General features: G+C 36.5%; 2 protein-coding genes, 1 long non-coding RNA gene and 4 other non-coding genes across 8 annotated transcripts; 1 reads left to right on the top strand and 6 right to left on the bottom strand.

Moving 5' to 3' along the window:
• The first annotated feature begins 20,329 nt into the window (after positions 1 to 20,329).
• Positions 20,330 to 22,554, top strand: LOC145165475 (Protein kinase superfamily protein). 2 transcript variants are annotated; one of them, XM_079084213.1, is made up of 6 exons: positions 20,330 to 20,717; positions 20,945 to 21,189; positions 21,274 to 21,409; positions 21,537 to 21,768; positions 21,878 to 22,010; positions 22,120 to 22,554. In XM_079084213.1, exons 1-6 carry the CDS (start codon positions 20,570 to 20,572, stop codon positions 22,360 to 22,362), a joined length of 1,137 nt encoding a protein of 378 aa, XP_078940339.1. In that variant the 5' UTR covers positions 20,330 to 20,569; the 3' UTR covers positions 22,363 to 22,554. The 2 variants fall into 2 exon arrangements, with proteins under 2 accessions (XP_078940339.1, XP_078940338.1); XM_079084212.1 differs by having other exon boundaries at positions 20,335 to 20,717; positions 21,510 to 21,768.
• Positions 22,555 to 33,100: 10,546 nt separating this feature from the next.
• LOC145163409 (uncharacterized) lies at positions 33,101 to 33,616 on the bottom strand. Its single transcript, XM_079082250.1, has one exon. The coding sequence runs from the start codon at positions 33,614 to 33,616 to the stop codon at positions 33,101 to 33,103; it is 516 nt and encodes a 171-aa protein (XP_078938376.1).
• Positions 33,617 to 36,720: 3,104 nt separating this feature from the next.
• Positions 36,721 to 38,900, bottom strand: LOC145165474 (uncharacterized). The gene is made up of 2 exons (XR_013740067.1): positions 38,494 to 38,900; positions 36,721 to 38,086 (listed from the first exon to the last, which is right to left on the bottom strand). It is a non-coding gene; the product is annotated as an uncharacterized LOC145165474 (long non-coding RNA).
• LOC145168124 (small nucleolar RNA Z101) lies at positions 37,715 to 37,809 on the bottom strand. Its single transcript, XR_013741711.1, has one exon. It is a non-coding gene; the product is annotated as a small nucleolar RNA Z101 (small nucleolar RNA).
• On the bottom strand, positions 37,915 to 38,003 carry LOC145168115 (small nucleolar RNA Z159/U59). Its single transcript, XR_013741702.1, has one exon. It is a non-coding gene; the product is annotated as a small nucleolar RNA Z159/U59 (small nucleolar RNA).
• LOC145168123 (small nucleolar RNA Z101) lies at positions 38,231 to 38,326 on the bottom strand. The gene has a single exon (XR_013741710.1). It is a non-coding gene; the product is annotated as a small nucleolar RNA Z101 (small nucleolar RNA).
• LOC145168132 (small nucleolar RNA snoR14) lies at positions 38,483 to 38,570 on the bottom strand. Its single transcript, XR_013741719.1, has one exon. It is a non-coding gene; the product is annotated as a small nucleolar RNA snoR14 (small nucleolar RNA).
• Positions 38,901 to 72,089: the final 33,189 nt, after the last annotated feature.

The following is a 72,089-nucleotide window of genomic DNA, read 5'->3' as shown; positions in this document are numbered from 1 at the left end:
ATAACCCTAGAGAGGGGTTATAGTTTTTGAACTCATGGAGTAAAAGGATAGAGGGGGAACGAAAATTAAGAGTTAGGAATCCCTTGTGTTTGATCCCAAGCATCTTATTTATAGGCTCTAGCTTAAATCCTTAAGTCAGTCAAATTCATAAGGATAATACTTATCCTTATCAAAACTTGCCTTAGACCGGAGGGTGTACTCACCTTTCATCACTCGCTTTTCCAGTGTCACAACAGTTGTCCACTCACTCGTCTTTCACTCACCCAAAGACAAGAAATAATTACTTTTCACTGCCTTTCACTTTTATTTTTAAAAATAAAAATAATTTAATTTTAAAGTTTATAATTCAAAAAGTAAATAAAACTAATTAAAATGATTAATAATTATAAAAATTAATTAAAATATAAATATTGCATTACTTAAAAATAAAAATGACATAATATCTGAAACTATAAAAAAAGCACTTCACTCTGAATCATCGTCCTCGTCATCGTCATCCGAATCTACGTTCGTGTCCTCGACGAATATATCTGAATCTTCATCTGATTTGTCAAATAAATCATCGTACCAATACTCTGCCTAGCGTTGTATGTGAGTCCTGTAAATGTGATCCTGCAAATACGCCCGAAGGGAGTAATGAATGTTACGATCATGTACTTCTCTTTTATTTTCCCTATACACTTGCATACCAACAATTACTCATTCGACGCTTGGAAAAACTTCATTTTCATTGTATCGGCATATCGTTCTTCCTTCATTTTCTAGAATCATATTTTGTAATATGATGCACACATACATTATATGTTGCAACTTTTTCAATTCATATGACCGTGCCCCGGCTTGTAGCACTTGCCAATGCTTCTTTAGTACACCAAATGTTTGCTCCACATCCTTCTTAGCTGACTCTTGTGCTTGTTTAAACTTTTTTCATTTTTCGTCGTTCGGATATGTCAATGATGTCACTAAAAGAGATAAAGTATGATATATCCCATCAGTAAGATAATACATTTGCTAATATGCTACCCAATTTGCTTCAAACGGTACATCGTATAACTTTCCAAGGTAGATGTTGTTGAATACCAGCGACTGGTCTAGAATATTGATTTTGTTGTTTGCACCAATTGGAAAAAAGAATGCATTCCATATTCAAAGATCATGTGATGCGATTTCTTCTAGAACAATCGTCGACTTTATATGATAGCCTCGCATGTATTGACCACACCATGCGTTGGGGCACAATGCCCAAGACAACTGCATGCAATCGATAGTACCTAGCATTTCCGGGAACCCATGCTTATTTTCATGCACCGTGTACAATTGGTGGACATCATTGATGGTTGGTTTGCGCAAATATCATTTCTCGTAAACTAGAGTAATAATTTTTGCGAACTTGTACATTATGTCTCGTGTGGTATGCTCCAACATCCTCAAATACTTGTCCCATTTATATGCTCTCATGTCATATGCTAATTGACGAATTACGATTGTGCACTTTTTGAATTGGGGAAAAACCCTTTCTACGTCTCGCAACTCGCTTCCAATGGAAATATGGAAATCGACCTTCCAAATCGCCAACAATACGTAAAAAAACTCTTTCCTCATCCGGAACCACCGTCGAAACTTTTAAGTGTACATGACGTCATCTGTAAAATAATCTTCTATAAGACGATTGTGCATGGAAGTATTCTTATTTAAGGCCGTAAACGTGAACTTTGACCTTGTCGATTTTGGAAATAGGCCAATGTTTTTGCCATGACGGAACCGAAAAATAATGTCTCTTCTTTCGCCATCGAATCGGATGATGAAGATGACGATGACGACATTGTAGTTGAGTAGTTTTTTTGAGAGAATATATAGAAATAAGTGTGAAAATTATGTTAGATTTTTTTGGTATTTATAGAGTGGTAAATGTATTTAAAAAATAAATTTTGTAATGTTTATTGTTGTAGCCGTTGAAGGTAAAAAAAATGAAAATGTTTTTTAAATAGCCGTTGGAAAGCAGAAAAAGAAAAAATCGGTCAATCACACGAGGAGAGAGAGGGAGGGGTAGTCACCCCGCACCGGACAAACTACAGCTCCAGTGTTGTGTAGCCGGTTGCGATTCCGATCCCCGCAGTCGTTTACCGCTGCACTCCCACCGGCCTTATCCTAGGATAGATATCCTAGATTTCTTCCCTACCTATCTTCCAAGAGGCTTATAGAATATTCCAATTAATCTCTAGGAATTAATTAATCTTTAAGATTTTTAATTAATTAAAACTATTTAATTAATTACCAAAATTATTTCTAATTAATTTATTAATTCATAATAATTAACAACTTATTTTTCTTCATTTTCTTATTGCTAATTGTGTCATGAGGCCAACTCAAAAAGACTATGTTATTATTTAGAAATATTATCAATAGTTAATGACATTTGAAACTATCCCCAATAGTCTCCCACTTGGACATGTTATCAACTATTTGAGGTCTAATATTTCTCAAAACAATCAACAGAGAGTGAATCATCCAATGCAACTGCCAAACTTTGATCATGATCAAAATTCAACCCTTAGATAAGTAATCGGTTATTCCTTTGTTCTTAATATTCCCATAAACACGAGACATGGCTATGGGCCAATCTCAATGTTCAAAATTTTGTTTCCCGATAAAAATTTGTGATGACTACATCCGACTACTAAATCGAACACATAAATTTTAGTCAGAACTTGGCCAGACACATTAGATGTCAGCACCAAGTCATCGAGGGGTCCAAGGACATTGCTTTCCCTAATAAATAAACTTTGACTACATAGTTTTTGTCAGCTAGTCATATCATATATGGGTATACCCTTTATGACTACCAATTACGGATAACGTTGGAGTAGACCAATGCACAACATATTTTATAAACAAAACCCCGTGTGCATGTCGATTTGAAGAATAAAATATATTGTCATCTTGGAATTACTTGTGACTTGATCCACAAAGTAATTGTTTGATCTCTATGCCCAAGAATCATTATTGAGTAATATTGCTAATAACATATGACCCTATATGGTCACACCTTTATCAAGTTGGCACATTTTGTACATTTATTATTATTATTATGATTATTAATAAATAATATCAATTCTTGTATTTAATTAGAGATAAATTATTATTTTGTGAAAATAATAATTAAATAGAGTATAACTAGTTATTATATCATATGGCATGATTTAGTAAGTCATATACAAAGTTTTGGACACTTTGGCTAACCATGATTTATCTAGTTGCTTAATACTTTTGCTTAAAGAAGATGGAAGACAGTTTTTGTCTCTTTCTTGGCCTCATGGCCCTAGCTTTTTAGGATCGTAGGAGGTTGCTTGTCAAATTCCCTTCACTTGTTCCTCATGATTGCTTTTACTTTATATTACTTTACAATATAATAAAGGTTAGACCTTACTTGCATGGGAGTATGTAAGAGTGTGTTATGCTTGAGAAAATTAGCTATTTTCTTCTTGTGAAACTCTCTAAAATTGTATCCTCTCTCTACACACAGTTGCTCTCTTTTGAATTTAGGTTTTGTGTTCGAAGCTTCCTTGATTTGTCTCCTTTAGTGCTTATTTGAGTTAAGTACTTAAAGGCTTAAGACACTCAAGAATACAAGAAGGAACTAGCATTCCAAGTGCCTTAATCTTGATGGTAGATACTTGTAGAGAAAATCATACTCTTTGATTTTTCTATCCTCATCAACACCCCAAAACCAAATGGGTTCAAAGGCTCCAAAGGTTGTCGTTCTAAAACACTCTATGGTTGTTTTTAATATCATCCTAACCTCTATAAATGGATCCTAAATTGTTTCATTTTGTTATAAACTCAAAAATACACTTGTTATTTTTAAAAGCTCTCGTTGCAGTTTTTATAAAAAACTAACTTTTACCTTGTATCAACACCCATCAGTTGTATCTAAGCCATATTTTATATGTTAGAATGATTTTTTATATTTGATAATCTTTGTCTTCTTGGAAAACAAACATGGATTTCTTTTGGTTAAGAAAAATTCATATTTGTCTTATTTGACAACTTATTGGTTAAAATTGTTTGTTTTTATATATAACCACTTTTCATACATTTTGGTTATATAAAAGTTGTCTTAGAAAAAAAAACAAAGAGTTGTTTGTTATTACATTTGATATTTTGTTGTATATAAACAAGTCATTTGGACATTTGTGTTGTGTTTGGTTGATATTTATTTATTCATAAGATGTAATAAATAAATAGATATTTTTTTCATTTGTTTATTTGTTGTAATAAATTAGTTAGACTAGTTGTATTTATTTTTAAATGTAACAAGATGAAGAAATGACCTCCTTGAAGATGACTTAACCACTTGAGACTATAATCTTAACCATGAGCTTCTACTCTTGGTTTTGGCTTAATATAGTCTTAATGGTTTAAGTGTTCTAACCTTCACAACATGAAGACCTGAAGTTCTATTGCAAACAAAAGTCGACTTGGCAAGTGAGAGCTTGAAGACCTTTTGAAGTGTCCATTGAGTCCTTTAGTAAAGACTTAATAATTCTTGTGATGGCTTACAAAAATTATTACTAGATATGGCTTAGTTTATATACATTTTAATGCATGTATGTGATGTTTATTTTTATGTTATTGTATGTTATGTTTTTTGTATTAAAATGAGTTTTACATGTCAAATAACATTTTAATATAAGATAATATCACTTGAAGTTTGAGTAAAAAATATTTAAAAGATAATATAAGATGTTTATAAATGGATATTTATAAAAACGTTTTTACTGGTTAAAACTCAATTTTTTGTTAAAAATAGTTTTATTGTAAAACTTATACGTAGTCAACTTTAAAATATTTGAAATGGTTCAAAAGGTGTTTAAACATTATATAAACTTCATGTATTTATAATAAATAATGAGTTTTTATTAAAAAGACTAAAATCGGTTTATATCATTATAACGGCAAATAATAAAATTAGTGATTATTTTTTTGCGTCAAAACGTAATATATGATATTGGTGTTTTACACACAACTCAACATGTTGATATTATGTTTTATGCATGCCAAATGAGATTTAAAACATAAGTATCATCACCCAAGTTTTGTTTTTATCAAAATATGGTTTTTATCATAAGATGCATAAAACTGAGTTTATAAAATAAAATTAGTTTATTCCACAAATTCATGGGGTCATAAGTTTTTGATTGTTAAAATGAGATTTAAAATTGTGATTTTAGAACTCATCCAAAACTCCAAGTCTTAAGTATGAAATAAAGTTTTATTTAAGACTATTACCGGTTCTTAACCGCTCTACAACTAAACTTTAAAATGTCAGATTTTAGTTTATAATTTGTGACATCCCCAATTCCATAGCCAGAAAGGACCTATTTGTTTATGTTTATTTAAAAATCAAAGTATCCTCTTTGAGGAATAATATTGCAGAATTTATTCCTAAAAACATGATAATGATATTATCAAAGCATTTCCGAATAAATGTATTTTATTTATATTAAAACGTTGGGATGTCATCGTCAATACATAAACATAAGCATAACGAAATATTATAAGTCTTACAGTAATTAAACTAGTAGCCTAATACTCCTTGATTCTCTCAGCAGAATGTATCTTTAATATCACTACATGTTATACAATAAACTGAGTGAGTCAGGTTGGGAAACCTGGTTAGTACATAAGTATTTCAATCCCTCAATGTTATTATTATTATTATTATTATTATTATTATTATTACTATATATATATATATATATATATATATATATATATTAGAACTCGCAAAATCCAATTTCACCTCATATAAGCAATTTACCCCACCCCGTCGATCCTCACAACGACACTAGCCATACTTTTGGATCTACAATGAATGGTTTTAGCTAATCCATACTCCAGATGAGGTATGAATGACTATGTCTAATCCATACTCCCGGATCAATGACAAATGACTATGCTCAATCCATACTCTCGGGCTATGGACAAATGACTATGTCTAATCCATACTCTTGGATTAATGAGAAATGTATATGCCCAATTCGTACTCTCGGACTAGGGGCGAATGACTATGTCTTATCCATGCTCTCGGATCAAATAAAAATGTTAGAGTTCTACCCTCCGTGTATATCTCACACGTACTCTTAAGGGGATACTACCTGGTATTCATCTTAACTAATTTAGGTTTATTCCATAAGTCCTAAATCGTCATATATTATCAGATATGTTCTTAACACGTATTCCAGGAAATATCAAATATCTCACACATAAACATATATTTAATACTTTAATTAATATTTATATTAAAATCATGTTCATGAAAGGGACTATGAACTCACTTGTTAAAGTGATGACTCGAAACTCGGACAGCGCTTCGCTTCTAGAAATTGTCTCTTCCTTCGACGTAACCTGGTATCATTACCACTAAGTCTTAGTCTAATATTTCTTGCGACTAATTATTAGTATATATTCATCATTAATTTCAATGTCTACGTCAAGATCTATCAAGTAAGGATCAGCCAGGCAGGACAGTTGGGTGGCAGAATCATTTCGGCGTATAGCTTTTCTGAAATCAAACAACCAAGCCAACATGACCATTCTAGACACCTCTCTCGTAAGTAAATTAATCAATATAACGACTTAGAATCACTGATAAATCTTGTTTATAGGTTCATATAACGATAATGAACATAAACATAAGTTATATTTAAAGTACGGTAAGCATAACTCAACTTACAGGTGGTTTAGCGAGAAATTGGATTCTGTGCGGGCATAAATTCTAAACCAAAAGCTTTATTTCTCTGGGCTTTCTGGCACTCCGGAGCTTCGCTACTAACATCAACGAAATGCTAGAGAAAGGCACTGAGGCCTTGGGGGTTTGGGAGAGAATGGGATGGAAAGGTGTGATGAAATGAGTGAAATACGGCTCTATTTATAGGCTGCCCAGGGGCCTCTCACGTCATGAGCTTGTGTAGGCACCGAGGCTTCGCCTAGTGCTAACGCGTGGCACCAAGCGCAGGTAAAACTGCAAATCTTTAAAAATTCATAACTTTCGCATACGAGATCCGTTTTTGACGTTCTTTATATCCACCCGTAGGTATTTACGATTACTACAACTTTCCTTTGGACTTGATCGACTAATTCTCAATCGTCTTAAATTTAACAATCTGAGAAGATTACACTGTTAATGACCGTGTAAAATTCATAACTTCTACATACGGAATCCGTTTTCGACTGTCTTTTAATCGTTGAACTCCTATTAATGAGATATTCAATTCTCATTTGGATTGTGTTGGATAATAATCGATCGATCTAAAATTTGATTTCTGAGTTGTACATTGTTACGCAAAATCTTAGAAAATCATAACTTCCTCAAATGAAGTCAGATTTGGACGTTCTCTATATGCACGCTCTCGGTTTAACGACTACTACGACTTTCGTTTATATCACTGAGGCTAAAAAGTAATTTATAAAAAATTTACGTTTTACGATACGCAGAGTCGTGCCAGTTTAATCGCGAAACTTCAACGGGTCATAACTTCTTCATTATAAATCAGATTTCAAAGTTCTTTATATGTACAGAACCCTTGTGACATATACGATAACTTTGGTTAAGATTATTATCTCTAAATTGACTAACCCGAATCTGTAGGTGTTATATAATTGATCGCGGCTAGAAAAGAAGTTTTATTTAGTACCTAAAAAACCTCATAACAAGTAATATGATTTTTACAAAAGGGTACATGAATTGTTGGATGCATGTAATATTCATGAGACCATGTTTTTATAACTATGAGTGTAAAACATATATAAAACATTTTCTTACAAATGCAAGTCATTGTCGTCCTTTTGAAGAACACTCGATATAATTTGTATGGTCTTAGTAGGCATAAGGTCACATGGTCACTAGGATTGTCTTATGATGTTCAAGGTAGTTTTGTAGTTTCTGGTGACTAAAGGGTCACCTTGTCACTGTGCAGTTGCAATACTACAAGTTGTTTTCAGGTAGGATGACTTGATCTTAATCTTATGTGATAAAGGTCACCTAAGCATGAGAGGTCTGAGGCATAGATGAGATCAAACATACCAATATAAGCAATAGTTGTTTAAGATCCATTATCCAAGACTTACATATCTTATGCAATTGGTAATTGCTACCTACCAAGTTTGATTAAGTTAATGGGGTAAAGGTCACCTAACCATTTACTTGTTTCGTTACTTGGATCCCAGACTTTAGTAAATTAATGTTTTAAGAAACAATAAAAGGTATTAATTTTTAAAGACTAAATATTGAAAATACTAAATGAAACTTGGTTAAATTATGTGTATAACTGTTAATACTTTTACACCGATGTAAAACCCTCTCTATTGTTGAGTTTCAAGAGATAGTAACATTTGATAGTTATAATTTTTATAACTGGTATAATACCTTGAGGTTCTTCCTTAAGGATAAATAGAAATTATACATACTGAAAGATCCCATACCTGAACAACCTCTGCAAACCAGTCAGTCTGATTATGATGCTTTGATGGAAGTATTATTGTGATGATATTGATGTGTCTCACATCATACTAGAGTAATTAACCTTGACTTGCAAAAAGTCTTGGATAATTATGAAACATATCATATGTTTCATCAAGTAAAGCATATATTCATTATGAGCAATAGAACATGCTTCATACATGTTCAAACATTGAATAAAAGGAAATCTAAGAGATTATGTACTCTGATAGACCAATAGTTCGGTTAAGGGAAATACATCATAAACCCATAAATCAAGAAAGGACCAAATGATCAGTGTTGTTTCTATTGTGGAAGAAATTGGACACCGAAAGAGAAACTGCTTCTCTCACGGAACGTGGTGGTGATCTCCGCCACAGTCTCAGTAGTCTGGTGAAGGTCCTGAAACTCTTTCACCAGTTGTTGTACCTCGATCGCTGGTGTAAACTCCTCCTGGAATCTCATAACAAACTTATCCCAAGCCATGGCCAACACCACCGCAGATCCCAATGCTCGACCAGCCTCATCCCACCAATCACATGCTCGGTCTCTCAGAAGGCATGAAGAAAACCCTACCTTCGCCCCTTCAAGGCAAAAACTCATTTGATAAGCACTCTCCATTTCAGCTATTCAGCAATGGCTAAAGATGGGGTGTAACGCTTGGTCCATGTATTATTCATTTCTCAATATTTTAAGGATTTGAGCTGGAACTCGACGAGTTGGGGAGCTCTAACTCGTCGTGTAGGAATCTTTTTGGCCGCGGAGTTTAAGGATCCAACTCAACGAGTTAGGGAGTCCCAACTTGACGAGTTGACGGTCAAAGATGAAACCCTAATTTTAGGGTGTTGCACCCTATATAAAGGACTTAAACCCTTTTGGATGGCCTCCTTACCAGCCTCCCTGTCTAGAAAACCCTAGATTCGTGTTTCGTCTTGCAAGCTTGTGTGTGGTGAGCTTAGAGAGTGGTTTTTTGTGATTATTGAAAGGAGATTGGAAGAGGGAAGCATCTAGCTTGGAGGAAGGACCTTAGATCCAGAAACTCTTCTTTAAAGGCAACATTTTTGAGGTATAAATTCGTCACCTTGTCATGTATTCATCTAGATCTCCTTATTTGAAGTTTAATCATGATTTTGGGGTTTTGGTTGAGTTGTCCAAGAATATGTGGATTCCAGGGGTTGTCAAGCTAGATCTGACCCCTTCATGATATCTCTTGGCTTAAAGTTGCAAACTTTATTGGTCCCTATGTCCCATGTATGCAATAAGACCCTTTCTTAAGTCATTAATGAGCCTTAGAGTGTGTTCTAGCATGCATGGACGTAAAGTTATAGACTTTACGTGTTTTGCCAACATTGGGACATCAGATCTGTGTTTTGGGACGTTGATATGGGAGTTTTAGGGCTTAATGGGTCAAGACCCTCTTTAAAGAACATAGGGTTTGAGTTTGATGCCTTTTGGATGGTTCTTGAGGGTAAAGCTGGAAACTTTACCCTTTTTGATATCATTTTGGAAGAAATATGAAGTTTGGGGCCCTTGGATCCATTGAAAACAGCTTAATGCATTAAGAGGTTGGATTCCTGGCCAACTCGGCGAGTTCATTGGTGAACTCGACGAGTTGATGGGATTTTTTCGCGATCTGATCAGACAATAGGGAAACTCGATGAGTTGAAGAGACAACTCGGCGAGTTGGGTCAACACAGGACGTTGACTTTGACCTTTGACCTTGGTTTTTTACCAAGCTTGACCTTTATGGGTTTTGGGGCATGTTGAGTTGCAATTAAGGAAAATTGTTTATGTTTTAGGGTTGTGTAAAGCGAATATTGGAATCTCGACCTAGTCAGATTTCGTGCAAGTATTGAGGTGAGTCTTCTCACCATACTCATGGGTCGAAGGCACCAAGGCCGGCCCATTAATTGATATGATATGTTTGTATTGAATGGGAAATGGTATTTTATTTGATTTTTGTATGGGTTTATGTGAAGACCATGGGGGGAGCCCATGGCACTTGTCAAGACCATAGGGGGAGCCCATGACATGAGGATATAAGACCATGGGGGTAGCCCATGGCATTCTACTGAAGTCCATGGAGGGAGTCCATGGCAATTTGTATGTATAAGTATGAGCATGACATTATGTGATTATATGATTTGTGTGATTGGGAAAGTCACTAAGCTTGTGCTTACAGTTTATTTGTATGTTTCAGGTACTTCTATTGATAAGGGCAAGGGATCGGCTTGATGACGAGGCACACATTCTCCGGTGTTTTCACATTTAGCACTTTGTACTTTGAATTTTCAAAATAACATGGATATGTATTGGGATTTTTATATTTACTATGGTTGATGTTATGAAAATAAAAGTTTAAATTTTTTATTAAAATTGGGTTGTTACATGGGGTCCTTAGCCCCAAAGAACTCTAGACTTCCACAGACCTTAAACTCCCGAAATGAGGGAGTTCGTGCTCCCAACTGTCCTGCATCGATCTCCACCCGAAGGGCCCCGAGTCACTCATCCAAAAGGTCTATGATCCCCTCCTTGATGGTACCAAAAATCATAGGGGTGGACACCATGATACCGCGGGTAATCTCTGATGTGATAAACTCGCATAATCGCTCATCCAGCGGTTCGAAACCAGAACTAGATCCAGAAGCTCCTCCTCGAGTGGTCACGATACTCAACTGAAATACAAATATATAAACGATCAGCATAAACTCGAGGGAACTTCCACTCTATAGGCCCCTTAGAATCTCCAAACCCATCCTTGAATCGAGTACAGATCATGTGCTTTCGGTAGTACAGGCCCAATACTACCTTCTACACCTATCCGTACTTTCCTCAAGAACCATCTCGAATCCTCTAAGTCACCCCACTAAAACCATATACACCAGCCCTATGTTAAACAATATATATATATATATATATATATATATATATATATATATATATATATATATATATATATATATATATATATATATCCCACTATGGCATTTCCTAAGCTCTCCTAGCAATTCTCAACTCAACCGCCCTGCAATACCGAGAATCCCAACCAACATTGTTGGTTTCCTTATGCATGCAAGTTGCACACAAAATGGGATCATATAGACTGTCAAATAATGATCCTACCCTAAGTCCACAACCAAACAAGGAACAAGAAAATGGGCTAAACCAATCATTCTAGGGCTATATGAACCTAATCGTATACAACTTTTAAAGCATACACATATAAATTAAGTGAGCCTATATCAATCCCAAGTAACACATGACATCCAATTCTCCTAGGCTATAAGGCATTACACAAATCAGGAAAATCTACCATACGATTCCTAAAGGCATCCTTAGCCCTATTCTAGCATGCAGTTCACATATCAGGCATAATAATCACAACACAATCCAATAGGCGGACATTGGTGCCTTCAACTCATAAGTATAGTGAGAAGACTCACCTCATAGTCAATGCTCAACTGCTACTACTCTCACTGCCAGAATATCAATGCTATGTACCACCTATACGGTTATAAGCCCTTAACTTTTCTTCCACAAACTACATATTTGACAAAAAGTCAACTCAAGCCAAAATTCAATGGTCAAAGTAAACGGTATACCAGATAAGCCCTTAGCTTTTCTTCCATAAACTAGATATTTGACCAAAAGTCAACTCAAGCCAAAAGGCAACGGTCAAAGTCAACGATCAACGTTGACTTTAGTTAACTGCCACGTCGTGGCCATCTATGGCCACATCGTGGCCCTCAAACATCCAAACATACAGGTTTTTCCCAGTCGTCACGTCGTGGCGACCTATGGCCATGTCGTGGGCGTTGGGTTTCCAACAACTTAATGGGTTAAGTTGTTTTCTTCGATCCCAAGAGCTCCAAAGCTTAGATCTGGTCTAAAACAAAGTCTAGAAGGATAAATTTTCCGACTTTACCCGTTGAGTCCACCCAAAAGGTCAAAATCTTAAACCCTAGGTTCCAAAAAGGCTAAATAAGACATGACTTTATCCATTAAGCACTTATTCCAAAAAGTCTTTAGTTTATTTACTCAAAAAAGGTTTCTAATACCAAAACCATCATAAAAGTTGGTGATTTTATAGACGTGCATGTATAATGCATGTATTGAAGCCATAATGAGTCCAAATAAGGGTTTTTTCCATAAAAATCTCATGTATGGCTCAAAAACCCAACTAAACTTCAGATCCAAACCAACAATCATGTCAAATGTTCCAGAGATTCATAAAGTTGAAAATTTTAGGAGATCTCACCACTCCAACCAACAAGAACATGAATATTTAGGGACAAAACTCAAGATCTATCAACCTAACATGATAAAATCAAGTATTGGAAACTTAAAAAGGTCCAAAAGAGTGCTAAAACGAAGGATAAGGACTTGCTTGTTGAATCTTAACTCGCTTCTTCTTCCTTCTCCCTTCAAGGACTTCAAAGAACACCAAAATGGGTTTAAATAAAGGAGGAAGGAGATTAGAGTTTCTCATATCTTAAGGAGGTTGATGGAGCCTGAGGGTGAGCAAACCTTAGCCTCCTCATTCCTTTAAATAAGGAGCAAACCCCGAAAAATAGGGTTTTGCCAGTTACCATGTCGTGGCCATATACTGCCACACCGTGGTGGTTTAAATGAAACATGCGATCTTATCTTGACTTGCCACGTCGTGGTGCCTCCACCATGTCGTGGAAACCCCTATAATGTCAAAAAAAATTGAAAACATAAAGTACCTCAGGATCCAGGTGTTACAAGTTGAGTGTTTCAAGTGACTGAGTTGGTTGTTGGCATCAGTTGGGTTCTGGATGGTCTCCCGAGTTCATTATGGATGTGTTAATTATTCGAAGTTGTTAGCATGATCATGTGGATTGTGTTAGTGTAGTTAAAATTCTAACTGAGTCAGATTTCGAGAACGAAATCAAATTTAAGTGGGGGAGAGTTATAACATCCACTCTGCATGAATTCTTATATTAAATTAATCATTTTAAAAGTTGGAATTTTGTATGGCCACGACGTGGAATTGGATGAGGAAGAACGTGCATCTACGCAACACCACGACGTGGCATATAGCTGTCCACGACGTAGCGGTTGTTTTGGGCCAAAACCCTAATTTTGGTACTAGGGCCCCATTTAAGGGCATTAACTCAAAGGGTTTATCATGTTGGCAACCTTCACTCTCTGAGATCGATTTCCCTTTAAACCCTAGCCTCCATATGTGTGTTTTGAGTGTGCGAAACCATTCTTATGAATGATGAAGAAAGAAGGAGCTCATTTTGGTGTTTGGTTGCTTGGTTCTAGCATAGATCTTGCATCTTCACTTTGTTCCTGACCTTTGGGAGGTATAAAGTCTTTACCTTTTTCGTTAAAGCATGCTAGATCTAGGTTTTTGGCTATTTTTCTCTATGTTGAGTTGAGTAGAATGCTTGAAACCCATAAAGTTTGCAACTTTAAGGATTATTAAGTCCCTTTAGTGGACATATGTTCAAGATCTGAAGTTTGTTGCTATTTTGGGATTCATGCATGTGATCTTTAGTGGTATTTCTCAATTTTGACCTAATTTTGAGTATTAGACTTGCATTATACATGCAAGACTGAAAAGCACATATCTTTGTGAAATATTAGGCCTTAAGAAGGGTTCTATAGAGTTTGAAAGAATGAATTAACATGTTAAGAGCTAAAATTTTAAGTTGCTGCAACCTAGTTCCCACGACGTAGAGAATAGGGAGGGTGCCAGACTGTCTTGTCTTTTAGTGCACATGACGTGCCCTATGGGTAGCTACGACGTGGAGTCCAGCCGAGGTTGACTTTTGGTTAATTTTGGGGTTTTAGGGTGTAGACTGAGAGGGTACTTATTGATGTTAGGTGTCTCATTGTAGTTGTCTACTCGGTGTGTGAGCTATTGTGTGCTAGCTGCTATTCACGAGGTGAGTCCTCTCACTATACTTGCATGTGTGGTATTATGTGCATGTTGGCCAGATGGGTCTTAATTGTTGATAGTTGTTGTATGTGAACCGAGTTGCTGATAACTCCTGGATTGTTGAGAGTCTATAGGACTTCTGATAGTCCCCAAGGTTGCTGAAAACCCGTACGTTGTGCTGTTAATCCACAGGGTGTGCTGTTAGCTTACTAGGACTGTTGAAGGTCTTCAGGGTTGCTGATAACCCATATCTGATTATTATGTTGTGTTGTATTAGATATTTTGGGGATATCACTATACTTTGTGCTTATAATTGTGGATTAAATATTTTTTCAGGTACTTATCGGATTGCGAACGCGAGACTGTACACACATCAACATATTTATGATTTGAGACAACATTATCTTCTTATTAACTTTGGTTTTGGAATAATGGTTTATGAACCAATGGTTGTAACTTTAGTAAAAATGGATGTTATATTTATTTAAAAATGAAAAATTTAGCCCTGGTTTTGGGATGTTACAGAAGTAGTCTGGACGCGGCACATCTTTTCAGGGCGCGATGTGTATTTGTGAAGATCTGAAACGCGTTTGTTTTTCGCGTTGAATCTTGACTATTTTGACTCGTAGTGGGCGCGTGAAGCCTTTTGACCAGAAGTTGGACTTTATGACTTTTTGGCTAAGTCTTGGGTCAAACTTTAGGGTTTAGGTAATAGACTGAGGTTTCACCTTTATTCGACCGACCTTTACATTATTCGTGTGTGGTGGTGATTATTCGGTTTATCTACGAGGTGAGTTTTCTCACTATACTTATAGACTGTAGTATGTATCATTGTGCACTAGGATGTGGTTATGTTTTACGTATTGTTAGGCTGATAGACTATGTTGCATGTGATGTCTAGTTATATGTATAATTGTATATACATATGTCGACATATTTTGTGGTGAGTTAAGGCGGACCAACTTTGTACAGAAGGCCAAGATACTCGGACAAACAACTTAATGTTGAAGGTCAGGGAGTTGATGACAATACCAACTAAAGTTTTGTAAGTCTAGATACTTGTCTCTAGGAGTTGATTGCAAGACCAACTAAAGTGTTGTGAGCCAAGATACTCGATGCTTATTTTGGGCGGATCGGTCTTGGTGACGAGAGCCTTGTTTGTATACTTGTACGCTTATTGATGTATATGACATTTTGGGGAACTCACTAAGTTTTGGCTTACAACTATTGATTAAATATTTTTCAGGAACTTCATCAGATTGTGGGAAGTCGAATGCGTGACTGTACACATACATTAACAGTTTTATGATTTGAGATTTCACGATGCTTTTCTTTATAACTCTGATTTTGGATTATGGTTTATGAACAAATGGTTTGCCTTAAATATATTTTCATAAAAATGAGTGTTTACTCTATTTTAAAAATAAAAATTTTATTCTGAAAATCGGGACGTTACAACCAAGACAATATTTCTTAAAATATATCATATTGATCTTTCGTTCATCATGCTTATTTACTTTATGATTTGGTCTTTTATTATTATTCTTTATATCAATTGTTAAGTTTATTATTCCGCACTTAAACTTTGGTCATTGAGTAATATTTTGGTTTATCACAATTTAATCGGGTTTTAGTTTATTTGATTCATTTAATTGAGTCTTCGACAATTTTAATTTTTACCAAACTAAACAATATTCGGTTTAATTATTTTTGGAGTATATCTTTTCAAATTATTTGGTTCGGTTTATTAGATAAACCAAATGAGGTTCTATATGTTTATTTCATCCCCAAACTAGGAAATTGAAATAGTTTTTTGTTCACCCTACATTTTTTTTTGTCATTATTCCAACATAAAAGTAATAAAAGTAGTCATCAATGTAGTGATAAATGTTAACAAAGCATATCATAGCAAGAAGTTATCAGAATTATAGTAACAATGGACATATTATACACAAATATGATAGATATTAAATCATTACAGTAGTATAAAAGGAATAAAAGTAGTTGTGAAAGTGAATTCCAGTGATAAATATTAACTAGACAAAGGTAGACATAACGAAGAGTGCAAATAATGAACTTTGTACATTAGATTTGGAAACACATTTAAGTTGCTAAGTTGGTTGTCTATCAAAATCAATGTATTTGGTTCAACTTTCGACTTGTTATTTAAGAAGAAACTAGGGTTTGGACCATCCGCGCGTTGCTGCGGAAGCCCCGGTATGTTAAAAAACGCAATTTGACACCATATATACAACGAAGACGATTAAATCATATAAAGTGGAGCACAAAAATATCAAAATAAAACATGGATACAAACAATTGACTTGAAAGTGTATCTTTAAGAAATTAATAAAAAAAAAGATTATTAAAAAATTATATAAGGAGTCAAAATGTAACTTTAAAATATAGTAAGGACCAAATTATAATGTATAAAATACTAATAATTTAACTTTAAAATTATAAGGGTTGAAAACTGTTAAATAAAAATTAATTAAGGAGAAAGAATATAAATATATATAAATTTTAAAATTATAAGGATAAAAATTGTTACATCAAAATTAGTTTAGGGGTACAAAATATAAAAACAAATAAAAATAAAGGGAGGAAAATGAAAAAAGAATTGAAAGTAAAGAAAAGTGAATCCTCTCAAATACCAATTTTGATAATTAATATATATATATATATATATATATATATATATATATATATATATATATATATATATAATTTGTTATGCCCAAATACTAAATCTTTATTTTCAAAAGACTTATTTTATATTTTGTCTTAAATGCATCAAAATATGTAACTTAATTTGATTTTAGACATTTTGACTCTATACATAGTAAAATGAAATGAATAGTAAAAGCTCACACATCACCAATTTGGTAATTAATATATATATATAATAAATAAGATAAATCAAATCGAAATAATATACAAGTTTGGGTTAGAAAATAATTAATCTATTAAAGAAATAAAATAGTATAATTTAATATCTTATACATGTTATTCAATTAATCAAATTGAAATACCTGAAATATTGATACTCGAACCAAATAACTCAAAGCTTATTCAATTCAGGTGAGTTATTCGGTTTTTGTTTTTGTGACAAGTTCAAAATATGTTTGCTCATGAATTAATGAGCAAAACTCAGGAAAGAAAATATTCAAAAAGGAAAAAATGATTTTTTTTGGAAAACATGCAAGGTGTAAATAATGATTTATTTCTAACAAGCTTTGCTAGGCTATATCATACAATTTCGTACTCACTGTGCCTCACTAGATGTTATTAGTTAGGAAATTGGATTAGGGTAAATATTGTAATATCATTGTAATATCAAGGGTAAATATATAAACATCTACAAATATAAATACATTTGGGTAAATATATAAACATCTACAAATATAAATACATTTTTAGCATTGCATGAAGAAAAAGTTATTTTCTTTTATACAGGAACTTTAGGAGCCTATTACCTTTTATGCTAAGTAGGTGATTGAAATGAGGATGCTTAAGTGTGCACATTGATAGGTATATAGGTTAGAAAACAACACATTTGAACTACTTGATTACATGTAGAATGACATCATCGACCTACAATAAAAGACATATACATGTACGAAATGACATTATTATGGTATATCATCTAGTCACACGATCATGGATTTTAGATCTAAGATACATGAAGGGCATGCATCATGTGTCATATCCCACTGAATGGGAATATCCAGATGAAGTGATGGAAGTTAAACCATCGCTAATGTATTGATGGACTCTATATTCCGGATGATAATTTGTATTTGTTATGTTTGCCAAGAAAAGCATACGATACAATGATGATTACTTTTGGTGGCCACTGCAGAAATTTTGGAATTCCTTAATTTTTGGAAAGGTGAAGTCGAGAAAATATAGGTTGTTTGATGACATAATTGATTATTTTTCGGATTTCCAATAAGCATAAAAAAGGGTCTTTGAACTGGGTTGATTGATTGAAAAATCAAAGGGCTTCTACAAGTGTTTCCTCTCTTCGAAGAGGTCGAGGGTTTAAGTATCATGTAGGACATGTGGAATTAGGAGTAGTAGAAGTAAACTAAATTTGTTGTTTCAAAAAGAAAATGGTTGAATATCCAACCCTAGCTTGTATGACTTTGTAGTTTTTCTTTTGCTAGTTTCTTGCTAATTTTTAATAATATATATGTTGTTTAAAAAAAACTCCAATTTGGATGCCCATGAAACCATAATAGTGTTCCAACATTAGGGGGGATATTTAGTCTCTTTTTGGACGACAGTATCATCAAATAGAAATAAGTATAAGTCTATGATGAGTGGTAGTCGAATACAAAGTTAAAGTTATTTTACATTTTATTTTCTAAAATGTGTATGTTTATCGAAGTGAATGTTATTTGGTGTTCGCAAAGTTAACAATGTCATATTATTCATCTAAACGTGTACAATACTTCAAACATCATACTCATCATATAAATTAGGAGCAACACAATAAATGAATAAGGAAAATTAAATATTTTCATTGATATAGAACGAAATACAATAGTTTAATCCAATTAAATGAAATACACTAGGATGTTACAAACTTGATGAGTTGGTGCCTTTATCACCGATGAAATAAATATGGAACCATTAGAACAAAATTTAACCCTAAACCCATGTGATGTTTCTCACAAGTACACTAAGGTCTACATGTCATAAGTAGTGTGAAAATCACCATTTATACAATGGACTTTCATATACATTTTTTTGGTACGAGGTAACTTACGCTTCGATGTTACTACCATGTATCATTAAAGCAAAAGACAAAGAGAGTAAAATTTTGAAACTTCTTACAAAACATGATTAAACTACTATAAAATTATGCTAAAAATTAATCTGTAATACACCTGGAAACACTAATATGAATGCTAACAACTAGATACATTTCTACATTGCATTTAACAAACAAGGCGAGTCCGAAAATATGAAAATCTAAAGACTTGAACAAGTTTTAAATAAATATTTCCGACTTCTCAAAAACACTTCAGATCAGTACATTGGGATCGACCCCATGAAGCATATCAATCAAAGAAGCAGAAGCAACGTTTCTTATGTAAAAGTATAAAGAAAAAAAGTCATTCAAAGTATGAAATGCTACATTTCGTCCTAAATCTAACAACGAGGTATAGAAAAACTAAAATAGAATATGATCCATCATAAAAGATGTCATTTACTTAAAGACCGGTTATAGTTCACATATTAAATGTGGGTGGGAAGGAAGATATAAGTTTTTGACATAATTGAAAAATATACATTTTAAAAAACAATAAACATATCATTTAAAAGACTCATGTTAATCCGTCACAATGGTTATGTAAGAATTTAATCGCAAAATATTAACAATATTTTAAATGTGTCAAAATTTAAACATAAAAAATACGTTGTGAAATTCCGCATTTCAACCACTAGGCTCTTTTCATAGACAGATATTCATTTTATATATGAAAGTATTACAAAATAGTCTATGTCAGAATTATGAGCATTTTGGTAAATATAAAAATATAGTCATTTGTATTATATTTATAATAATCATTTGGTATTTTTTGATCATCATTTAACAAAATAATAATATTAATTAATTAATATTTACAATAATACTTAATAAAATAAAAATATAAATTAAGGACAAAATGATGATTTAGCAATTTGAACATGAAGACAAATGCATGTTACCAAAACCACAAATGCCGTTCAAAAAAGAAGAGGAAAAAAAACCAAAACCACAAATAATCTTAAAAAAAAAAACTATATTTGAAATTTGAAAACGATTTAAACTAAATCCAAAAACCTATAATAAACCCTATAGAGTATAGACCATTATGTTGTTTTCTCATTTATTAAATTGTGAATAAACTATTAAAAAAAAAGTAAGTGGGCCAGGAACACGAGAGTGAATTTGCAAGAATCTTTTCTGTTTCCCGCGACTGTAGTAGTGTAGACAACGCAAACCGAGGGTTGAAGACACCGCGCTCTTCTCTTCTCTAGTCCTTTCTAGTTTCCATTTCTCCTTTCAGCAATGGCTTCCCCATTATTCACCTTCACCTACACCATAATAAGTCTTCGCTGAAAGTTTTAGGGCTTGAAACTAGTCTATTGCTAAACCAAATCTGATGGACTCCGACTACAAGAACAAGGCCAGAACAGCACTCTTCACAATAATGGCATTTGCTTCGTTTACAGTCGTTTTATTGCTCCTCTCCTTCAGCTACTACTGCTATTTACGCAACAAAGTGTCCAATTTCTTGAAAAACCCAAAAGGTTAATCCTTCCTCGCTTTCTATTTTGACCAATTCATAGATAGATCTACATTTGCGTTTATGTACTTTTTACTTGTATGCTAGTACACATCAGCGTTATACCCACCATAGTCTTTTGAGCATCGACTTCCAACTTTTCAAATTTCAATAGCAAATGCATTCCATTTTGTGATGCCCAATGTTAATTGTTTATGCTCCACATGACATTTGACATATTTCTCTGTTCAGAAGGAATCGATTCTGTCGAAAAGGGCAATGGAGACGCAAAAAATCAAGTTATTACCGAAAACGGAATCCAAGTTTTCACCTTTAAACAGCTGCTTTCTGCAACTGGTGGGTTTGGGAAATCGAATGTAATTGGACAGGGTGGGTTTGGGTTAGTTTACCGAGGAGTTCTTCATGATGGGAGAAAGATAGCTGTGAAGCTTATGGATCAGACTGGAAAACAGGGAGAAGAGGAATTTAGAGTGGAGGTTTGACCACAGATAACAACATACTATTTCTTGCATATTTAGCCCTAAATCGAAATAAACTGAATTCTATTGTGAATTGTTCAGGTGGAAATGCGGAGTAGGCTGCGTTCACCATATTTAGTTGGGTTAATTGGTTACTGTTCAGCGAGTCATCACAGGGTGTTGGTATATGATTTTATGGCTAATGGTGGTCTCCAAGAACATTTATATCCAATCAGAGGTATGTATGATGTATGCTTTGCTTATAAAAATAGAATTCGCCTTCTTTGATCTGATAAACCATAATCCAAATTCCAAATCGATGTAAACAATCGCTGCAGGATCTAATGCGATTCCTTCAAATTTAGATTGGGAAACACGATTAAGAATAGGTCTCGAAGCAGCAAAAGGTTTGGAGTACCTTCACGAACATGTGAGCCCTCCTGTAATTCACAGAGATTTCAAAAGCAGCAACATCCTTCTTGACAAATCCTTTCATGCCAAAGTTTCTGATTTTGGATTGGCCAAACTCGGGTCTTATAGAGCCGGTGGTCATGTTTCAACTCGCGTATTGGGCACTCAAGGATACGTTGCACCTGAGTAACAACTAACAACTATTATTAATTAATATATAATAATAATTTATAATAAATAATAATATTAAAACGTACCTTTTTATTGAAGTTTTTTGGTTAATTTATTGTTGAAGGTATGCTCTCACTGGGCATTTGACCACAAAATCAGACGTGTATAGTTATGGTGTTGTCCTTCTGGAGTTGTTGACTGGTAGAGTTCCTGTTGATATGAAGAGGTCTCCCGGAGAAGCTGTTCTTGTATCTTGGGTCAGTTTCTTTTTTTTTTTTTTTTTTTTTTTGCAACTTGTCAACGCGAGACTTTGATCTGTAAGATTGGTATATATAAGTTGTGAGTTGTGTTGATTTGTGGAAACAGGCTTTGCCACGTTTGACTGATAGGGAAAAAGTTATTGAGATTATGGATCCAAGTTTAGAAGGTCAGTATTCGATGAAGGAAATTGTCCAGGTGGCGGCAATAGCAGCAATGTGTGTTCAATCGGAGGCGGATTATCGGCCATTAATGGCGGATGTGGTGCAGTCTCTAGTCCCTCTGGTGAAGCAGCATCAGAGGATGCATTCTTCAAAGGTAAGTAGTGCTACGCAGTCTCCTAGGCTATAACAACCTCAATCCATCAAATCATGACTTTCAATTAGTGACACGAAATCAAATTTCTACCAAATGTATTATTGTTGTCTATCTAATTAATTTAATGTAAAGATTGATGAATGATGATTATGTTCACCAAACTAATATTGTAATAACTGTGTTGGATCTGGTATTGGAGTATGGTTAATAATGTGTTTGATTTCATGATCATGCTTGTAATTGTAAAGACAACTTCAACCGAATGGCATACACCATTTTGCTGTTCAATTTTGTTCTAACCATGCAACAAAAAAAATAAAATTTTGGTGTTACATATATACTACCGCACCAAATTTGGTATTATATTATTTGGACGTGTTCTGCAAAACTAGCGGGTAGAGGGTAGCTGATAGCGTTTTGTTAAATGCTAAGTGAGATAGTTTTTAGATTTGGATTGTTATGTTAAAACTAAACGCTAAAAACTTATAGTGCCAAATGAGACTTTTTGCTCAAAACAAAGTGTTTTGTCATATATTATAATTGTTACGTTCTTAGAAATATATTTCTAAGAACAAGTCCCTGATATAAATATATTTTCAGATCTGCTTTATTTTGTTCTTAAATGTAATCCAAAAGGACACTCCTGTTTATTGTAATATTATCGGTTTGTTATGACTTTCGGTATTATTCTCCATCAGCTCCCACTTGCACTTAGACATCAACAATTGACCGCTCCAATACTTATTAGGAACAACAGTGAGTGTCAGTCCAATGCAACTACTGTACTTATCGCAATAATGCTATAAATAGCCCTAAGACTAATGACTTCAAATTCCTTTGATCTTCATGATATCTTATTATGAACTAGAGACATGGATCGATTATGTTTCCCGATGTTGACGTGTGGTGACTTTTCTTAACCGGCTATCGAATCCTATCAACTCAGTCCCAGCTTGACCAAACATTTGTTGTCAACACTAAATCAACGAGGGGACCAAAGATATCTACCTCTTCATTTTTTGGCAGAAGGATCAAATAAACTTTGTCTACATAGGTTAATACTATTCCTCATGCAATATCTAGTCAAACCCTACATGGCTGCCAGTTACGAATAATGTTGGGGAAAAATCAAGATACAATAGATTGTAGAACAAAACCTCATGCATTTATGTTTGAAGAATAAGAAATATAGTCATCTTAATTTACTTATGGCATGATCCAAGAAGTAATCTTTAAACGTGGTTACTCTAATACTTAAAATCTTTATTTTTCAAGTACTCATCAATATTGGTCATAAGGCTTTGCTATGTTCACCTCTATGAACAATTTACCAATATTCCATGACAATCTTAATTCATTACTTTCTTCTAAGAGTAGGACTGATTGTGGAAGTTTGAATAAAATATTATTTTGGAAGTGGTTCTAAACATGCAAAAGAAGAAACACAGATAATATGAACAAACATAGTAACTTATTATTAATAATAACCAAATCAACAATATCTAATATGTTCCATAAGATCAAACTACAAATTGTGTAATTAAACCAGTTCACTAGCAAATCTAATTTCAATAGATCTAGTATGGGCATCATGTTTAATCTATGACAATGGTTTGGTGAGCGGATCAACTGGATTATCTTCTGATGGTACTCTGCTCACAATGATGTCTCCGTCTTCAACTAGCTTCCTTATATAGTGGAATTTTCTCTGTATATGTCTTGTGTGCTTGTGATCTTGAGGTTCTTTAGCTAAAGCAACTGCACCCTCGTTATCATAGAAGATCTCAATCGGTTCGGTTATGCTTGGAACAACACCCAAATCGTTGATGAACTTCTTCAGCCACATTGCTTCCTTGGTCGCTTCATTGGCCACAATATACTCTGATTTTGTAGTTGAGTCTGTTATAGTCTCTTGCTTGGAACTCCTCAAAGTCACTGCTCATCCATTAAACATGAATACAAAACCGACTGCGATCTAAAATTATCTCTATCGGTTTGGAAACTTGCATCCACATATGTGTAACGCCCGTGTTTCTGGGCTACGCATTAGTATAATGATGTAATAGTCAAGGTCAACCATTGTAACTCAATTTGATGTAATAAAGAGGAATTACTTGAATATTATGTGATTTTATGTGCTTATATACTTGTTTATAAAGATATAATAAATTAAAAATGAAAATAAGCGTCAAAAATAAAATTTTAAATAAACCCGATATCTATGAATAAAGTTGTAGTAGTCGTGACAAGGATTCCGGACTTATAAAGAACGCCGAAATCCGAGTTATAACGAAGAAGTTATGGTCTGTCGAAGTTTCGCGACAAAACCGGCACGACGATGTGTAACGTAAAAAGTGAGTTTACGATAAAGTGCTTTTTAGCCTTAGCGATCTCAATGAAATTCGTAATATACGTTAAACCGAGAGTGTGCATAAAAAGAACGTCAAAATCTGACTTCGTACGAGGAAGTTATGAATTTTCTAAGATTTGGCATAGCAGTGTGCAGCCCGGAGTTCGAATTTTAGATCGAGCGATTTTTAGCCGACACAACCTAAACGAGAATCGAAGATCTCCTTAATAGGAGCTCAACTATAAAAAGACAGACGAAAACGGACGTCGGACGACAAAGTTATGAATTTTTAACGAACTTTTCTTGTCCCGGCCTGTTAAAAATATAACTTTAAAAATAAATTCAAAATTAGCCGACGGAGTCTAAACAAAAGTTGTAGAGTACGGTCCCACCTACGCATGGATATAAAGAACGTCGAAAACGAAGCTCGTATGCGAAAGTTACGAATTTTAGAAGTCGAAGGTGTAAAATGCGAGGTTGGTGCGAGGACTACGCCCAGCGTACCATCGGACGCCTCGCGTACCGAAGTATGCCCCGCGTACAAAGCCTATACGCCCCGCGGTCTCGCATTGCTCGGTCCGGAAGAAGCGACGATGCACCATCAGCAACTCGATACGTCGACGTACCAACGCGCAGCGTTCCGAGGAATGCCCAACGTACCACTGAAGGTACGCGCAGCGTAGACAGCAGCCTCGGCCTATAAAATGGGTGCGAGGGCCAACCGATTTCTCACACCTTTTGCTATCTCTTTCTCTCTTTACTCTCTCTCTCTCTCTCTCTCTCTCTCTCTCTAAACCTCCCAAACACCCCCCCCCCCAAAGCCTAGGAAACGTCCCTAGCACTAGAAGAAAGCCCCAGAGCGCCCGAAGGCTCCGAGAAAAAGAGTTTTTCGGTTCAGAAACTCTGCCCCCGCAGAGCCCCGTTTTTCAAGCAAACCTCCCGGTTTCGTCAAAAGAAATCATATTTTTAAGAAGTGAAGCGTTGTCCAAGTATGAATCACCACCTTATCAAGTGAGTGCATAGTCACTTTCATCTTACACATAGATATGAAGTATTTTATCTAAATTTCGTGTTATGTGTGCATATTATCTGTTTATCTTGAGATCTACGCTGGACGAAAGATTTAAACTTTTTTTTTCTTCACTATATATGTATTTTCTTTTCAGATCTAAACTTTTTCTTCAGATCTGAACTGTATATGTATTTTCTTTTCCGATCAAACTTTTTCTTCAAATCTGAACTGTATATGTATTTTCTTTTCAGATCTAAACTTTTTTTCTTCAGATCTGAACTGTATATGTATTTTATATCTACAAATATGTTGGGTAAAACATGGGTAGATGAAATAGTTGGTGTGTGATGAAAGATGAGTTGGATGATGAGATAAAAGGTGATATAGATCATGAGATGAGGGTGAGAGGTGAGAGGTGAAAAATGAGAGAAACCTTTACCCAAGTGTTGGCCCCGTCATCTAGCAGAGTATGGATGACAACCACGGACTATTCTAGACGGTCCGATGGAACACTAGCAGGCTCGCAACCTGTAGGTGTTGTGAATGATATGTTCACCCGGTGTACTCTAAAACCCATTGACATGTATTGTAGGTGGACTTCCGAAAATAATATTGTCAATAAATGAGATAAACCCTGACAGCTATGGACTTAGCGCCTGTTGGATGAACCCTGACAACTATGGACTTAGTGTCTGTTATATAAACCCTGGCAACGATGGACTTCGTGCGTATTCCTTAGGACGATCCTTAGGAATAAATAATCAGGGATAGATGATTCATAGAGAAGATACTTAAGAATAAAGAAGATAATGGGGATGGGTAAATGGGTTAATTGTTTGATGATGAAACATAATAACTATATTATTGTGGGTTGAAAACCCTATGTACTCACCAAGTTTCCCAACCTGACCTACTCAGTTTATTTTTATCACAGGTGTCGATATAAAGCTACATTACACCGAGAGATTAAGGAGATGTAGATCACTAGTATAAATTAATGTAAGTTATGTTTATGTTTATGTTTCTGTATTGACAATGACATCCCAAAGTTTTAAAATGAATAAAATACATTTCTTCGGAAATGCTTTGATAAACAAATCGGTTTTTTCTGGCCGTGAAAATGAGGATGTCACAATTGGTATCAGAGCATTAGTTTAAGCGAGCTAGGAATTTTAGGAAAATTTCTAGACTTAAACTTAGAATGTTAATCGATGATCGTGAGGAGTGTGTCTATTATATTCTAGGTAGTACACCTGAATAGACACGAGCGTTAGCTCATTTAGGAAAGATGCCTAAATTGCTTTATGTTTTAAATGAATTGTGATGCTTTATGATGCTATCGTTTGATCGGATCTATGGTCTGTTGCTGACCGGATCTGGAAACTTTATGTGTTCAGATTTCTAAACGTTTAATTACGGTATTAGAACTGACATGTAACTTTTCGAAAAGATAAGGAGATTCATACGTCTATCGTAAATAAAGGTTTCATATCTAAATTCTCGTCACTACACACCGAACGTCTGATTTGGGTGTATAGATCGACATGGTGAGTACTCGGAGCGGATTCGGAAACGGTAACCCGCAGCCTGAGCCACAAGTGATTGAGCATGCACCAGAAGTAACAACTGCACCTGAGTCAATCACGATGGCAGCCTGGCAGGAGTATAAGCAATGATGCGGATGATGTTGGATCAGCAGATGGAAGAGACAATATGTTTACTTCAACAAAGTAGATGACCTCCTTTATAAGAGTTATAAAGATATCTAACATATTTTTTTGCATTTATTTTACATTATTTAAATATTTTTACATTATTCGAAAGAATAGGAAAAGTCATATAAGTTTCGAATAATTATGCTGCATTTAATTTTGCTTGTATATATATATATATATATATATATATATATATATATATATATATATATATATACACACACACACACACACGATCTTGTTAATGTCTTAGTGCCAACGTGAGATTAGCCAATTTGGTAGAGGCTTTGCCTCTTGGATTCAAGGTCTCGAGTTCTAATCCTGACATATTTCTACTAACTTGGTGATACTAACTTTTAACCACTAATCAACCGTTCAAAAAATAAAAAATATTAATGCCTTAGTAGGTTGTTTGAATCTGAGAAATCTATGTTAATTTTTTTTTTCCAATGTTAAGGTTAAGAGGCGGCCCGGCCCAAGTAAGTTATAACAACGATATCCAAGTCTAATGAACATATGAAATGCAAAGTCATGGTGAATAAGGAGAATAAAGCAAATACTAACAATAAAAATGAAAAAAAAAGTTGGTAGGACCTAAATAATTCCACTACCTTGATTTTTAGTCTCCAAACTCCCTTATATTATGTCGTGTCCTTGGAAAGAGTCAGCATTTCATGTTTACTCTCATTTTATTTCCTTCTTGGACGACCCCTCGTCTTGGCGCAGTATATTATGCTCTTATCCACCGTCCTAACTATATGTGGTAGTTGCCTCCTTTAGCCTTGTTTGAACGACCAAAGTATCGCAATCTTCCTTCCCTAAGTTATGTAATTGATTCCCACTTATTGGTGTGTCAAACCAACAAATGAATAAAGGGTTTTAGATGTAAATATAATATAGTATAATGGAAGCAAGAGTTTGAATCATACAAATTGATGTTCTTATAGGTCTTGGGGTTTTGTTTGTAATAATTAAGAGTACTAAAATGTAGGGAAATTTAGTGTTTGTAGTGGAGATATGGATACCAACTTGGATCGTGATATCACTTTCCGAACTGATATTTCTACCCTATGCCTGGGTTACAAGAAACTCAGCCTACGATAATCCAAGTGGACACTTACGATTCTAGGCACAGAAATCGTAAGCCAATATGCTAGAGGATTCTGTGAAAGTATGATGAAAAATGAGAGCTTAAGATCGTAACCCTCCTCTGAAGAGGAAGAACTGTTTATATATTAAACGAGATTAGGGTTTCATTAGGGTTGAGCCGTCATTAGTTGCTTTGGAAGCAAGTAATGTTAATCCGGATTTAATGAGGATTTAGGGTTACCAAAACTAACAAGTTTCGTTAGTTTTACCATAATCACCCTCAAGAAATTGAATTTTCCACTATGTTCCCATATTTAAAATTCGGTGAGGGGCTCTGCCCCTTGGACCCCGCTAGGGGCGCTGCCCTTAGACCCCGCCAAAGGGGCGCTGCCCCTTTGGAAACCCCGGACCCCCGACTAGTCGTCAAACCGCCTTCTAATTCGATCTTATACATGTGTGCACTCCGCACAACCCCATACATATATTAGAGTACAAATTATGAAGTCCCTTAGCTCACATGTTAGTTGTAGTTACTTAAAATGACATGGTGACACTAAAATCACCAACAATCCTCCCCCATTTTAGTGTAACCCTTGAACAAACATAACATTATCAAACAAACCAAACTAGTACATAATGAAAATATCGAAACGATTGAATTTCCACTTAGTATCATACATTTGCAAAAACTCGAGAATCAGGGTGTTCTAAGAATTGAACCCATCAACCTATTTGACTACCAGAAAGTAAAATACATACTAGTTTATTGAAATTCTAGCAAATTACAACTTGACACTATTATAAAGCCGTGTGCCCCAATCCTCTCATGATCGTATCAAGGTCAAGTCCACAACCTCTTGAAATGCGGCTACACTTCACAATCACGTAGGTAACTCCTTTCCATGTATCTGCACATACATTTATCAAAGGAATTATTAAGAAGTTAAACTTCAACCTGGCTAACTTGCAGAATCGAACACATACTTGGGATGAATACTTCATGTGTTCCAATCTATAAGTATGAGCTTTCCACATTGAATTCAACTCCTAACATTATATTAGGAGGGAATTGGGTGTCTCATCATTATAGAATTAAATGGACTTTAATCCCATCCCGATTACAGACTTGTGCACTAAGTCTCTTGTCAGACCTTTAGTCAAGTGATCTGCCAAATTTTGTTGCGATTTCACAAACTCAACCGAAATCACACCATTCATGATTAGTTCTCTAATCATACTATGTCTAACACCTAAGTGTCTAGACTTTCCACTATAAACCTGGCTATATGCCTTAGCCAAAGCGGTTGCACTATCACAAAGGATAGAAATAGGTGCTATCGGTTTAGACCACAAAGGAATCTCATAGACTAAATTCCTTAGCCACTCTGCTTCTTTACCAGCAGCTGCTAACGCAACAAACTCAGATTCCATTGTCGAGTTTGTAATGCAAGATTGCTTCTTGGAAGCCCAAGAAATGGCAACTCCCCCAAGCAAGAATACCCAACCAGAAGTTGAGGAATGGTCCTCCATGTTGGTTATCCAACTTGCATCCGAATGACCTTCTAAAACCGAAGGACTCCCCAAGTAACTCAAACCATGATTCATGGTTCCCTTGAGATACTTAAACACTCTATTCACTGCTTGTCAATGTTGAGCACTAGGATTACTAGTGTACCTGCTCAACTTACCCACAACAAAAGCAATATCAGGTCTGGTACTTGTCATGGCATACATCAAGCTACCAATAGCCATAGAATATTCCAATTGTGAAATAGGAACACCATTATTTGGCATTAATTTAAAAACTTGGGTCCATAGGAGTATTCACAGGAGAACAGTCGGTAAAATTAAACCGCTTGAGAATTTTCTCAATATAATGACTTTGAGTCATTACCAAACCTTTGTTCATCCTTTTAATTCTTATTCCAAGAATTACATCAGCCTCTCCTAAATCTTTCATAGAAAACTTAGATGACAACAATTTCTTTGTTTCATGTACTTGATTTTGGTCGGTACCAAAAATCAACATGTCATCTACATATAAGCAAATGATCACCCCAGCTCTAGTAGTATCATCAAATCTACTGTAAACACATTTGTCATATTGGTTTGTCTTGAAACTAGAGGACAAAATAACTTCATCAAATTTATGATGCCATTGTTTAGGCGCTTGTTTCAGCCCATACAAAGATTTGACAAGTTTACAAACCATATGCTCTTTACCGGGCATAATAAAACCTTCAGGTTGTTTCATGTAAACTTCCTCGTCAAGATCACCATTTAAAAAGGCTGTTTTCACATCCATTTGATGAATAACCAGATTGTGGATACTTGCCAAAGCAATCAACAATCTAATAGTAGGCAATACGTGCAACCGGAGCATACGTATCAACGTAGTCAATACTGGGTTTTTGTCTAAAACCTTGAATGACTAACCGGGATTTGAATTTGTCAATAGTTCCATTAACATTCATTTTCTTTTTGAAAATCCATTTGCAACCGAGTGGTTTAGAACCTGGAGGCAAATCAGACAACACTCATGTGTTGTTCTCAAGAATTGATGACATTTCATCATCAATTGCTTCCTTCCAAAAGGCACTATCACGAGACTCTATGGCCTCTTGATAAGTCTTACGATCATCTTCAATACTATAGCAATAAGAGTATTCAAGATTAATTTCATCCCTTGAACCTTCCACAAAATACAGTTGGAAGTCGGATCCGAAATTTTTCGCAATATTGCCTCTTTTGCTTTTACGAAGCTCTTGTGGTTCTTGCACATTACCACCATCTTGACTTTCTGAATTTTGCTCTTTAAGAGCACCAAAAGTCAGATCCTTAGGCCTTTGAATCGATGAAAACCGCATCTCATCAAAAATTGCATCTCGTGATTCGATAACAGTGTTAACCGAAACCGAATCATTAGGTTCTATTACATAAAACTTATATGCCTTGGAATGTTCAGCATATCCAATGAATATACAATCAATTCCACGTTCTCCCAAATTCTTCTTTTTGGGCTCGGTGAGTTTTACAACTGCCCGACATCCCCAAACCTGAAAATAACTTAGATTCGGCTTTTTCTTGAACCAAAGTTCATATAGGATTGTTTTGTTCCTTTTATTTGGAACCCTATTTAATAAATAGCAGGCCGTTAACATGGCCTCTCCCCAGAATCCTTCACTCAATCCCGAGTAAGACAACATCGAGTTTACCATTTCCTTTAAAACTCGATTTTTGCGTTCAGCAATATCATTCTGTTGGGGCGTGTAAGGTGACGTGGTCTCATGAATGATACCCACTGATTGGAAGTATATGGGATCCATATATTTACCTCCCCTATCAGTCTTGAGACATTTATCTGGAATGCCCAATTGCAATTCCAACTCGGTTTTGTATATTTTGAATTTATCTAAGGCTTCATCTTTAGAATGCAACAAATACACATAGCAAAAACGAGTGCAGTCATCAATAAAAGTGACCACATATTTTTTATTTCCCAAAGAAGGAGTGGAGTGGAAATCACACAGGTCACTATGTACAAGTTCCAAAACAGCTGAATTTCTAGTGACACTAGGAAAGGGTTGTTTTGTTACTTTTGTAAGCATGCATGTTTTACATTTATCAGATATCATATCAAAGGCTGGAATTAATCCATCTTTTGACATCTCATGCATCCTTCTAAAGTTGACATGACCTAATCTTACATGTCAAAGCATAGATTTATCAACATTAGAAGCAGAAGATACAAATGCAAAATTTTGAACAGGTAATAATTTGTCAACAATATTTAAACGAAACATTCTCTTATTTAAATATCCAAATCCAATAAACATTCCACCCTTAGACAAAACAAACTTATCCGACTCAATAACTTGTTTATAACCAGCAGAATTCAAACAACTAGAACTAACAAGATTCTTGCGAATCTTGGGAACAAACAAAACATCAAATAACTTAATTGTCTTTCCAGAAGTAATTTCAAGACACACGACACCAAAACCACAAATAGGAATAAAAGAATCGTCTCCCATTTTCAGCACCGACTCATCTTAAGCGGAGTTAATGTTTCAAACATCTGTTTATCATTGCATACATGGTTCGTTGCTCCGGAGTCGATCCACCAAGCAACATCATCATCCTGCACATAGAATAATTCAGGGATAAATGAAACATAATAAAAATAATTCTGATTAGAATTATCAAAGTTAGTCAAAAACTGACCTCCTTTAACTTGGGCCGAAGACCCGTTCACTTTCCCATTGGCTCCACTGTTTCCAGCACCATTGTTGCCCAAATTCACACGACAACACGCTTATAATGCCCAACTTGATTGCACCTCCAACAAACCATATCCTTTCTCTTTTTGTTGGAGTTGCTTGGGACATGTTCCTCCTTACGTTTGTCATGTCCTTTGTGGTTCTGGTTCCATGGTTTGTTTTCAACCATATGAACCGAGGGCTGTCCATGTTTAATTTTTCCTTTGGGTTTTTTAGATTTGTCACTTTCCTTCGCACGAAGAGATTCTTCAATACGAATGTGACTAACAAGTTGAACCAATGATAGTTCCTCCTTTTGATGTTTCAAGTTGTGTTTGAAATCTTTCTAGGACGGTGGCAGTTTGTCAATGATGGTTGACACAGCAATGGATTCATCCATATTCATACAGTGCAGTTTAAACTGACCATATATGCCAAGGAGTTCATTGTATTGTTCAGTGACAGACCTTGAATCTTCCATCTTATAATTATTAAAGTCACTGACCAGAAACTTCTTGCTAGAAGCATCCTCAGTAATGTATTTCAGTTCAAGGGTGTCCCACAACTCCTTGGCACACAAGGCTTCACTATGGATATCAAATAAAGCATCAGACATGTCGTTCAGAATGTGACCTTTGCAGATGTAGTCATCATTGTCCCACTTCTGTATCCTTCTTGTTTCTTCAGCCGTCTCAGCAACACCTTCCGCAGGCTTTGCTGGTCTTGGAGTAGTCAGCGCGTATGCTACTTTCAGAGTGGTCGGCATGAAGTGCATCTTTTTCTTCCAACACCTGAAGTCGACGCCTTCAAACTTCTCCAGCTTGGCAAACTTAGTGGTCATCTCTCGGATTGAGTCACCCATCTCCAGAAACAGAAAATATCAGTTCGAATGTAGGGAAATTTAGGGTTTGTAGTGGAGATCTGGATACCAACTTGGATCGTGATATCACTTTCTGAACTGATATTTTTACCCTATGTCTGGGTTATAAGAAATTCAGCCTAGGATAATCCAAGTAGACACTTACGATTCTACGCACAGAAATCGTAAGCCAATATGCTAGAGGATTCTGTGAAAGTATGATGAAAAACGAGATCTTAAGATCGTAACCCTCCTCTGAAGAGGAAGAACTGTTTATATATTAAACGAGATTAGGGTTTCATTAGGGTTAGGCCGTCATTAGTTGCTTTGGAAGCAAGTAATGTTAATCCGGATTTAATAAGGATTTAGGGTTACCAAAACTAACGAGTTTCGTTATTTTTACCATAATCACCCTCAAGAAATTGAATTTTCCACTATGTTCCCATATGTAAAAATTGTTGAGGGGCTCTGCCCCTTGGACCCCGCTAGGGGCGCTGCCCCTAGACCCCGCTAAAGGGGCGTTGCCCCTTTGGAAACCCCGGACCCCCGACTAGTCGTCAAATCGGCTTCTAATTCGATCTTATACATGCGTGCACTCCGCACAACACCGTACATATATTAGAGTACAAATTATGAAGTATCTTAGCTCACATATTAGTTCCAGTTACTTAAAATGACATAGTGACACTAAAATCACCAACATAAAATCATGAAATAATAACTGATAGAGGAATTTGATAGTAAGAAACATCCGGTCCCAAGTTCAATTCATTTATCACGTGAATTGGATCAATGTCAATTCAAGTAGTGATTGAAGTTGGTACTAATGAGTATTAACAAGCTCTATCACTTTCATTTTCTAAAATGTCTATTTAAAGGAAGCTTTTTAGATATGCCAAAGACTTACTAACTTAATATAAACAAGTTCTTAAATCAACTTAAAGAAACGCATAAATTTCTTGCAAATGTTCCTAAAACACTTAATTCCTTTCATAATCTCGAAAGGGTAAAAGTGCAAAGTGAGTTTACAACGACAATAAATCCTTTGGTAAACTAGAAACAATTAAAAATTGCCTTCAATCGTCTATCTGACTGTGCATTATTCAAAACATGTTACCCAATTTTGCATGCCAACTCATGTGCAGGGGCCCATGTAAAACACAGAACAAATTACACAACAGTGTTGTAATCCTCAAAAACAAAGTCTTCAGCTTTTTCCAATCCAATTACAGTCTTGTAATATATACATGACCGTGTGAGCAACAGCTCTCGCCTGACTTTTTCTTTTTACTTTTTCTACTTATGATAACATCATTTACTTTTTCCTTATATATCAAACACAAAATGCATAGTTCAATGTGCCCCACAAAAGACCATAAATGTTCCAAATCTTTAAAGAACCAATATTAACGTGAGAACTTGAAAAGGTAAATTCTATCAAATTTTCGGCTAAACCTGTCGCACGATAATAACAAAAATAATAAAACGACGGTTTTTGTTATGTTTCTTTTACACTTGAAATGTTAAGTTGTTTTTTTGACAAATAAAGTTATCAACTTAAAATGATGATTTTTGTTATTTGGAATTAACCTGTAAATGATTAACCCGCCGAATTTAACCCGTACTTATATTGATAGCTAAGTTTCATTTTCTTACTTAGACAAGGTTATCAATGTATATAAATGCTTTTAAAATAAAGATAATGACTTAAAAGGGTAATATATTTTTCGATTTGTACACATTTGGTCACTGAGTTTTTTTTTCGTCCACTTACCCCTTCAACTTGTTAAACTGTATACATTCAGTCCTTATGAACGGCTACTCCAGGTTACCCAGTAAAAATGACTTAATAGGGTAATATATTTCTCACTTTGTACACATTTAGTCCTTAATTTTATTTTATTTTATTTCATTTTTTTTTTTGAAAAAAATAAGTCATTTTTTGTACTTATTCAGTACTTATGAATGATTTCTTTAGTTTTTCTCACGAAATCTTACGTGGAACATTTATTAATGAGGTGTATGAGGCTTTTGATGCTTATATCCATCGCGATCTCAACTACTTTGTTGCTTAGGTCATGTCTTCTGAACGTCATAACTTCTTCATACGATCTCAGATTTTAACGATCTTTATATATATGACTTCGTATTTCAGTCTACTACAACTTTCATTTAGATTACTCCCATTAAAAAATAATATATTTTTACTTACGATTTTTATATCCATACGCGGTGGCGGATTTACTATGGTACCGGTGTTGCACCGATAACACCTGTTTTTTTTGTTCGCAGTGAAAAAAATTTCGATTCTTTTTTCGTTTATACCTATTTTCCATGTATCGGCAACAACTATTTCATCTCAACAACACCTACTATGTATTCCTACGTCTTCCCCTGTCCATATGTTTTTTATGAATACATGTATTGATGTTTTTTTTATAAAATCGTTAGTAAAAATATATTATATTTTAACGGGAGTAATCTTAATGAAAGTTGTAGTAGACTCAAAAAATGAACACATTAATATAAATATCGTTAAAATCTGATATCATATGAAGAAGTTACGATGTTCAAAATACAAGACCTAAGTCAAACCACAAGACTTACGCCACCAAGCAGCCAAGATCACGTTGGACGTAAACATCAACAACCTCAAACACCTCATCAATGATTGTCACACGAAAGATGTCGTGAAAAAAACTTAAAGAAATCATTCATAAGTACTGAGTACAAAAAAATGTTAATGACTAAATATGTACAAAAATATTAAGGACTAAACGTGTACAAAATGAAAAATATATTATCCTATCAAGTCATTTTTCTTGGCAAACCTGTATCAACAGGTGATAAAGACTGAATTTGTACAGTTTAACAAGTTAAAGGGGTAAATGTTGAAAAAGAAAAAACTTAGTGACCAAAGGTGTACAAATTGAAAATTACGTTACCCTTTTAAGTCATTATCCCTTTAAAATATTAGAAGAAACCAAATCAAGATTATTGGTTTTAAAATTTTTTAACAAGAACCAAAAAGTTCAATTATATTCTTCAAACTTGTGATTTTGTTCATATTAGTCTCTTCCATGTTTGAAGATTATAACTCATTTAACTTTTGAAACTATTCACATATTATACTTGTCACAAATGTAACATACGAACTACTTCAACAAATGGTAACATAGTGTACAAAAAAAAGGTTTTAGCAATAACAAAATTAAAAGTCACACAAATACCTTGCATATACCACGTCATCCTCCAATATGTAACACCAAACTATTATCATGCCAGGACTATGTCACAATGCGTCTAAGTTGTTTCTCGCTTAATGATATTATGTCTCGTGGAATTTTGCTTTAATTTCCGCCATATGTTCTGTTTTATCATAATACTCACATGTATGTCCAAACACTTCACTCTATCGAGTCCCACCGTTCCTCCTAGATTAAAGGTCGCTTTGATGACGTCTTCAAGAATAAGTGTCTAGATTAGAGGTCTCTTTGATACGTTTTCAGTTGCAGATTTGCTTATGTTGAAGTCTTGAGTCCTTAATTGATCTCATCTCAACGTCTTTTATCTTGTCTCATACTCAAACGTATCATCCAATTCAACTGAATATTGCTATTTTACAGGTCTAAATTGCTATTTTACAGCTCTAAATATATAATAACGGTTGCAACCGGCTTTTCAAGTGTGCACCTTTGATTCCATAGAATCAATTTACTGCTTAGCAAATGGATCGTGTGTCGTTTTTTACTAGACAATGTGAGGCTAAAACTAATGCTTAGACACCTGAAAAGTAGTACGCTTAAGCATAATGTGTGGTGTATCACATCAAAAAATGAAACTCAGAAGTGGAATTAAAATAAGTGTTTTTTGGTAAATAGCGCCAACACGTTTCTCTTATCTTGAAAAATATATTGATGTTATAAAATGGTGTCTATTGGTATAAACTTGATAGATCAAGTGTAATTAGCGCCAACAAAAAATTAATGTTACAAAAAGAAACAAACAATGGTCGTCTATAAGCTAAGTTATGGACTTAAAATGTGTATTTCTAAACAAGCAGCATCCTCTTCGTATGATTTTTCCGTTTTTTCTATAGAAATGAGGCATCAGTTCTCCAAGGTGATGTAGCATCAAGGTATACTACTCAGACGCAAATTACCCATTTGTTAACTGAGATTCATCAAATGCCTCATATTATTTACAGGTTACACAGAATTAGATAGTGTTATACCCAAATATTTTGAATTGCGATTGCAAACATACAATAAAAGTGACTCGATAAATAAAAAATTAATATAGCCTCTTCAGTTCAGGTCTCCAATAGTTGTTTCCGCATCGAAAATATCTTCGGAAGAACGAAAGTATTATTTGAATCATCATTAGAGGCATTCATAATCAAACAGTAGATCGAACTTCAAAATAGAATATATAATCCAGTTTGACATTCCCATACATCTCTTCAAATCAACTCTAAAATAAATAATCCCAGTTAAACAAAATACATAATGATCATTTGAAATCTATTTTAGCTTTTCAAAAATTATACATAAAACATACGGCCAAAACCTTTGACAAAACCCGGAAAAAAATATTACACAAAAAATTACATTTATAACAAGGCATCAGTTCTCCAAGGTGATATAGCATCAAGGTTATACTATTCAGACGCAAATTACCCATTTGTTAATTGAGATTCATCATATGCCTAATACTACAGTTAATAGAATATAACCAGAAAGTGTTCAAATGAGAAAATAAAACAAATTTCACTAGAAATTTAGTTTTAGAAAACAGACAGCACCATGGATTCAATCAAAATATATATTTATGTAAAAAGGGGTTGGCGAAATAAAAAAGAAGCGAGAAGCGATCAGAACCTGTCGGAATCCATAGTTTAACATCAATAGAAATGTCAGTAGGTCGATAGAACAAATGAATTGTATCTTCATCTCGCCATAACAATCGCTAATTATTTTCCTTATCAAAACGAGAACAATTTTTGGGTAAAACGAATTTTCCAAAAGAGAAAAATGCTCAGAACTTCTTAGAGGATGCTACCATCACAAGCAAGATAAAATCTTGTTTCTGGAGCAATTTCTTCTTCCTCATGGCACTCATAACAACAAAACAGATCTCTGAAACTAGTTATTTGACAAAACAAAAAAACAGATCTCTGAAACTAGTTATTTGACAAAACAAAAAAACAGATCTCTGAAACTAGTTATTTGACAAACAAAATCGAAAGTAAAGATTTAACTGAGAGGGAGTGAGGAAGATGTTTGAGTAAATCCAACAAGATGGACGGATATAAATAGTCAACGGGACATGTTGAGTTAAACCCTAATAACTAATCGATCGAAACCCTAACGGATCTGTTCCTTCGAAAGCGAACCAGGCCACGGCCCATTAAATTTCGGGTAAACTTTTTATGTAGAACAGTAGAGGTCTCATAAAAAAAACTCAAACCGAATGATTAATTTTAACCGAATACAAATAACTAAATGAGTTTTTAGTTTAAACGTATCTGGTGTTTTCGATCCTTTTTAAAGTCGAGGATTCAAGTCTTATTGGGGATATAGGTGGATTACATTTATTTCTCGAGTTTTATCAAAGATTTATTTTTTGGACCGACAAATCTAATCAACTTCTAACCTAACACATCTAATTTCATACTATGTTAACAAGGAGACTTGAACCATCAATCTCAAAGAGAGAATGCAACACCAGATACCGATGGACTACAATCTCTTTGGTATTTTAGCAAAAAATTAAAAAAGAAAAATAAAGTAAGAAAAAAACGAGTAAGGTACAAATTTGGTCCTATGGTTTGTAAAAAACTATGGATCGAATCCAAAAGTTTTTCAACTTCCATCATCAGTCCAAAACGAGATCTTTTTGTGGACTTAGTCTCTACTAAATATTAAAACCTACTATACCCTTTCAATTTGTTTTTTACAATTTTAATATTTAGTTTAATATTTTTATAATTAAAAAATAAAAGAAAATCCTAACCTCTAACCCCCACCTCTCTCTCTCTCTCTCTCTCTCTCTCTATATATATATATATATATATATATATATATATATATATATATATACTAGGTATTTTTTAGGCTCGTGCTAAGCACGACCCATATAGGATAATTTGGGTATTTCATGTACTGTTGTCTACAATATATCATGCTAACAACTAAAAAAAGTGAAAAGTAAAATGCTATAAATGGGTGGATTTTCAATGCACAATGCATGAGTAAGAAAATGAAAATGAAAGTACATTGTTATAATCAACAAACATATGAAAGTCCATTACACATTCCTGATAGATTTTTTCATCTTATTGAAAACCTATCAACATCATTTTTAGAACACTACAAGGATATTGGGATTAATCATGAAATATCATCTTTGATTTCTCTAGTCAAGGCTTTAGCAACTTGTTCGTTGATTGTCAATTGATCTTTAATGTTATGTATACTGCTTCTTAGTTGTACATAACCTAAAAAGTTAAGTATGAATTAGAAAGATTTAGGGCTTTAAAAACTTTTTTTTAGTTCATGCATTAGTCATGACATATTTGGTGCTAATATTAACATCAAATAGGTAACAATTTATCCAAACTTGATTGCATCATTTTGACTTTAACGTCTTTTGGCAGCAACACTAAAAAGCTTTTCATCAAGCTCGCCCATTCATTTTACACTAATATACGTACACACATGATTTTCTTTCATACCCTGTTCAAACAAGGATAAAATATGTAGTGTTTACTATCAATTATCAAATAATAATTTTTGAAGGAGAGAAGCTTACAAAAAATAATTCTTGGGGTGCATGATGTAATTCTTCATTGCTTAACCGTTCTTTAAAAACTAAGGGTTGATTAAGCTCTTCCAAGAACTCAAAATTCTTTAAAAACTAAGGGTTGATTAATCTCTTCCAATAACTCAAAATTCTTGAATGCTTCAACATCCTCATGTGTTATATGTTTCATCAATTATGTGTTATATGTTTAAAAACTAAGGGTTCATTAAGCTCTTCCAAGAACTCAAAATTCTTTAAAAACTAAGGGTTGATTAATCTCTTCCAATAACTCAAAATTCTTGAATGCTTCAACATCCTCATGTGTTATATGTTTCATCAATTTCAGTCACCTTTCAATTTGTTGGTTTCAAATTCCAACTGTTGTCTAACATCAAGCTTCTTCTGAACTTGGATTATTTTTTGGTGAAATTTTTCTTTCTATCTCTATCATACATTCATAATCGACAATCAGAAACATTTTTCAAAGACATGCTTATCCTAAAACTCATTATTTAAGAAAATCAAAAGCTCCTTCTAAATTATATTAAATGACGAGTAAAAAGAACAAACAGGTTGTGGGAATGAATTGATAGTGAAGTGTTAACAGTGAGAAATACGTTGTACATGTCAGGTGAATAAACAAGCATTTGAGTTAGTTAACCATTGAATCCTTTATGAGATTACAGTGAAACATTGATGTAAGTGAGGCCATGTGGTGCTTAGCCCCCTCGCACCTTGATTCAGTTGATGCTAAAGGTATAGAAAGAGCCTAAAGAAAAAATCATTCAAATATAATGAGCAACATATTACTCCATAACATTATCTCTTATTAATCTTAGTTATGAGAAACATAAAAAATAAACCTTTGTTTGAAATGATTAACCACCAATTAATGCTAGAAAACATGTATTATTAGAACCGAAAAACATATTTTCACAAAAACAAAAATAGCATTGTGTTGGTTGTCTTTGTTGTTGAGGCTGCTGTTGAGCTTCTACTATTTAGCTCAACTGTTCAAGTGAGTCTTCTCACTATACTTTGTACTACAGTATAGATCCTTTGTGTAACACTTGTCTTTTCGTAACAAATATTATTTCGAGAGATATGGATTTTGAGATAGCAGGTATTCGCTATTATCAAAATAAAATTGAGGAAAGTTGTAGATCTTTTAGAGATTATTTTGTGGATACAAAGATCGTCGAAAACGGAGTTCGTATGAGGAAGTTATGGTCGTTTGAAGTCAATATGAAAGCACATTGCTATTTTAAGAAAGTCAACGAAAATAAAAGTCAACGGTCAACTCTTAGATCACCACAACGTGGCGGTATGCTCACCACAATGTAGTAATAAGTGAGTCACAGAGACACGTGTCAACCGGAGAGCGACACGTGGCGATAGGCTACTACACGTGGCAATAATGAAATTTTGTCACAGCCCGACCAACGGCGGAAACGCCGGGATTGAGACTAAACATTTTGGATCACAGTTCAACAACATATATTGAAATAATACCAAGATTTACACAACATTACATTCTTCCAGAATTTAAATGCGACGAAAAACATTTTATAATAAATTCAAAAGTGATAAACGCGGAATACAACTTTCTGCAAGATATTAATAGAACACAAGGCTACAATAGAGTCGATTATATATTTTCAACGTGAATCCTTCGTCCTCATATTGGGTGAGAGTTCTTTCGGTCACTTTGAACACCTAGAGATACATACATTTTGAAAATACGTCAACAATAATGTTGGTGAACTTTATAGGTTTTCTTTTGACTCTGAGAGTTTTAATAAATCAAAAATATTTTTCAATGATCGGTTAATTATAATGCGTATTATTATTGCTCAAACAATTTTTACGACAAGGATTAGTTATTCTCGTGACAATTTTATTATTTGGACCGTGTACGCTTACAGAGAGTTATGTCGCAAAGAGAGGTAGTTCACAACCTAAACGATCTTACACGCTTGGCCCAAATTGGGATGATTGACTCATCCTAGACCTATACTTTTCCGAATATAAATCTTCATTCTAGCAATTAGCTTATAATCGACACTATAAGCGTTCCACAAGCCACACAGGCACAACAAGCAAAAGGGAGGAATCGAGATCATTAGTAACGTTTTAAATAGTCGTATAGTAACAAAGAAAGAAACACTTGACGCCTGTTGCCTCGTTAGACGAAGTTGTAGCTAACAACGACAAACGAAAAATAACGATTCACATAAATCTTTCCATAAGAAATAGATTTACACCAAAGTTCTTTATTATAAATATATGACGTGTACATATACCTACAGTATCAGACCCCTCGTTGATTAACGGTTATAGAGATAGGCTTCGATTCTAGGATTTTGATCCTAATGAAAGAAAAACACCCCATCATAAAACTCCCTCTTTCACCCCCTTTCGATAATTCGTCACACATATACATACGGGATAAAAATCCATAAATTCCATGACAACAACTCTTCGGCCCATAAATCCGTCGCTTTCGATGATCTTTAACGCGAATCCTAAACTACTAAGATTTTCAAGGCTTAGTGAATTTAATTAATTATTGACTTCAAATAATGTGATGATAATAACTCGAGTAGTTTCATACTACAATCCGATAGGGAGAATGTTCCGTTCGCGTAGTCGAATAACTCATATTTTTCGGTATTACGTCGGTTGACCGTTTGTCGCCTTAATCCATTATTATTATATTTTTAACTTTTACTTAATGTTGAAAATATATCGTTTTCATTCGTAAGTAACCTTAGTATTAAAAATACATACACATTATTTATCAACGAGATTTCGTATTATATATATATATATATATATATATATATATATATATATATATATATATATATATATATATATATATATATATATATATATATATAGGGCGGAGCCAAAAATTATTTTTAGGGTGGTCCTTACAAAATACAATTTTTTTTATGTATAAGAAAAACAAATCTAAAAAAACTAAAAACTAAATAAAATTATCTAAAAATGGAATTATGCAAGTTTATAAAACTTGAGGTGTGAAATATATAAAATTTGAAAACTCACTTGCTAAAAGAATTGAACTTCTAAATATGAAGGGTCAAAATGTAAATTTAAAAATGAATTATTTAAAAAAAAATGAAAATTTGAGGGTGGGTCTGGGCCTACCCTGGCCCTAAGGTGGCTCCGTCCTTATATATATATATATAGGGCTACATTATTTTGTTTCTTACATCTATTGTGTGTCAGAATGCATAGATATGGACCATCAGATGGAATATAATCAATGGTCATGACCTGAGAGTCTATGATATTACAATGGGATAACATGTATCATATAATCACACAAATTTCAGCATAAGGGTATTTTGGACAATTAACTATTTTTAAAAAAGGAAATTTTCGGATTTTTAGGGATAATTAATTCTCCTATCTTTAAAAATCTGGATTTTTTTATATTAATTCAATTTTAATTCTAATGTAATTTGTAAACATAACCGATTTTATTCCGTCAGAATGTTTTTTTGTTAGAATGATGTTCTCTCAAAATTTTATTCTATTAGAATATTATTGAAGAATAACATAATTCTTGAATCCCCGGTTGAAGAATAACTACATTTTAATATATTCTTATACATTCAAACTTAAATTCAAATTCTTACATATTCTAACAGACTAATAGTCTTATACATTTTAATATAATTATACATATTCTAAAAGAATATCAACAAAAATGAAAAAAATTCTTAAAAAATAACAACATTCTTAAATTGTGAGTGTGATCAATCTTTTATTCATTGTTCAAGTTATTCCTATCATGTCTTCAACCCGTTATTCCAGTCATTCTTATCACAAATACAAAAAAAACGAAGTATGGTTAAAAACATATTACTTGCAATTCCTCTCACTTTATATATTATGGCAGAATACGTAAAATATGATAAAATCCATATAATACATTCTGGCAGAATACATAAAATATATTCTAACAGAATACATAGAATACATTCTGCTAGTTATAGCTTTAATCGCCACTATACTTGTTTTTTTAACTTCATTCCAAGTCTTTCTCTGGTATGATCAATATTTGATTCGTTCTTGAAGGCATTCTGAAAGAATAACATGCATTACTCATTATTACCAGTTAAGCAAATATACTTGTCAACAAACATTCTTAAAGACATTCTGACATAATGCATTTATACAAATAAATTCTGACAAACTGTATATATTATATCAAGTTCTATTTTAGACTTTTTCACAAACACGTTACATGCAATAAAATTAAAATAAAACTAATATATGTTTGATTTCCATTAATAATTCTACAATAAAATTAAAATAAAACTAACATATGTTTCTGCAAGTTTTTTTAATACACGAAATGAACATTAATAGATAAAAACAACTTACTGTAATTTGTTGATTAGATACAACATTTTTTTTGCCCACATGATGAAGTAAAATTAGCACAATATGCCAACATGAAAAAAGTTACTTCATGCTCCATTATTGAAAATACGACAATACAACATTGTATAATTGCTAATCATTCTAAACTAGCAATACAACCAAGCTTAAGAACAGGAGTACATGAATGTTTCATATATGTTCCAAGATATTCAAGTTCGAATCCACATATCAAGAAATACATTAAAAAAATGGATTAAATGAAATCTCATGTAGGGTTTTTAAGCCTCATTCATCCAATGTATAATTCCAATTGACCCCACCTAAATTAAAGGAGAAGTGTGAATTAAAAATTAAAAGAAGTGAGAAGATTACTTGATTGGGGGATACGACGATGCCTGCCCCCAAGGTGAACAAGACCGGATCGGAAAGGGGAAGCAGAACCAAAAAAATCAAAAGAGGAAAGTGAAAAACCATGAGCGCTATTGTGTCGATCGAGAAACCTTCTTCTGAATCTGAATCGTACTAAAAAATAAACAATAAGGCTTCATTTATCTGAAGCTAAGAATTTCAATGAACATACGGTGATTGAACACAATTCAAATATCAAAAGCTTAAATAGTCAAAAGAACAATACAATTTTATTACCTCGTGCAATACCACTCAATCTAGGTAGTATTCAGTAAACAAGTAGTCCACCCTCAAAATCACTTCTTGAAAGCATATGTCAGCATCGTTTTCCATGGTGGGTCTGTTTCTTGGATTGTGTTTCAAAAAATGGAAATGGAAGGGAAGCGAGAGATGAGATAGGGCTGAGGAGACAAAACAGATTATAGAGTGCATACCTGGAAGTCGGCTATCTCCAAATTGAAGCTTGGAAGCAGATGAGTACTCGTATGCCATCCCCTTTCAAAAAAAATGCTTCGATGGAGGATGGGGGAACAGGGTATACAGATGAATGAAAAACAAAAAAAGCCCTAATTTTTAGCTTAAATATGTAGGGAGTTCGACAGCCTCTTGTCCACTATGAATTGATGGAGCACCTTCTTCTCAACGAGGGTGAGCAGAAACATAAATGGGTGGTGAAGGACAGATGGTGAAGACGATACTTGAGGAGGAAGATAGATGCGCAGTGCAGGGCGCCGATTGAAATCGATTTAGGGCTAATGTTCTATATTTATCTTTGCTTCTTGCGTGATATAATAAATTTTTGTTGATCTACCATAATTAACTATGAAAAGATTACTATAATACCCTTAAATGATTTACTTGATTTATTTTTTCCTAATTTCCTATTGGTGCATTCATGCACACAATAGTTGCTAGAAACATTTGAACCTAGCTATATATATACATACATATACATATATATATATATATATATATATATATATATATATATATACTTGTGTTTTATTCTCATACTTTATATACAAATTTATAATCCGTATGTATATTTTTATTTTATCATTTCGTTTAATTCTTTCATATTAAACTTTATGACAAATAAGTTTAATGCCCTAATATACACAAGTCATGTGATTATACATATCATATTAATGAAGTTGACAATATAAAAATGTTCATCGATCAAAGTTTCGACATAAGTTTATAACGATATTTTTATTCATTCCTATAAGTATCATAAAACTACTTTCATTAGCTTTATTCTTATCCAACATTTTTATTTCCACAAGTACTTATAAATATGTCTAACATTTTATAAAAACTCTTTTGTTTATCAAATACTAACCACAATATTTTTAACAATCTTTATTTGTAAAAATAGCATTTGTAACATATATAACTATTAATAATTTTTGTATGTGACATCAACTTTTGCATGCATGTAAAGTATAAATCTTTTAGTCATCAAATTATATAAAAATACTTAAGTATGTATCTCCCCCCAATACAATTGAAAAACGTAAAACGGGGCCATAAAGATTCACATTTGGTGCGTGATTCTCGAGTCTAGACGAAAGATTCAGTGAGGTTCTTGCTTCGTTCAAGACCCGGTTGCTTCACCAACAATAAACAAATCATGATTTAGATTATTGGACCACACAAAGATGCTCAAAAAAACAAGTTTTTCAGATTTTTAAGATGGGAGAAAACTCACCAAAACAGCCACAGTGGCTGTCGACAGAAATGGGGTGGCCGGAGGTGTTTCCGGCAGCCTTCTCGCCCCCTTTTATTCCTGTTTTCGCAAATGCAAGTGAGAGGGATAAATGGGCAGAAAAACAAACGACTTCAGGGGGATATTTGGCACATTTGTAGGTTGTAACAGGTGGCTAAACTCGGTGGTTGCTGCCCCTTTTTTCCTCCCGAAATCACAGCAAAAAACACCTCCGTGGAGGTGTTCTTGATGAACTTCGAACACAGGAGAGGAAGTAGAGAGGAAGGAGGTTTGAGGCTGAACTTTTATGGGTTAAAGGTCCATAATAGTATCCTTTTTATACACTCCAAAAAGCTGTCAATTTTCTCTTAGTATGTACTTTTGGCCATTTTTTAGAAGCAACTCTACTCTCTAATAAAGGCTTGGGGTTTTGCATGGATAAAAGAATTACGAGGGAAGGATGGCACGTGAGATAGAGGGAGAAGGAGTGTGCTAGTCATTTAAGGTACTCCATTTGTCCACGTTTTCATCATTAGAGTACTTCTTTGGTTACTTATAAAAGTTAAGCATTTTCACCTCACCTACCTTTGTACTTTAAATTAAAACTTGAAAGCAACTCCATTTAGTGCATGGTACTTGCTACATGAAGAAAAGGTGGGACTTGGTGGGTGAATGAGCATTAATCACGTGAGAATGAGGAGAGTAGAGTCCTAGGTGTTGACTTTGGCATTTAATTCTTATGTCTAGTGGTATTTTGGAAGTAGTGAATCACTAGCCTTCACATCTATTTCACACTTCATTTAATTTGTTATTAACTTTCCACATGATGATAAGGTCCATTTGTAGTTTATTATTACATATAATGCATGTATAGTCTTAGTGTAAGTCCCTAAATTGCTATGATGTATCAATCAGATTCACTTGATGGTGCGGAATCCCAATCAAGTGAATGATGCAAGATGTAAGATGAAATAAGAACAAAAGATTAATCTTCAATGCACACTATTATCATTCAATAGTCGGGTACATAAGATGTTGATTACACATTGTTCTCTCTTGGTTCTCTCTAAAAATGTGTTCTAGGCAATATGGCAACCCTTAGAACGTCCCACCCTCCTTTCTTACTCATTTGCAAGCCTAAATAACCCTATATATACCTAGGCCTAATAACCAAGACCAAGCCCACAACCTAAACAAAACAATACAGAGCCTAACAAAAATCACACACGATTTCAGTCCAATTACAAAGAACTCAATGGGATTTCGACCCTAGACTGAAAACTCTAAAGGCGTATGAATAGCAAAGTATAAACCATAATTTATGACCTAACAATTTCCCCCTTGGTTTATAGCTTTCTTTTCACTTACAATAAACCATAATTTAGTCCTAACAATCTTCTCCTTTGATTTATAGCTTTCTTAATAAACCATAATTTAGTCCTAACAATCTTCGTTGATCTTTGGCTTTCAGCTGTAATCTTCGACTTCTTCACAACTTCAAGATGAACATATGAATTTTCTTCATGAATAACTTCATCTTGACCAGTTGGGCTTCTTTTAAAGATCTGACTTTGAACGCACATTAGGTGTGGAGGCTTCTTGTAAAGATTCTTGAAAATCAGCACTTTCAGCTTGAGAATCTTCAGAGAGAATAACAGAGAGACCGATTCTTCTGGATCACTTCAGCAGGTTTATAGATAACATGTAACGACCCAAAAATCATGACTAAAAAAATCGTTTTAAAACATTAGTTAAACCACAATTGTCAATTCCTAATATAAATCACAACATAAAATCATAGTTTTAATTTAAAACATAATCTTCTTATCAGAGTAAAACATCCCAGGCTGACTAACTATGGTGTGGGCATGCGATCATCCCGAGCTCTTCCCTCCGCTACCGGAAGTACCTGAAACCAAAACTGAAAACTGTAAGCACAAAGCTTAGTGAGCTCCCCCAAACTACCACATACCATACAATAACATATAAATCACATACTGGGCCTTGCCCACTGCATCAGACCGAAGTCCGGACTAACTGGGGCCTTGCCCCCTGCATCGGACGGAAATCCGGACTAACTGGGGCCTTGCCCCCTGCATCGGACCGAAATCCGGACTAACTGGGGCCTTGCCCCCTGCATCGGACCGAAGTCCGGACTAACTGGGGCCTTGCCCCCTGCATCGGACCGAAGTCCGGACTAACTGGACTTAGCATAACATAATCATAACTACTAACATGAACACATATATTGCATACTGCATCAGACCGAGGTCCGGACTAACACATAAACAAGCCTGAATCACAAAGACATCAAGCATACTGCACTACTACATCGGACCAAAGTCCGGAGCTACTGCTATCTAAACGGGCCGGCATTGTGGTCGTAGACCCTTTCATACTGGAAGGAAACTCACCTCGTAACGCTGGCTGCCGAGATGCTAAATCTGAAACCGCCTGACTGCTGCTCCGGAACTCCCCGGCTACAAATCCCATAAACACTAAATCAAATACTGATAACTAATCTCAGGGTAAAATAACTATTTTACCCCTGGTCAAAGTCAACTTCCAGTTGACCGGACTCGCCGAGTTGGGCCACCGACTCGCCGAGTCCCTTTCATCCATTCTAGTCCTCTACTCGCTTCTACTCGTCGAGTTTGGCAAAGACTCGACGAGTTCTTCTTCGATACTAACATCGAGTCTAACTTCATCCGACTCGCCGAGTTGTATGAACAGCTCGTCGAGTTCTCCTTCATCATATGAACACGTCCAGTCTGTGGCTCGCCGAGTCGTATGAACAACTCGTCGAGTCTGAAGAACAACTCGACGAGTTGAAGAACAACTCGTCGAGTCCCAAGCATGCTATTACTATACAGTCGTTTCTAATCTATTACAGTGCTTCCAAAACATAGATCTGAGCTTCTAGGACTGGTTTTACACGTAAAGTTTCCAACTTTACGTGCATGCACAAGGGAATGAGGCTAAAATACCCAAAATCATCAAATACTAGGCTCTTAGGGTTTGGAACAAGGCCAAGATTGCCTAAAGGTGGCTATAATGAGCTTCTGGAGTTCACTAACGTCCAGATCTAAGGTTTTCATCCAAAGGAGAGTCCATATCTCAAGTTTTGAATCATATAAGGCTCCAAAAGAGACATAACAAGCATAAAAGAGGGTTTAATGGAGGAATACACAAGGTCATAACTTTATTACCGGAATGAGAAACAGATGGAAACTAACTCTTGGATCTCCTTTCTCTTCTATGGACCTTCTTTCCTTCCTTCCCTTCCAAAGCTTCCAAACTAGCACAAACACACTCAAGTTCAACAATGGGGGCTAGGGTTCACAGGGGAAATGCTCTAAAGGTGCTGGAGGCTGGGGTGGGAGACTATAATGACGTTTAAATGGGGTACAAACCCTTGAAATCAGGGCTTCATCCAGACAGGCAGACTCGCCGAGTCCCAACATATGGACTCGCCGAGTAGCCAAATTAAATCGCGAACTCATCCCGCTTCTACTCGACGAGTCGGGCTACAGACTCGTCGAGTACTCCTTAAGAAATGGAGATACTTAATTAAAATTACATACCAGAAATGGGGCGTTACAACTCTCCCCCACTTATATTAGACTTCGTCCTCGAAGTCTGCTGTCGCTGAATCCGAAAATAACTCAGGATAATGCTCCCTCATCTCCCCCTCGGTCTCCCACGTCCACTTTGAACCCTTCGGTGATGCCACTGCACCTTCACTAACTGAACCACCTTGTTCCTCAAGGTTTTCGTCTTCCGATCCAAGATCGCAACTGGTCTCTCGATATAATTCAGGTTGCTATCAACCTGAATATCCTCTAAGGGTATCACTGCTGACTCGTCCACCAAACACTTCCTCAACTGAGAAACATGGAAAGTGTTGTGGTTCTGGCTAAGCTCTGCTGGAAGGTCCAACCAATAAGCAACCCGACCCACCCGGGCCAGAACCCTAAAAGGACCAAAGCACTTGGGGCCCAGCTTGCCCCTCTTCCGGAACCTGATAACACCCTTCCAGGGTGATACCTTCAGGAGGACCATATCGCCCACCTGAAACTCCAAGTCTGAACGCCTCTTGTCGGCGTAACTCTTCTGTCGACTCTAGTCTGCAATCTGCTACGGACCTGCTGGATCCAAAATACCATTTCCGCTGGAGACCCAACACTGTCTGAAACACTGATCTGCCTGGAAACACTGAATCGCCTGAACACTGAACTGCCTGAACACTGAACTACCTGAAACAGCATGCTGCTACATGGCTGTTTTCCAACATCTATCGAGACCTTCCTGGTCTCAATTCATTCGTCATTCATCTGAAATACCGGGTTCCCGCCCGACTGCGGAGCCCCAAGGACTCCCTACTTAGTCGCCTCACACAACTTCTGAACGAAATCCTTCTCTGAAACTAACAACTACTAGCTATCTTGTCACTGTGGCCCTAGCGGCCTTCTGATCTAACTGACCGATTCCACACGTCGAATCCTGAGGTTACTGTCACACCCCAAAACCGGAACGGCGGAATCGTTCAGGGGTGGAGGACGTCATGTTTAGTATCACGAGATATGTATATGGTAAGCAAGTAATGAACAACCATTTCATTTCGAAAGAAAGTGTTTACAATGTGTGTGTTCACAAAACATAGAATTCATACACAAATAACAAAACAAGACTTGAAGCTATAATGCTTCATCTTCTGAATCCCCAGCACGAGCACCTGTCTAATAGTCTCCTGAGAATACAAGTTATTTGAAAGAGTTGGTCAGCAATTAAGCTGGTGAGTTCATAAGAGTTTAGTGATGTAAGTAAGTTGTAAAGTGTTGTTGAAAATGTAGTTGTAACATGTAGTTGTAAAATGTTGTAAGTTGTAAGTTCTGTTTTGGAAAAGTTCGCCTGTTCCTCTAGAAAATCATATATTTCCTACTTTGATGGAAGTTAAGTAAAATGATACTACAACCCATTCTATGGGTACTAAGTGGGTACAAGTTATATAAGACTCAGAGTAAACAAACAATCGACTGTGCGCATCTGCCCTAAGCTCACAACCAAACAAGGAACAGGAATTAAGGCGGATAGCACACATTCCATTGGTTGTTAGATCATCGTCATATATAACCCTGGTGTAATCACTTGTTACTCATGGAGTTAATTGTAATGTTTCCTTTATATCTAATGAATAAGTTCTTTAAGAAAACCCTTATTTCTTATAATAAAATAGTGACCATAGTGACTACTTTTATAATAGCTTAGTTTATACTGCTATATATAATCTAATATCGGATAGAAAGTTAATTGAGCGAATCTGCCCTAATTCCACAACCAAACGAGGAACAGGAAGTAAGGCGGAAAGCACACATCCAACTACCTATTGGGTATTAGTTTTATATATAAACATGGTGTATAAACTAAGGTATTATAGAGTTACTCATATAAGGTCTTTTAAATTGTATCGGTTTAATAAAATGGATTAAACCCTTTACTGGGAAGTTTCTAGTTTTGTATACCAAAAGTACTGAAAGTATGTTTTGTACTAGAAAAACTGTGCTTTGACTCTGTGTCCTATAACCTGACCCATACCTGGTACCCTTATGATGACTCAATGTATACTAAGCATACATATACATAGAACCGGGTAGAAAATAGATTGGGTGAATTCGTTCCAAGCCCACAACCAAACAAGGAACAGGAAATGAAGCGGAGAACACACATCCTATTTCATGTCGGACCCTATTGGTATATATATATATATCCTGTTATGTATACATTAAGGAATCATAAGACTAGCATTATGGTCCTATCTTTTACTCGTATCCTTCTACCAAGGCATCTTCTGTTATGTGCTAGACTCGACTGTTCCGTTTGTCGTTTGTAAGAATGTATATTTTCCCTAGTTTATAACTATCTTGACTCGAAAATAGTTTGGGTTGGACTTTCAAGTGGTACCGTCACTCTATGAAAGAAAGGGAAGTGTAAGTACACAGTTGTCGTTTATAATGACATGCGGATGTACTAATAACCTAAAAACATATTTGTTTTATTACGGTTATAATGTGAAGGCTAGAACCCTTACTATACGCTCTCCTTGACAGGAGATTAGGGGAACTAAACACGACCTAAGCCATGTAATTCACATTAAAGTATATGATCATGTATACCCAATATAACTATCACCTTTTGTTTAAAACAATGAGTTAGTGATTCATTGGTATAATTAGATCCTGTATGTGTGTTCTCATGCTATAGCAACCTAAATTGTTTGTTTTGTACTGTATCTTGTACGTTCTGTTTGTTTCTAGTAATTGTGTGTTCTCTCTGTATGGTATTGTTTGATTCTCTTCGCTATCTGTTCTGTATGGTATTGACTCTTTGTGTGCTTCATTGTACTAGAAGTAATGAATAGCATTCTCCTAAACTATACCTATTATAACTTACTAATGTTCTACTTGGACTGTTACTGGAAAGACTCGTTTATCTACTAAGTTATGTTTGTACTTTAAAAATAAAATTTTGTATAACTAGAAAGTAACATAACTTTAAAAGAGTTTTGAAATGTTTTGACGACTTATAAATGACATAAGTAATATTTTGAAAGATGTTTATAACAAACATTTACACAATTATCATTGTGTTCAACTTGTATTCCCCCCCTTAAAACAGTTAAAACAGTTAAAAGATTCATTACGGGGTATGAACTCACCTGATGTGGGTGATTCAAACGGGTATGCGTGTAAGGATGAAAAGTTCCACGAATGAAGTCCCGAGACACAATAAGTCATAAATGACATATAAGGACACATATTGACATGAATATAGTGCTTATAAACAACTATATGAAAGGAAACACCTTCCGGGACTAGGAAACACCTTGATCAAGTGTTGGAATCACATGTGATTCAACAAAGGAAAGTGAAATGGCACTAACATGAGTTTACGGTTTAGGGTTTACAGTCCTAATGGGTTTACGGCCGTAAACCCATGGTAACTTCTACCATTTGGTGTGTTAAGGTCTAACAAGTCAAGGTTAAGCATACTATGATCAAGTCCAAGCCTTAGGAAGTAATTGTGGCACCATTGCACCACTTTTTAGAGTTTACGGCCCATGGACCATTCCTCATGAGTTTACGGCCGTAAACTCATGGTCAACATGGCTAAGTGTTGGTTTGAAAGCTATGGATGCTTTAAGGACTTTTTTTCTACACTTGTATGAGAAAGACCACCTCAAATGAGGCTTTTGATGAGTTTACGGCCCAAAGGGGTTTACGGCCGTAAACTCATGGTCATTAAGATCTTGAGTGAAGTTTAAGGTCCTTCAAACATCAAGGAAGGGTTATGGGTTACTGGCCTTGCATCCTATAGGGTTTATGGCCCTAATGGCCACCAAAAAGGGGTTTACGGTCTTGGGAGTTTACGGCCGTAAACTCCCTTTGATCTTGTGTTCTTTGATGTTTTCAAGTCTCTAAGCATGGGTACTAACTAGATATGAAGTATAGGGAAGTGTACTTACGATCTAGAAGCTTGAAATGGTTGATATTGGCCATGAACACTAGTGTGTGTTCTTGGTGTTCTTGGTGAAACTTGAAGATCTATGAAAACATGATTTCCATGGATGAATCATGAGGATGAAGCTAGTTAAGAAGGATTAACAGCTAACTAGAGAAAGAACACTTACGATTTTTGAAGATCAAGTATGAAGATCGGGATGATACTTGAGAGAAAACTCATGTGTTCTTGAGGTGAAAGTGAAAGAATGAAGAAAAGTGAAGGAAATGAACTTATATGGAGGAGTTTATGGCCTACATGAGTTTACGACCGTAAACTCCATGTTTACGGTCGTAAACTCCACAGGATGGAGTTTAGGGCTTGAATCTTGTACTGTGGCCTTAGCAGATAAAATCCAACACTTATTCCTTAAGTGTACTAGGCTAAAACTCCTCGGAAAGACCTTTTAACAAGGCTAGAACTCATTACTAATGAGTTTGACACTCATTTGAGTTGATTGACTGGGCTTTAAAATAAAAATTTTTCCGGGTTGTCACAGTTACCAACCCACAACTAAACGCGATTGCCACATGACCAATTGTAGCCTTATATAACAAGTAACCTGAAGCAATCCATTGCTTCCTCGATCTCACAACTACAGTGGCATTCCTACAGTCTTATCACTGGTTCAACTAGGTCTAATCCATCCAGACAATTCCGAAATCCACTTCGTGGATTTCCACATCCTCACAGCTACGCCCGAACTGGGGGCTAATGTTCCTTCCGCGTCCTAACAACGCGCTCATGTTGTCTACCAGCCAAGTGTATTCCACGGCTACGCCCGCAGTCTCACAACACTCTAGCACTACCTAACTGCTAGTGAATGCTACGACTACACCCGCAGACTTACAACACTCTAACACTATCTGGCTGCTAGTGAATGCTACGGCTACACCCGCAGACTTACAACACTCTAACACTATCTGGCTGCTAGTGAATGCTACGGCTACACCTGCAGACTTATAACACTCTAACACTATCTCATTTGTTGGTTACTGATCCGAACACATCCGATGACGAGTATACATACGACCTATCATTCAAGACTGAACCCATGTCCTGACTGAAATCCCCAACCTGATTCCCTAAGGCTTGCTGGCAAACATTACGGGAATGCGATCTCCTTACTGGCAAGTTTTTCCAAACTTCTATCTCACACTATCCTCAAACCACACATCTGTCTGGACTGTCTTCCTTTCTGATAAGGATGCGAAACTTATCCCAGTTTCAAAACTGCTCCTACTTTTGAATCCTCGGATGATTCTCCCCCACTTTGATTCAACTAACGTCTTACAGCACACAATGCTGGAAGGATCCTCAATCCTTCTTACCCTTCTATGCTTAATCTGCTGAAAACCATGTTTGCCATTGCTAGTGTGTCACTACTAACCAATCCAAAAGATCACACCACTTCCAAGAATCTGAATACATTTATGGTGATAACCTGCTAGACCCAGGAAGCTCCGAATCTCAATTGGAGACCTTGGAAATTCCCACTGCATCACGGCCTCTACCTTAGCCGGAACGACTAGAATACCCTTCCGATTGACAAGGTACCCAAGAGATTGCACCTCACACAACCATAACTCACATTTGGGGTACCTTGCAAAAGTCTCTCCCTTCTCAAAGTCTCTATCACCTCCCTCAGGTGCTCCTCGTGCTGGAATATAACCCACCTATACCCAAACAACACCTTCCCGAAGGTAGTGAGATGCTACCGAGTCTCACACATACTTGCTACCGCTACTGCATCCGAAGTAACCTGCTCTACAGGTGATGTCCTCCAACTATCATTCTAAAATTCAAGATATGCAGATAGCATATCACTCAATCGCAAGCAGGCCACAACATTCTAAAGTATCATTATCATTACCGATCTAGAACCTTAACAATAGAATTATTACAAAGGGAGAATTCAAACGACATACCTGCGATCTAGTGCGGCTCGATCTTGACTTCCTGCGGAACAATGGGCGCCTGAACCTGGACTCTCTCTACCACCAAAACAGGACAGCAAGACTTGAAATGACCAGGCTGGTGGCAATGAAAACATATCTGATCCTTCTTACAATCCTGATACACATGCCCCCTTTCCCCGCACTTGAAACACCTGAACTTGTGACAAGCAAACCCATGAGTTCCTCCACACTTACCACACACCTCAAGGTCTTCCCGATTTCCAACACCCAATTCAACTGAGTATGACTCTTCACTTCTTCCCAATTGTCCTGAAATAAGTGCTCGCTTCCTTTTACCGCGTTGCTCATCCAAACCAATCTTCTTCTCCTGAGCTACCCCGACTACCTCATTAATTGATTGAGTAGTCGCTAATTGACCCTGAAGCTTAGCTGCTAGCCCAATATTGTCGGGTAGTTCTTCGCGTACTGCTCGCGACTCCACTGCAGACAACTGAAAAGCCCTGCTTCCCACCGCAGGCGCCTCTACCCGGCCCTGACGGCCGTCGGTGATCCTCAAAGTGGCAAGGACAGGTGATATCATCTGTACTGCCGGAAACAAACTCGGACATTGGGCCTCCCTGTGGCCCCACTGTCTGCAAAGGAAACATATCATATCTGACCCCTGAGTGGTGGTAACAGTACAATCTCTGCTAAAATGACTAGTCCGGCCGCACCGGAAGCAGCCAGAATCACCACCACTACCACTCCTACACGCACCCTCGTGCGTCCTGCCTGACTTTCCGCATCGGCTGCGGCTCTGATGATCCCTCGATCTCGAATCTGACCCCTTGGGCCTTTTGCTCGAACCCGTGGTTACCTGAACCTCTTACGGCTTCCTCTTCTTGATATGCTCTAGATCAATCTCCCTCTCTCTGGCCCGAGCAATCATGTCCTCCAGCGTTTTGCAGCTGGACCTGCCCACAAACTGCCTGATGTCATATCTCAGCATTTCATGATATCGAGCTTTCTTCATCTCCTCGTCCGCCACATACTGCGGAACCAAGAGAGCCCTCTCCCTGAACTTGGCGGTGATCTCCGCCACCGTCTCAGTAGTCTGCTGAAGATCCTGGAACTCTCGTGCCAACTGCTGCACCTCAATAGCTGGTGCAAACTCAGCCCTAAACCTAGACGAGAAATCACCCCATGACATCGCATCCAACGCGACATCACCCCTAAGGCATGAACAACCTCCTCCCACCAATCTCGCGCTCTGCCCTTCAGAACACAGGAAGCGAGTCTGACCTTGTCCCCCTTAGGACACTGAATTGCGCGGAAAGCGTTGGCAACATCTGCCAACTATCTGCTGCTAGCAATGGGGTCCTTATCCCCATGATAATCTGGTGCTCCACAAGCTCTAAACTCTCGAATTGTCAACGTACGCGCTCCTAGCAAAGCCATCATCTCTGCGCGAAAGGCTCTAAGCCTCTCATCCAAAATCTCTAGTATACCCTCCTTGACCGTGCCAAAGATCACATGAGTCTGGTCTAAGATACTGCGCGTGATCTCAGCTGATACAAACTCTCTCATACGCTCCTCGAGCTGCTCGGTCCCTAAACCCGAGCCTGATCCCTCTCTGGCGCCTGATCCGCCTACTGGCCTTTCACGCAACGTCACCATGCTGAAAGCATATCACAATAACTATCAAAATACACTTCACTGCTGAGGGATTATACATACACACTACAAGTTCACTGGCTTTGTCTTGGCCCCTCTTGAATCGAGTACGGATCCTCTGCATCGGACCGAAGTCCGGACTAACTGGGGCCTTGCCCCCTGCATCAGACCGAAGTCCGGACTAACTGGGGCCTTGCCCCCTGCATCGGACCGAAGTCCGGACTAACTGGACTTAGCATAACATAATCATAACTACTAACATGAACACATATACTGCATACTGCATCGGACCGAGGTCCGGACTAACTAACACATAAACAAGCCTGAATCACAAAGACATCAAGCATACTGCACTACTGCATCAGACCAAAGTCCGGAGCTACTGCTATCTAAATGGGCCGGCATTGTGGCCGTAGACCCGTTCCTACTGGAAGGAAACTCACCTCGTAACGCTGGCTGCGGAGATGCTAAATCTGAAACTGCCTTACTGCTGCTTCGGAACTCCCCGGCTACAAATCCCATAAACACTAAATCAAATACTGATAACTAATCTCAGGGTAAAATAACTATTTTACCCCTGGTCAAAGTCAACTTCCAGTTAACCGGACTCGCCGAGTTGGGCCACCGACTCGCCGAGTCCCTTTCATCCATTCTAGTCCTCTACTCGCTTCTACTCGTCGAGTTTGGCAAAGACTCGACGAGTTCTTCTTCGATACTAACATCGAGTCTAACTTCATCCGACTCGCCGAGTTGTATGAACAGCTCGTCGAGTTCTCATTCATCATATGAACACGTCCAGTCTGTGGCTCGCCGAGTCGTATGAACAACTTGCCGAGTTGAAGAACAACTCGTCGAGTGCCAAGCATGCTATTACTATACATTCGATTCTAATCTATTACAGTGCTTCCAAAACATAGATCTGAGCTTCTAGGACTGGTTTTACATGTAAAGTTTCCAACTTTACGTGCGTGCACAAGGGTATGAGACTAAAATACCCAAAATCATCAAATACTAGGCTCTTAGGGTTTGGAACAAGGCCAAGATTGCCTAAAGGTGGCTATAATGAGCTTCTGGAGTTCACTAACGTCCAGATCTAAGGTTTCCATCCAAAGGAGAGTCCATATCTCAAGTTTTGAATCATATAAGGCTCCAAAAGAGACATAACAAGCATAAAAGAGGGTTTAATGGAGGAATACACAAGGTAATAACTTTATTACCGGAATGAGAAACAGATGGAAACTAACTCTTGGATCTCCTTTCTCTTCTATGGACCTTCTTTCCTTCCTTCCCTTCCAAAGCTTCCAAACTAGCACAAACACACTCAAGTTCAACAATGGGGGCTAGGGTTCACAGGGGAAATGCTCTAAAGGTGCTGGAGGCTGGGGTGGGAGGCTATAATGACGTTTAAATAGGGTACAAACCCTTGAAATTAGGGCTTCATCCAGACAGGCAGACTCGCCGAGTCCCAACATATGGACTCGCTGAGTAGCCAACTTAAATCGCGAACTCATCCCGCTTTTACTCGACGAGTCGGGCTACAGACTCGTCGAGTACCCCTTAAGAAATGGAGATACTTAATTAAAATTACATACCAGAGATGGGGCGTTACATAACAACAAATTGATTAAGGAGGCTTCAATGCAACTTGTCACATAGCTTCAATTACAGCTTCACCTTGCTTATGGGGTTGAAAGATTTAGTGTTGAAAAATGATCTTCACTTCTTGTTCCTTCGAATGAATGCTCTTTAACAGTCACCAATGCTTCTTGAGAAGTAACCATTGACTAAAAAATCCTTGTGGATCACAGAAAGAATCATAAAGACCCTTCTCACCATAGTTGTTCAAGGATGAATCTTTGGCTCAGAAAGAGGCTTCTCGGAGTATCTGTGTGAACTCGGAGGAACGCACTGCGATTTGTTTAGTATCGGAGAACTACTCTTGGCTAGTTTTGATGTTAGCCCCTGTATATCCTAGATCAAAGACCTCAATACAGTTTTTCAAGTTAAACAAGTTAACTTGGCCCTTGGCGAGGCATTCAACGATATATGTTTCCCTGTTGGGTGAATCGCCCTGGTGCCGTGACAGTTCTTAGGTAAAGAAAGCTGACAAGATCAATTTGACAATTTGTACAGTTTCAGACTTCCAATTCCTTAAATACGATAGTTCTTAGAAAGAAACTGCCTAACTGACATTTTGTACAATGTCACACCAGGTATGAACCATTATCCGTCAATTTCATGGGTGAAAATATCTAGAACATTAAAATGTTCACCGTTAATTCAGAAATGGATGGGTTTTGGATTTTTGGTTTCATTTAGAATCATGGTGACAATGACTTCTAAGATCATAAATACAGACTTTTTGGTAACCGTCAGCCGAGTTGTTTTATACTCGAACCTCAAGGGGTACCGGTACGTGGAAATGATTTAATGGAGAATGTTTAGATAAGGGTCAAGAATGGTTGGGTGTTTCACATTAGTCATGGTGAAAATGACTTTTGATTATTAACATTTGATGCGAAGACTCCTATTAAGACTGGTATCTGTCTCAATATGGAAGAGTCTATCATTCGCATTTGAATCTTCCGTCAATTCCTTTCCAAGTTTCTTCTCATTGCTCAGAATATTCCGATACAGTCTCCTTGAGTCTCTTCTTCTTAAGAATTCACATTTCAAGACAAACTAAATTTTGAGATAAAAACAAAATAAAACTAAACTTAGCACACAAATAAAGCAACTAAGAATAAAATAAAATTAAAATACGCTCAAAAACATCTTTTTGGATTTTTAATTTTTCTGAAAAAAAATAAAAACATAACAAAACATATTTTTGTATTTTTGTATTTTTGATTTTTTAAAATTTTTTAATTTTTTAATTCTCCCCCTAAATTTGTGCATAGAGGAAAACTATGAACAAATTTAACAAAAACAAAAATAAAATACAAAATGTACAGAGACAAAAACTTTTGGGATCAAAGTTGTCAAACAATTACTTGCCCTTTATCACTAAGTCTCATATCACTTCCCAAAAATACTCACGAAAGAAAATATCTTTTTGAATTTTTTGATTTTCTAATTTTTATATTTTTGAATTTTTAATTTCTCCCCCTGAATTTGTGCATGGGGAAGAAAGAAAATAAATGCGCAAATCTAAACACACAAAAATAAAATTAGTCGTTGAAACGAATCATTTGAATAAAACTCAGGAGTATCGAAAGAATTCAAACCTTAATTCAGCAATTGAAGACGCATTCAGATGACTAGATAACACAAAGCAGATGCAACAACGAATTCAGCCTTAGATGTGTTTCAATTCTAGAACGAAGTTAACAAACTAAAAATTCAACACACCGTTAAGCGCGATCCCCATTTGATGGATGTCATTTGCGATCTCTTTCCTCTTCCTTTCCCGCAAAGGACACATACTCTCAATTTAAGTTCTGAATGTAATGTAGTTAAGAGATGTCTCCTATCATGTGTCTGGAACAACCACTATCAACAAACCGAATTCTGATGATATTCCTCCATAGCTGTTCTGACACAGAGCGCGAGATTAGTTAGCTTTTGGAACCCAACCCATTTTAAAGTTGGGTTGACCTTTATCATCTACACACAATACTCTCTCCCATGACATATCCTGTTTATCACACACATAAGATGAAGAAATGTTAGAATCATTAGGTTATTTGGGAGTGTGAACCTTTGGTACCCATTTGTAGTCGGGTTTAACCCATTTCTTGTTTGATTTGATGGATGCCTAATCACTCGCTTTAGAACTTGAAACCGAACTCCAATAAGTCTTTGACCTAACCGATCTTGGTTTAACTGGACCATCTCTTGAATTTGGCTTCTTGGCCGACATTTCTTTCTTGTCCTTGGGAGTTTGATTCTTGGCCTTTTTCGCGTTCCATTCACCATTGCGTGATTGTGACCTGGAAGGATTTCTTTTGAAAGATCTCCCTCTTGGCGCATTCTGCCAACCTTGTGCATAGTAGGGAACATATGCATGATATGGGCAATTTCTGGCAATGTGACCGGGAATTCCACAGTTAAAGCAAGTATGTCTTTCATTATACATGAGATTGTGACTTGGTCTTTGTCCAAAAGAATTTTGTTTCAAGGGACTTCCACAAGCACAAGCATAAGAACAAGAACATTTAACAAATTGTTTAACAGACTTTTGTGGCTTGGGTTTTTCCACAGTGGGAGTATCATCATCACAAGCCTTTGAAACACTTTCAGCAGGCTCAAAATTGCTTTTGATCTGCTCACTCCCATCTTGCACTGCTTCTTTATCTGCACATGAAGTAGAAGCATTAGAATTATTCGCCTCATCACAAGCTCTTGAATCATTATCAGCCGAACAAAAATTATTTGTGTTCTGCTCATGCCCATCATGCACTTTGACCTGCTCTGCACATGAGGTAGAGGCATTAGTATCGTTCAACTCAATATTCTCAGTTGGGCTAGATTGTTCAGTCTTAACTGAAGCTGGTACAGGTGGTGGACCACACTGAGCAGGTATCTCTACCTCATTGGTTTCAAGGGGTGGGGTATAGTTGTCACTGAAGGGTGGTGGAACACTATGATACCCTAGACCCTTATTCTAATTATCTTTAAATCTTAATTATTTCTCAATCATAGTCTCAACCTTTTTACTTGACACATCAAATTTTTTAAAATTAAAGTATGCATTTTCAAACTTATTTTTTAATGTTTCAAGCTCGGCAGGTAGACTGACAATCTTTTCTTGAGCATAATCATAATTTTATGGCACACCCCCGAACCAGACGGCGGAAACGTCCGGGGGCTTGTGCGTGACTTCATCTTGAAATATCATTACAGTGAATATAAATGAAACATAACATCATCATTACCATGCATAATATAATACAACTGCCATTGTTTACATCAAGTACAATCTTTTAAATAACATGACCAAAACATTCAATGTATGATGTCTGACAGTACACAAAACAAAATCCCCTATTCCTGTTGATTCTTCTGCTTAACAAGTCCCTGAGAATACAAGTTATTTTGAAAACGTCAACATATATAATGTTGGTGAGTTCATAAGTATATTTGAGAAAATGATTTGTATAACTTTGCAATCACAAGAAAATCCTGTATTTTCTTAAAATAGTTTGGTATGTTTATGTCTGATATTGTATTAATGCATGTGTGTTATTGTTTAATAGAATGTCAAAAGTGATTGAAGAGAATGTATATAGAATGTCCCCGGACAACCCGATGTTGCCCGTAAAAGAAGAATAGTTAATGTTGCCGTACCAACATCGAGGTGGGGTACTAGTGTGAGTAAGTTACCGAGTGATCCAATCATAACAGAAAATAGATAATGCTGCCGTACCAACACCGAGGTGGGGTACCAGTGTGAATAAGTTCCCTAGTAATCTAACATAAAAGAAAATAGTCTTCCGCAAACTTCATAACGTTAATTCCTCTAAGTGAGTCGTCATAACCATACTAAATAATGACAATTTCACCTGTCTTGGCGTTAGTGAACGCCGACTGAAAAAATAGAATAAGGTTATAGTCACCCTAGACCGATGTAGTCTAAGTGTAGCGAACAGCTCAGGTGTGGAGTGTCACCCCCGTATAGATCTATACACAAAACCCCGCTCTCCCTCCAAGAGACTCTGATTATAACTACATGCTACGATCGAACACTTGATAGGTGTCAACCGATAAAACTCACTAGATCCTTAATCAAATTTACGCGAAGATAATCGTATAAAACTCATTCCAGGCCCAACGAACCATATAAGCGAGCCACTAGGGCATCGCTAAACATGTGAGTAATTTCAAAACCTAATATGAATGAGATTATATAACATGGACCCAAAATATATGTAAAAGGACAACTAGGGCCCATTTCACATGTAAAGTATTTATAGGCCCAAATACCACGCAAATAGTATACAAAACCTATCAAACATATAAATTGGCCACTAAGGCCCAATAACCTATAAATGATTAAAATTAATCCGTTTGTTAGTTTATTGTTGGTTTTGGTTCAAGTATTCACTAAAATAGCATAAAAGTCCCACTTTTTGTAAAAATGACGTTCTTGGCCCAATAAGCCAAAACGTGAGAGTAGTAATTTTAAAGGTATAAACCTGAAAGTTTTGCATGTAAAAGAGTTTTGAAAAATATTATAATTAAGTTGATCAAAACAGTCCGAGATTGGACCAAAACTTTTCTGTCAAGGGCTGATTTATGAGTCTAGTTGATAGATCTTTGAACACAACACTCCTTTAATGCTATTTTAAGTGTATAAATCCCAGATCTACTAGTTTAAATGTATTATATCTGATAACACATACTTTTCTCAAGGTTTTCATGTAGATCCAAGTGATAAACTTAATATTCTTAACATATTTTTAGATTTATGAAGTAAATAGCACATAATCAACAAATAAGTCATGAAAAACACACATATTCATGCATATACACATAGATCTACATAAAGCAACTTGTATTCTCCTCCCAAAACCAAGTAAAAATCGAAAATAGGGGGTATGAACTCACCTTGGGGTGATGGATCGGTTTTGATGAAGAAGTGGAAGAAGATTTTTGATCCTAGCAAGCTTTCTTGAGTAGATCTTGAACTTAGATGGTTCTAAGAACACGATCCATAAAAATATGGGTGTAAGAGGAGATTTTTGAAGAGACCAAGAAGTTAAATCATAGATCTAAGTGAGAACTTACCAAAGTTGATGATCTTGAAGAAGAATCTCTTGAAGTATACTCTAATTCTCGAAAATTTAGAGGAAAATGTAGGAGAGTTCTTGAGAGACTTCTTGTGAGAGTTTGAGAAAGTGAAAAAAAATGGTGAGGAGGCCTTATGGCCGTGAGTTTTGAAGAGGGGAGAGGGAGAGAGAAGACTTGCCTAGATACATGAGAACTTACATTGTTGTATGGGGGTTTTGGTGCATGAGTGACCACCATGCAATATTGAGGTGGCACTTGCACATTTAAACCCCTTTTTTTTTAATACATGGCCCGCGATTTGGGCTAGGAGGAAGAAGGATGAATTAGTTTGGCCCAATTCTTTCTTTGGTTCGAAATTATGAAGTCCATAGAGAAAATTTCCGGCCCATTGGGCCCTTGGAAGTACTTACGGCCCAACATAAGATAAAGGGATGGGTTTTAGGTCCATTAGGGTTAATTGGAGTTGTTATGGTCCAATAAGGCCCATTAGGGTAAACTAATCCATTTTAGGCTCATTGTGGCCCAAAATGTTAAGTTTTATGAATGTGGGTTGATTTAGAGCCCATATAAGGGTTCTAAGCCCGTTCTAGTCGAATTGAATGCTTATTGGTCTGTTAGGCCCAATAAGAAAATCCTAGTCCTTAAAGAACTTGAGTTGGGATTTCTAAGGTCTTCAGCCCTTAGTTGAGCATATGAGATGTATTTGGATGAGCATAGAGTATGATATTCGCTTAGAGTACCAGTTATTATACTAGTTGAATGATTATATGAGAGTGGAATTTCCTAGCAAAATGCTAGTTGTGACATCATCCCCCCCCCCCTGTTAGAGGGGATTTCATCCCGAAATTCTTTCGAAAGGTAGGATCATGAACGAGGGAATAGGCGAGGGTACTTCTGCTTCATCTGATCTTTGCGTTCCCATGTGAATTTCGGTCTACGCTTTGCGATCCATCGAACCTTCACAATTGGAATACGACTTTGCTTCGTACTCTTCACTTCTCTATCTATGATTTCGACCGGTTCTTCGGTGAACAGGAGATTCTCGTTTACTTCGATCTCTTCTAAAGGAATGATAAGAGTTTTTCCTTATAGGCACTTTTTCAAATTCGGGGCGTGGAACACGGGGTGTACGTTGCTGAGCTCCGAAGGTAGTTGCAGCTTATAAGATACTGGACTAGTTCGGGCAAGAATCTCGAATGGTCCGATGTATCACGGGTTCAATTTTTCCCTGTTTCCCAAAGCGAATCATTCCTTTCCAGGGAAAGACTCCCAATAGTACCCGGCCTCCGACTTGGAATGCCAGAGGTTTTCGTCGTTTGTCAACATAGCTCTTCTGTCGGCCTCGCGATGCTTGAAGCCGAGCTTTGATTTGGATTATCTTCTCTGTCGTTTCGCGAATGGTTTTCTGGTCCCGTGAGAGTACTGACGAGTGATCTGCATTTATGACCATAAAGAGTCTCGAAAGGAGCAACCTTGATGCTCGTGCGATAGCTGTTATGGTATGAGAATTCAATCAAGGGCATTCGGGTATCCCATGACTTGCTGAATTCAAACACCCAGGCTCAGAGCATGACTTCGAGCGGTTGAATGGTCCGTTCGCTTTGGCTATTAGTTTGGGGGTGGTAAGCAACGCTCATGTTTAGCTATGTTCCCATAGCCTTCTGAAGTGACTGCCAAAATCTTGAAGTAATTCCGTTATCTCGATCCGAGATAGTAAATACCGATATTTCATGGAGTCTCACGATCTCCTTGATAAAGATCCAAGCTAATCTTTCCGTCTTGTTTGATTTCTGTATTAGCAGGAAATGGGCAGATTGGGTTAACCTATCGACGATCACCCAGATAGCGCCCAACTCAACTCTTATAACAATAAGCTTCGTCTTTTTACTTCGAGAGTTCTATCCATCCATGTAGTGCTTCCTCCATGATATTCTCCGGCTTTGATGCTTTCAAGGCCGGTCGTAGATGTTGACAGTGTTTTGTTCTTGCTTCGTGAGCAGTTGAGTATGTTATCGATGAAAATAATTAAAAGGATGACTAGGAATGGTTGGGAAAACTCGGTTCGTAGGGTCCATGAATACCGTGGGAGCATTCGTTAGATCGAAGGGTATCACCACAAATTTGAAATGATCGCGACGAGTTCGGAAAGCAGATTTTGGAATGTCCTCTTTTTGGACTCGAAGTTGATGATAACTGGTTCTTAGATCTATTTTAGAGTAGTAACTAGCTCTTTGGAGTTGGCCAAATAGGTCGTCAATCCGAGGAAGTGGGTATCGGTTTTTGATAGTGAGCTTATTCAATTCCCTAAAATCGATGCACATTCTGAAGGATCCGTCTTCTTGAAGAACAAGACCGGAGCTCCCCAGGGTGAGAAGCTTGGTCCGATGAATCCTTTGCGCAACAATTCTTCTCAATTGACTGGATAACTCCTGAATTTCGGCGGGAGCTACCCTGTAGGATGAATTGGCAATTTATGTGGTTCCCGGTATGAGGTCGATTCGAAATTCGACCTGTCTCTCTGGGGTATTCCCAAAAGTTCCTCGGGAAATACATCCGGAAAATCACATGCTACTGGAATACCTTGTATGCTTACTTCTTCCTTAGGCTTGTCCACAACGTGAGCGAGGAAAACATAGTTCTTCTTGTGCAGGCACTTATGTGCCTTAATGCATGAGTTAAGACGAGGATTGGTGCCAGGTTTATTACCATAGGTTATTAGAGTTTCGTGATTGGGGAGGTGAAGGTAAACGGCCTTCTCACGACACATAGTATCAGCACGGTGGGGGCTTAACCCAACCATGCCGATTATCACATCAAAACTCCTAATATTTACTGGCATTAAATTTATTTGAAATGAATGGTTGTTTGGTGTTAAGGTATACCCTACATAAATATCCTAGGTTAATTCGGTTTTTCCCATCAGCCATCTCCACCGTGAAGGCTTCGTTTAGCTTCTGGGGTTGTTGTTTTAATAAGTGCTCGAATTTGTTACTAACGAAGCTTTGCTCAACTCCACTATCGAATAAGATGCAAGCAAAAGAGTTGTTAAGTGGGAACGTACCAGTAACAATCGTCGGGTCTTGGACTGCTTCGCCTTGAACCAAAGTCAGGACCCTTCCTGATCCTTCTGCTCCTTGATTGATAGCCTTGGGGCAATTGCGCCTGAAGTGACCGGTTCCTCCACACCCATAGCAGGTGTGACTAGTCTCATCATTGGTGTTGTTGTTAAGGTTGTTGCGATTGTTGTTGTTTTTGTTTGGCTGACGATTCTGTCGTGGATAAGTTCTACAGTATTTGGTGGTGTGACTCTTTCGGTTGCATTTCTTACAATGCGGCTCCTGGCAGGCTCCCTTATGATGGAAATTGCACTGGTTGCATTTTGGAAGACTTCCAGCATATGCTCTCACTGGTGTTGATGTAGTAGGGGTCATGGTCGCATGGACAGCAACAACATGTTGCTTCTTCGAGAACCCTTGAGTGGGTTGTCCCTTTTTCTTACTTCCAGACTTCCGCTTCCTATTCTTAAGCTTGGGGTTTGGAGTACCTTGATAAGCTGTCACTTGTTGGTTTTTGTGCTCGTTCCTACGACTGGAGTTGTCGATGCTATTTCCACATCTATTGGTGTTGTTTGCGTTGAGTTGTGCCATAGCAGCGGTTACGGCCGCTGTTACAGCAACTTGGAATGTAGCAAAGTCCATCTGCAGGAGCGGTGTCTCGTGGGTGTGCTTTTTATTACTGTAGGATGACATTTCCCTGCTACATGATGATAAGCCAGATCGTAAGTAGTGATCGTCATTCCTGGTTGTACTCTATAAATTTCGCGTCTTGTCGTATGATTCTCACTGTTTCCATTTACATCCCTATGATGTATTTACGGTAGTAGGTAATTGCCAATTTGGCACGATCGTTACGTCTATCCTTAGAGTATATGGGTTGTTTTGGTTTCGAGATCCTTAAGTATCTAGCGGTTTCGAGGGTTCGGTTATGCATATAATTGAATTTATGCAATAACATGAAATAAGGATAACACATAATTGTTTCATTGGTAAGTACCGTCTTAGTACACGAAAGAGAGTCATATCAGATAGTAGGGGGAAAAGAAAAGGTTGATCCTAATCGTGGCAGAAAGTGTCTGGTGGTGGTTCTGATGAAGTGGATGCACCTCGGGGACGAGCTACTTGTCGCTCGGTATCTCGTAGTCGTACCTCCCAAACTAACTGTCTTGCTCGGGAGTCTCCATTCACTTCCTGTGTTTGTCTCTCATCTCTCTCAATAGCAACCACATTTGCTCCGTTTGATTTGGGGTGTCCTGAGTTTGGTTGCCAACGTCTCGGGTGCGCCGGACCATGACTGGGAGGGCCCGGTCAGCTAGTCCTCTATGACTAAGATCGAAGAGACCTCGGTTCCTACCATAGTGTGGTCGTATCTCCTGCTGGTGACTCCATCTCCAAATATCATGTGCCCATGGGGCGTGGGGCCATCGGGGCCCATACGATAAGCCGGTACTCTGGCTCTGTATGGAGGATTGATGACATCGGATTCTGCATCCGAGTCATCATCATCATCGCCCTCGAGATCTTCCTCTTCGAGGTTCACTACTGGCTCGGCGGGTTCATCTGTAAGTTCTACTTCATGTTCCTCCTCTGGTTCTTCCTTTGAGTCTTCTTCTGGGTCAAGCCACCCTGCATTCCCCTGACTAGGGAAATAGGGGTCTCCTGGCTAATGATACCCGTCTATAGTGTATTGCACGAAGGGGTATAATTACTAGAAACAAATAGCACACCAAATACTCCTATAGTATTTAAATTTTGTTTAGGTTTGATTCTATAAGCTCTTTGGATAATTAAATGGTAAGTTTTTGATTCATTGTCCGTCACAATTACTCCCGAACACATGTTGGTCGTATTTTGAATGAATGTAGTGAAGGGTTTGAGCCATAAGAACTTTCCTATGTGCACATTCAAACCCTAATGCTTGGATCTAGGTTTCACTAATTATACATGCAATCATCCATGACTTATAAACCCTAGATCTAATGGTAATAATTCGAAATTATAAGAAACAAATCAGATCCATAATATTACCTCTTGTTTGCTTGCTTGAATCTTCTTGTCTTTGATGCTTAGAGTCACAAGTGTCACTCCTCTAATGGCTTACAAACACCAACTAGCAAGAGGGTAGTATATGAGAGAGAGAGGAGGCACACAAAATCGGCTCTAGGGTTCTTAGAGAAGCAGTGGCCGATTTCTATAGCCTAGGGGTTCTATTTATATTGTGAGCAGTTAGGGTTTCAGTCAAAACCCTAATGGACAACTTAAACCCTAAGCAGCCCATAGAACCTTCTAGAATCCAGGCCATGGACGAAAATATTATGGAATCCCATAATAATTTCGTTCACCCCTTTAATCCATTAGGTTTCCCAGCTCAAAATACAACTATCACACATTTGACAGTTTAAGTCCCCTTTATTCAATTAATCTCTTTTAGTCACCAAATTAATTCTTAATTAATTTACGAATAATATTAATTAACTAATATGATTATTCCTTTAATATATTATTCTCATAATATATTAATAAACCATAATATCTTCTCTCTCTCCATAAATCACCCCGTCAAGTTGCTATGGTGAAGGCAACCCAAAAGGACCATGCACAACCGGGTCAAGTACTTACCAAATATAATTACGGGCTTAGACACTAATCCAACATGTAGTTGATCAGGCTACATACACCCCCAATACGACTACATAACTGCCCGGGTTTAATAGTGATGTTCAAATTCTCCAAAGACTTTTACTGTTCTTGTTGTGTTATTACTCTAAAATGCACACATAAGTATGTATTTTAATTATTATGTTCAGAGTAGTTTAGTCCCATTGTATTTATAGTTGCATATCTTGTATGGTTAGATATGCCAGTTCACTATAAACAATGCTCTGATACCAATCTGTCACACCCCCGAACCAGACGGCGGAAACGTCTGGGGGCTTGTACGTGACTTCATCTTGAAATATCATTACAGTGAATATAAATGAAACATAACATCATCATTACCATGCATAATATAATACAACTGCCATTGTTTACACAAGTACAATCTTTTAAATAACATGACCAAAACATTCAATGTATGATGTTTGACAGTACACAAAACAAAATCCCCTATTCCTGTTCATTCTTCTGCTTAACGAGTCCCTGAGAATACAAGTTATTTTGAAAACATCAACATATATAATGTTGGTGAGTTCATAAGTATATTTGAGAAAATGATTTGTATAACTTTGCAATCACAAGAAAATCCTGTATTTTTTTAAAACTAGTTTGGTATGTTTATGTCTGATCTTGTATTAATGCATGTGTGTTATTGTTTGATAGAATGTCAAAAGTGATTGAAGAGAATGTATATAGAATGTCCCCGGACAACCCGATGTTGCCCGTAAAAGAAGAATAGTTAATGCTGCCGTACCAACACCGAGGTGGGGTACCAGTGTGAGTAAGTTACCGAGTGATCCAATCATAACAGAAAATAGATAATGCTGCCGTACCAACACCGAGGTGGGGTACCAGTGTGAGTAAGTTCCCTAGTAATCTAACATAAAAGAAAATAGTCTTCCGCAAACTTCATAACATTAATTCCTCTAAGTGAGTCGTCATAACCATACTAAATAATGACAATTTCGCCTGTCTTGGCGTTAGTGAACACCGAATGAAAAATAGAATACGATTATAGTCACCCTAGACCGATGTAGTCTAACTGTAGCGAACAGCTCAGGTGTGGAGTGTCACCCCCGTATAGATCTATACACAAAACCCCGCTCTCCCTCCAAGAGACTCTGATTATAACTACAGGCTACGATCGAACACTTAATAGGTGTCAACCGATAAAACTCACTAGATCCTTAATCGAATTTACGCGAAGATAAACGTATAAAACTCATTCCAGGCCCAACGAACCATATAAGCGAGCCACTAGGGCATCGCTAAACATGTGAGTCATTTCAAAACCTAATATGAATGAGATTATATAACATGGGCCCAAAATATATGTAAAAGGACAACTAGGGCCCATTTCACATTTAAAGTATTTTTATAGGCCCAAATAGCACGCAAATAGTATACAAAACCTATCAAACATATAAATTGGCCACTAAGGCCCAATAACCTAGAAATGATCAAAATTAATCTGTTTGTTAGTTTATTGTTGGTTTTGGTTTAAACATTCACTAAAATAGCATAAAAGTCCCACTTTTTGTAAAAATGACGTTCTTGGCCCA

Source organism: Lactuca virosa, chromosome 3, assembly GCF_052849685.1.
Source record: "Lactuca virosa cultivar CGN04683 chromosome 3, Lactuca_virosa_CGN04683_v6, whole genome shotgun sequence".
Taxonomy (NCBI): domain Eukaryota; kingdom Viridiplantae; phylum Streptophyta; class Magnoliopsida; order Asterales; family Asteraceae; genus Lactuca; species Lactuca virosa.
This window is presented reverse-complemented; position numbering and strand designations above follow the sequence as displayed.

What these genes read in the sequence shown, in the direction of transcription:
- LOC145165475 (XM_079084212.1), top strand. Translation starts at nt 20,570, where the DNA reads ATGGACTCCGACTACAAGAACAAGGCCAGAACAGCACTCTTCACAATA. An exon ending in ACATTTATATCCAATCAGAG is followed by an intron (nt 21,410 to 21,509) that starts GTATGTATGATG and finishes CAATCGCTGCAG; the next exon opens with GATCTAATGCGATTCCTTCA. An exon ending in CAAGGATACGTTGCACCTGA is followed by an intron (nt 21,769 to 21,877) that starts GTAACAACTAAC and finishes TTATTGTTGAAG; the next exon opens with GTATGCTCTCACTGGGCATT.
- LOC145163409 (XM_079082250.1), bottom strand. Translation starts at nt 33,616, where the DNA reads ATGGGTGACTCAATCCGAGAGATGACCACTAAGTTTGCCAAGCTGGAG.